Source organism: Rutidosis leptorrhynchoides, chromosome 5 (assembly GCF_046630445.1).
Source record: "Rutidosis leptorrhynchoides isolate AG116_Rl617_1_P2 chromosome 5, CSIRO_AGI_Rlap_v1, whole genome shotgun sequence".
Classification (NCBI taxonomy): Eukaryota; Viridiplantae; Streptophyta; class Magnoliopsida; order Asterales; family Asteraceae; genus Rutidosis; species Rutidosis leptorrhynchoides.
Window position 1 is genome coordinate 84,249,851 of NC_092337.1, and position 72,089 is coordinate 84,321,939.

The 72,089-nt window shown below is 34.2% G+C and overlaps 2 protein-coding genes and 1 long non-coding RNA gene across 5 annotated transcripts; 2 read left to right on the top strand and 1 right to left on the bottom strand.

The window, feature by feature from the left end:
* Positions 1 to 7,984: 7,984 nt before the first annotated feature.
* On the top strand, positions 7,985 to 16,741 carry LOC139847368 (uncharacterized). Of its 3 annotated transcripts, XM_071837033.1 has the most exons (9): positions 7,985 to 8,144; positions 8,211 to 8,419; positions 9,116 to 9,270; positions 9,491 to 9,617; positions 9,796 to 9,873; positions 10,253 to 10,351; positions 10,433 to 10,614; positions 11,141 to 12,845; positions 16,125 to 16,741. In XM_071837033.1, the coding sequence occupies exons 1-9, from the start codon at positions 8,027 to 8,029 to the stop codon at positions 16,518 to 16,520; spliced, it is 3,069 nt and encodes a 1,022-aa protein (XP_071693134.1). In that variant the 5' UTR covers positions 7,985 to 8,026; the 3' UTR covers positions 16,521 to 16,741. The 3 variants fall into 3 exon arrangements, with proteins under 3 accessions (XP_071693134.1, XP_071693131.1, XP_071693133.1); XM_071837030.1 differs by having other exon boundaries at positions 7,985 to 8,419; XM_071837032.1 differs by having other exon boundaries at positions 7,985 to 8,419; positions 10,256 to 10,351.
* A 1,219-nt stretch (positions 16,742 to 17,960) lies between these two features.
* Positions 17,961 to 20,051, top strand: LOC139846674 (universal stress protein PHOS32-like). The gene is made up of 4 exons (XM_071836161.1): positions 17,961 to 18,210; positions 18,622 to 18,731; positions 18,813 to 18,931; positions 19,775 to 20,051. Exons 1-4 carry the CDS (start codon positions 18,033 to 18,035, stop codon positions 19,857 to 19,859), a joined length of 492 nt encoding a protein of 163 aa, XP_071692262.1. The 5' UTR covers positions 17,961 to 18,032; the 3' UTR covers positions 19,860 to 20,051.
* A 27-nt stretch (positions 20,052 to 20,078) lies between these two features.
* Positions 20,079 to 28,655, bottom strand: LOC139846675 (uncharacterized). The gene is made up of 5 exons (XR_011759141.1): positions 28,361 to 28,655; positions 27,980 to 28,060; positions 27,681 to 27,754; positions 24,181 to 24,366; positions 20,079 to 22,594 (listed from the first exon to the last, which is right to left on the bottom strand). It is a non-coding gene; the product is annotated as an uncharacterized lncRNA (long non-coding RNA).
* Between the last annotated feature and the right edge of the window lie 43,434 nt (positions 28,656 to 72,089).

The window sequence follows — 72,089 nt, forward strand, 5'->3', positions numbered from 1 at the left end:
ATGTAATTATTACTCCTATATAATGGAGGCTTATGTACTGATAATATACACACAGAACATACAAGTTCAATTCAATATCTCTCTTCCTCTATTATATCATTCAATATGGTATCAAGAGCTGTAAAGGCCTAAGTCCGGCAACAATTCCGGCAGCCACTATTCCGGTCACAAAACCGGCAGCTACTATTCCGGCAACAATTCAAAAAAAAAACTGACCTTTAAAACTTAAAGTATGCTCTGTGAATGCAGCGTTGTTGGAACGTTCACATCAGAAACAAGTTTTTCAGGTCATAACAACTAAATCCGCTCAACCCACAAAATCACCGTCACTCAAAGCACTAATCAACCAAGACTAACACTAGATGCGGAATTAATCTCCGAACACACGCAAACAAATTTCAGCCCAAACCCATCATACACGCGCCGCCATGCGCCACCACAGGTGCCAAAACTTTTCAAATTCCTTTTTCGATCTATACCGATCCAAGAAAAATTAGGAGAAACCGTCTACACCATTCACTTCGGAATCAAATTCCGATCTAACCCTGAAAATTTCAAATTTTTTGGTCACTATTCACTGCCGACCGCCACTATTCACCACCGCCGGCTGCCACTATTCACCGACGGATTTTCTTCCTTTTGGTTTCAGTTTTTTTTTGGGAAAGAGAGTAAAATGGAAGCAGTGTAAAATAAAAAAAAAAAGTGAACTGGCTGCTTTTTATTCTCTCCCCACCACCTCCTTTTGACTAACCCCACTACTATTATTATATATTTTATTTTTATTTATTTTCTTTTCAGCAAAAAAAAAAATTAAAAAAAAATACGAAAAAAAAATTCGAAAAAAAATACGAAAAAAACAATATATTGTTACTGTATATCTACTGTATCTTTTTTATATTTCTGAAAATGGCACTACTACCTACCTTTACTACAACAGAGAAAGCTGCACACAACTCTCACAAATTTGGTTTCACCTTATCTCCCACGAACTATGGTTACTGGAAAACAATGGTTCAACCGTTCTTCGTAACCAACAAATTGTTTGACTATATTGATGGCACAATCCCTTGTCCACCTAAAAATGTCCCATCCTCAGTCCAATCACCAGAAAAAGATGAAGAAACACAGTCTCAACCACAAAACCCCAATTACATTAATTGGGTCTCTAATGATGCTCATATACGAATGCTCCTCATTTCTACCATATCCGAAGCATCATTTCAACATGTTCAAGGACTAACGTCTCGTGATCTATGGTTGTCCCTTGACCGTGCCTACGCTCCTCACACTTCCTCTCGGGAATACACTTTGAAAACCCAGCTCCTCAGACTACAGATGAAGCCAGATGAAACAACCGCAGAATACCTAACTAGGACTCAAGAATACGATGTTGCACTCGCTAACATAGGCGAAAAAATGAAAGAAAAAGATCTGGTGATGCTAGTTATATCAGGACTACGAGAGGAATATAACGGTTTAAAATCAAGCCTTCTGGGCCGCGAAAAGCCCCCTACCTTTGTAGACCTTCATGGCCTACTATCAGACCACGACTACATGATCAAGAAATCTATACCCGACATTCCTTCAGCTCAAGCATTCACGACTAGCACACAAAGTCGCAATTCAACAGCTCCTAATAATTTCTTGCCCGCTTCACAAACAGATCAACTTCAAGCCATACAACTGCTTTTATCTCAACTTGGACTCCAAGCTCAACCTGCCCATACACCGGCTGCACAAGCCATGTACACTAACTGATCTAGCAATAACCGTGGTCGTGGACGTGATTACAGACGTGGACGAGGCAACTTTAACAACAGAAATCAAGCAGGTAATCGAAATTCATTTAACTGGGCTTCTAATCAAAACACAGTTTTTGGCACATGCAACAGGTGTGGGATTGGGCACATCCCATCTCAATGCCCTAATCGTAACACTGCTACTATGAGACGACAGTCACCTTCAGCCAACTTTACAGACTATCGCTCACAAGCGTCAACCTCTTGGATCCCAGACACAGGCTCTAGTCACCATGTAACTCCAGACCAATCCAACTTTGGCAACTCCGAGGTCTACTACAGTGAGGACAATCTTCATGTTGGCAATGGTAAGGGTTTACCCATTCTTCACGTTGGTTCCTCACAATTTTCGTCTCCAAATAAAACCTTTTCCCTTAAAGACATACTTCATGTTCTTGAAATCAAACATAAACTACTTTTTGTACAAAAGTTTTGTCTTGATAACAATGTGTATTTTGAATTTCACTCAACTTTCTTTGCTGTGAAGGACAAGATTACACACAATACCCTCCTCACGGGCCCAAGTAATGGTGGTCTTTACTCCTTCCATCTTCCACAGTCTTCACCTGTTCATAAAGTAGCATTCTCCACTACCCGTGCATCTTCAATTACCTGGCATCAAAGACTCGGACATCCACATCCACAACTTTTGAAGTCCATGTTATTTAAATACCAGTTGCCTTTACAAAATAAGTATACAACCACCTTTTGTGATTCTTGTAATGTTGGAAAATCCTCTAAACCACAACTATTACCATCTACTTATAAAAGTTCGCACATTTTGGATTTAGTCTTTTGTGATGTATGGGGACCTGCGCCTGTTACCTCCTTTGATGGTCACAAATACTTTTTGCTGTGTGTAGATCACTTTTCACGATTTATGTGGTTTTTCCCATTAAAACTCAAATCTGATGTTTACGCCACCTTTAAACACTTTGTGGCAATGGTTGAACGACAATTTCAGACCAAACTCAAATCTATCCAAACAGATTGGGGAGGTGAATTTAGAAATCTCTCTCAATTCTTTTCTCCACTAGGCATCAATCATCGCCTTTCCTGTCCTCATACAAGTGAACAAAATGATTTGGTTGAAAGACGACATCGACATGTTGTTGAAACCGGTCTTACTTTACTCGCTCAATCACATGTACCACAACGTTTTTGGCATTTTGCTTTTGGCACTGCAGTGTATCTTATCAATCGAATGCCATCCAGAACAAACTCAACAACCTCACCCTTTGAACATGTGTTCAAACATAAACCTGATTTTTCATTTCTTCGGGTTTTTGGGTGCCAATGCTACCCCCATCTTCATTCATACAATAATCACAAAATGGATTTTCGATCAACACCTTGTGTATTTCTTGGTTACAGTACCGCCCATCATGGCTATCGATGTTTTGACCCCAAATTGGATCATATTTATGTAGCCCGTCATGTTTGCTTCAATGAACAATCCTTTCCTTTTAAACAATCTGATACAACCAATCCTACACATCCAGTAAATCCCTACATCTCTAAATATCCACATCCATCCTCACAACCTAAAGATTCATCTTCCACAGCTCCTAAGACTTGGTGTGTCCAACCAGAACCAAAAAATACCACCACTCCACCGCTTGGACACGGCACGATCAAACCACCTATCATTCACACATATTATCGTCACTCAAAACCCTCCTCCTCACCACCTCAGCAAAGTCACAACCAGCTACCTCAGACTACTAATACGACCCCTTCCATCAACACTGAGCCACCTCCTCGTTCTTGACCAGCCAATCTTCGCCCCAATTCTAAACAAATCTACCAACATAATGCCACCTCCTATCATACAAGAGGCCCCTTGTCTGAAACAGAACCGAAGAACTTTACCATTGCTAACAAGGATCCTCAATGGCATAAAGCCATGACCGAAGAGTATTCAGCGTTGGTGCGAAATGGTACTTGGTCACTAGTACCCCGTGTTCCAAACTCAAATGTGGTTGATTGCAAGTGGGTATACAAATTAAAACGGGATCAAACAGGGGCAGTACAACGCTACAAGGCACGTTTAGTTGCCAAAGGGTTTCGACAACAACCAGGCATCGACTATCAGGAAACATTTAGCCCAGTTGTAAAATCAACAACTATTCGTGTTGTTCTCTCTTTGGCCGTGTCTCAGAAATGGTCACTCAGGTAACTTGATGTACAAAATGCCTTTTTACATGGTGATCTGCAGGAAACTGTTTATCTACAACAACCACCGGGGTTTGTCAATTCAGCTAAACCAAATCATGTGTGCCTCCTTCACAAAGCCTTATATGGATTAAAGCAAGCACCTAGAGCATGGTTTCATCGACTCTCTACGGCACTTCAATCTCTTGGATTTCATGGATCGAAAACGGATACTTCCCTATTTATCTACTCTAATGGGAACACTCTTCTATACATGCTTGTGTATGTTGATGATATTATTTTTACAGGGAATGATGCAAAGGAAATAGATAGGGTGGTACTAAGTCTTAGCTGCTCATTTGCTGTTAAAGATATGGGTAACTTGTCTTATTTTCTAGGGATTGAAGTCACAAGGAATGGTCACGACATGATTCTATCACAACGCAAATACATCCATGAACTTTTAGAACGTGCTGACTTATATAATGCTAAGCCAGATTCATCTCCGATGACAACCAACGCAAACCTTGCTCTTGGTGATAGTGCCACATTTGACAACCCCGTTCAATATCGTCAAATTGTCGGTGCTCTTCAGTACGTTACATTGTCTCGACCAGACATCACTTTTGCAGTCAACAAAGTCTGTCAGTATATGCATTGTCCCACGATAAATTATTGGTCAGCAGTTAAACGAATTCTCCGTTACTTACAGGGTACGGCCAATTATGGGTTACGTTTTATTCACGACTCCGGAACAGTGCTTCATGCCTGCACTGATTCAACATACAACTCGCTGACTAGCTTCTCTGATGCTGACTGGGCAGGTTGTCCAGATGACCGTCGATCCACGGGAGGATATGCAATATATCTAGGTTCAAATCTAGTATCATGGTCTGCACGAAAACAAAAGACCGTCTCTCGATCCTCAACAGAATCTGAATACAAGGCCCTAGCTAACACAGTTGCGGAACTAACATGGCTTCAAGATCTATTACGTGAACTTCGTGTTCCTGTTAAATCGGTTCCTACATTATGGTGTGATAACCTTGGTGCTACGTATCTTTCAGCTAACCCAGTCTTTCATGCACGTACAAAACATGTAGAAGTTGATTTTCACTTTGTTCGAGAAAGAGTTGCTCAACAAAAACTTTCAGTTCAGTTTATAACTACTGATGATCAGATTGCAAATATCTTCACCAAGCCGCTGTCCTCACCAAGATTTCACCTGTTACGATCCAAGCTACATGTCGTTTCCCGCCCTTAGCTTGCGGGGGAATATTAGACAAATATAATTGTATAAGGCTTTGTTATTGCTATAGTGTAGGGATACATTATGTAATTGTTACTCCTATATAATGGAGGCTTATGTACTGATAATATACACACAGAACATACAAGTTCAATTCAATGTCTCTCTTCCTCTATTATATCATTCAATATACAGGATCATTTATATTATTGTTGTTATTATGAGGATTTTTTTTTGCAAATATGATTGTAACAATACAGAGAAGTGGTATCAAAGTTTATATCATTATATTGGTGGGTTGAATTCAAGATTGTTTGGACTTAAGTACTATAGTCATCATGGACTGGTTATTGAGTATGGTTTATGTGTATATGTTAAACCTGAAAAGTCTTGTGAGGATCATCGTCTGCTGTGCTCAAGAACAAGTGGGTTGAGTTTAGAGAATTTTATTTTTATACTTCATTTTGTAATAACTTTGGCCATAGAAATATGTTTTGTAAAATATGACTCAGTAATATTTATTAGCTTAGGAATAGTTGGATGGACTTGGGATGTTCATTAAAACGATTTGAGTTTCTTTTTATATTGCTGCATTTTTTTTTTTTGCTTTTCTGTCTGCTTATTGAATGATTGTTAATATGTTTACGTTAGTAGATATATCTCTCTTTTCAAATTCCTTAGAATCTTATAATTGAGTGCTGGATGATCTTAAGAAACATTATGCTCTGCCTCTTTATTAGCCATCGAAGTCTGAAAATCAATACTACTAAGAGATTTATGTAAGCTATATCGATTTATTACAAGAGGAAAGTTATAATGTTATATATACATATACTTGCAGATCTATGAGAATCCTGAAGCATGATCTATTATATTTATTTCGGATGCTTATATAAACATAATTAGTAAAGGTGTAAACATCACAAACTAAGTCAAAAGGTCAGCTTTGTTTTTCATATTTTACTCGATCTTAATTCACTTAATTATTATTTATTATAGATGTTTTGATAATTTTTCTAGGCTTTCAAATCATGATCTTGATTGCACCTAGCAAACGGGTCAGCCTGGGTGGGTTAGCTTGGGTAATGGGTGAAAACGTTTTTTGGTTGAAATGGGTCATGGGTAGAACAAGTCAAATTTTCAAACAGGTCACCATGGGTCCGATTGGTCGGGTTGGGTAACGGGTTGAAACAGGTCATGGTGTATCTGCTAATTCATGTTTTTTTGTGTGTAAGCTGTATTACATGTAACTTTTTTGGAGGTTTGGTTACATATAGTTTTTAATTAGTCAGTTTGGAGTGAAACTCTTTTTTTTTCCAAAATATTATTTTGTTATATTATTTTTGTGATAAATTTTCTGAATTAGACACTTTATGCGGCTGATGATCTGTTACTTTTTTTGCTCAAATAGTTATTTAACATACTTCAACCGTTAGAGATTGCAAATTTTCCATATTGACTCATCATTGACTATTGGGCCGAAATTGACACATCTTTTGTTGCATGTTGTGGTTGAAATAACTAATAAAATGATGGTATAACAGTTTTGGTTAATGATTTAAGTAAGAAAATCTTTAACAATTAAGTAACTTGTTGAGTTTGCATGCAACACGGGCTATTGATGCCACTGCTTATAAGTCAACTAGATTTATGAGCCCGTGCGTTGCACGGATACTCTTCGGCAAACATTGTCGAATCTTAATTCTATATGAATTGCAGATGTAATGCATGCATTGCCGAAAGTATTGTTGTAGTTGAATTAGAAAATATTCTTTATACTTTTCTAATTCAACTACAATAGTACTTTGGACACTGTATGCGTTACATCTGCAATTCATTTAGTTTTAATAGATTCGATAATGTTTTGCGGATGAGTACCCGTACAACGCACGGGCTCATAAATCTAGTTATAATCATAATCACCTTAATCACAAGCTACTTTCCAATAATAACAAATTATAATTATATATACACTTATTATACCTGAACTTGTTTGACAAGTATTGCTTCTATCAAGTCCTTGTGAAATCCTTCTAACTGCCACAAATGATCCGCCACCGCTGCTTCCTATATCATCCATTTCGAACTAATTACACCTTCAATTTCACCATAACCTAACCTCGATTACAATTACCAACACTTTCCGTCTCCAAACTGAATCAAAAACCCTAAAATCGATTTTGAACAAATGCAATATCAAGGACCGTAAAGAACGAACGTTGATCGACCGATTGTTAATAGAAATATGCAGAAACTTGATCGTGAAGTCGAATTAATTTTAGAAGACCTAGATTTTCTTATTATAGTATTGTAATGCAGTGTAATGGATTATTCGGAATCAAGCTCGTGGTATGATGATGGGGTTTTCAATTTGGTTTTTAGAATTTTGTTTTTAATTCAAGGTTTGGTGAAGAAGACTAAAAGACAAATTTACCCTCACATGCAAGGTACATGTCATGACTTCCAGAACTTATTTAACGAAAGTTAGACGAAGGGACACTGAAACACAAATTTGTAAAATGGAAGGATGTTGTAAGCAGAAAAAAAAAATAAAAGGGACGCTGTTCACTATTTGGTGTATAATAGTGGGACCAACAACACAAAAAAGTCTTTTATTTTATTGCTAAATAAATAAATTATCTAAATAACTAATCAGGGTTTAAAGGGTTCGGCTGTTTTAGGGTTTTTGCTAACAGAAATCTATCACGTACACCTCACAAATACAATAAAATCATTCGTTTCCTTCTCACTCACCCACACACACTCCGTGAATAAATAAATCTATCAATATATTTGATATACATATCTACTATTAAACCTAGAAATGGTGGATGAAGATGATGATTTCGGTGATTTATACGCAGATGTTGAAGTTGAAGCAATTTCAGCCATAAATGTTGCTCCACAAATATCAAATTCACAGGTTGTAAGCGTTGAAACTGGTAAGCACGATAATGATAAAATTGAAATAGCAAGTGGTGATTCTGATTACGGTTATAATGATGAAGATGACGATGACGATGACGACGATGATGATGATTTGGATATAGTATTGAATAGTGATGATGATAATGTAAGGCATAATGATGGAATCACAGTTGTACGGACTAATACAAATTTGGGGACTAAAGAAGCTGACGATGCAGATGATGATAATTTGCGTACGGAAGAGTTTACTAGAGGGAAAGGTGTTTGTAATTCGCATTCGATGTATAAGGTATTGTTTTAATCATAGATTTTAGCAGTTTATGCTATTGCTAATTCTTATATCGATGTAGTTTATGCTGCCTTTGTGTTGGTACAATTTGAGCATTGTATTGTTATTGTATATGTTCTATTTTGTTGAAGGTAACAAAATATATTGTATATGATTAATATCATTTTAGTCTAGATGGTAATGGTTTGCAAATTAACTTGCATTTGCAAATTAACTTGCAAGTCCTTAGTGTCAATAGATGTTTGGAGTGGTGTTTGGATGTGTGCTTAATCCGTTATCCGACTCGAACTTGCAATAATATGGTTTAAGCACTTAGGTAAGAATGGTTTGATTTTAATTACCGATTATTTATGATGTAATAAGAAGTTGCAGTAAGAAAGTAAGCTGTTAAGATAGATGAAATAGTAGTTGTCCATCCTTAGGTTGTTTAAGTGATAGATTGTCCATTTTTTCAAGTCAAAATAACCACTTTTAAAAAAATAAAAAAAAAAAAATAAAAAAAATAACCACTTTTAAAACGGCGTTCAAACATCCCTGCGAGTATCATGAGTTGTTTAATTACATTATTTCGATTGAGATATTGTTGTTTTCCTTACATGTTACTCCTTTGTTACGGTGAGTGGCAATTTTAAATATTCCGTGTGCTGTTTTTGATTTGTTTTCACTTTTTTGATGAAAGTGAAATCTTATGTACAGTATATAAGGCCGCAACCGGCAGCATATGGGAGTGACTTAAAAGCGAGTAGATGTGCTACAATAGCTTATTTGTCGCAAGAGGACAATGGGTATTATCAGCGAATGGGATCAAGATCAATGGGACCTCAACAACGATTCTCACTTCCTTGGTCTAGGTGAGCGTTGAACATACAAATATGTTGTTCCAAACACAGCATTAATGTAGTTAATAACATATAATATGGCTACAATTATGATTCATTTTATGCACTATAGTAATTGCTAATTAGTGTGAAAAAGAGTACTCTTTTATTTTTTTTCATTTCGAGGTTGTTACACATTGTTTAATGATCCATTGATCCTTCATTAACATGCCTGGAAATTTATATCTTTCAGGAACATACTAGATGTAAATATTGATATATTTGAGCAGAAGCCTTGGAAGAATCCTGGAGTAGATATAACAGACTATTTTAACTTTGGATTTAATGAAGATACTTGGAAGCGTTACTGCAACCAAGTGGTAATAGAATCTATTAAAGCTTTTGTAAAAGTATAATTGACGTTCAATTCTTATTAGGGATGTTGAATTTTTTGTAAGTATCATTATCTATTTTGTTAATTGTTGGTGATGAATGGCGATCTTGTAAATATTGATCCATAACTTTTGATTTAAGAAACTTATTTGATTTTGTGGCCAGGATGAATATCGTCATAGAGGACTTATGTATAGTTGGACTCCAGCCTCGGAACCTGCTCAGTTAACAGACACGGACAGGGTATGCAAATATTAGTTATCTATTAAGTAAATATTTAGTTGCTTATTATCAGATGGTACAAATTGGACCCATTCACTTACGAATGGGTCCAATTTTGGTGTGTTTGATTTTAAATGATTACAATAACTTTTTTAGTTAAAAGCGAACAAGTCAGTTATTGTATTAAGTTTGTTTGTGTAATTATTATGACTACATTAATATATTTTTGATTTTTTATCAAGACAAGTGTTGACAGATAACCAAGTCAACCTGGACCGTTTTGACTTTTACCAAAACTGACCTGTTGTTTCAATCCAACCCTGTTTGTGACTCTTTGCCCAAACTGATATATTTAGTTCTAGTTCCAGTGTCATTTACCGTATAATTTTTATTGTTTCAGAAGGAAGGTCAAGCTATTGAGGTAGAAGAAAGCATTGTTGAGCGACAATCAACCATGGATGTAACAGGTCACATTGACCGTGATTCAGATGCTATTAAGGTATGGCTTTCTGCTTATAATTTGGATTATGTTTGGAGTATATATACTTACGCTACACATCTAATGACAAATTTGAAACAGATCCCCATTCTGGACCCAGGGGAACATTTTGATAGTTATGTACCTGAAACATCCAACCAGAAAGATGTTACTGGTGGTGATGATGATGATGATGACATGGGTCATCTTTCATTAAGTATTGCAAGCGAAGATGAATCTGTTGTAGGGAGTCAAATGGAGATGGACATACAAGCTCCTAAAAGGTGTGAGCTATATCATTGTTGGTGCACTATTGGTTTACATTTTTTATGCCTTATATTCACTCCTTACCTATTTAGTTCACACACTGACTGGTTATCTATAACGTGTGACATATACTTTCACTTTAGTTGTTTGTCGCTATCACTTAAAATCTCAACTTTGGCCCACATGTAGTAGCACCCTATTCATTTACACATAAACGTAGAGGGGGCCATTCCAATCTGTTTATGTGAACATGAATCAACTTTGGTTATATTCATTATGTATGTTCGAATGGTAGGTTTATAATAAAATGGGTCAAATGTGTCCAGCAGTTTAAAAGTTGGCGAAACTTATTTATGGTATCTATGACCCACAACCTCCTAAGTTGCTTTATCGAAGAAGAGGTTCCTGATCATCTAAATAGTTTCCATTGTTGTATTTGACAGATTAGTATGTATATATTCATTTAATTCCTCACTTGAGCATTATTCTTGTTCTTCCTTTATTTACAAAATTATTTTACTTTAATTTATTCAATGCGCTTAGGTCTTCTGGCCGAAAAATTAGTACTGAGCTGATGAGGAGAAGCTCTGAAAATGATGAAGTTCATCAGGTCTCTGAAGGTTCAGGAGGAACTGTTCAAGCAATTAGATTTTTAAATAACTCAAAGGATACATGCACCACAGACCAATCCATACTGGTAGCAGAATCATCTGAGCTGGAAAAAAGCTCTGCAAGTTATTTAGAGGACTATAACAAATCGGATCATAAAACCGAATATGGTAGGAATAACTATCATGCAAAAGACAGTACTCCTGTATACAACTATAGGAACCATGGTGAATTCAAGCACAAACTTCATGATGTGAATGATGACTCGTACTCGAGAAGGTTGGGTGACAAAAGAGAACACGATAACCGTATATATCATCCGAGATGCAAAGTTGACGTATATGACAACAGGTCCCGTAGAGATTTTGATCCCAAATCTCTACATGAACATGATATCTACTCAAGAAGAACATATGACGAAAGGAGAATCGGCGAGCATAGATATTATGCTAGAAAGTGTCATTCTGATTATGACCTTGAAACCTATCATGAAAAAGATGATTACTTTTCAACGTCCCGTATTGCGGGGTCCTATGATGTTGAGTCAACTATTGACCATGAAAGGCGGATTGAAAGATTGCGTTCTTTTGATCCTTATAATGAGGAAGAGATTTACTTAAAATCAGAATTACCTTCTGATAACTATGGTGAAAGATTTTCTATCTATGAACTTCGGGATGCTGAAAGATATGGAAACAAGATGGATCGATCTGTTTTTGGAACTTCAGAAGATGAGAAATATTATGATGATCGAAGAAGATATGTTGATGATAATCGAATAATGGAAGGGGATAGGTGGATTAATGAAAGGGGTTCCCATTTGCAACGTCGAGAAAGTCTTTATTATAGAAATAAGGGCGAAAATGATTATTTACGTCTTGAGCGGGAATATCCTGTTTATATGCAGGAAGAACAATTTGGACCTTATACTTATAATGGTAGGGAAGAAGATGAGGTAGAACGTGTATATGAAAAAGATGTCGAGCATACTAGATGGGATTTCAGAGGGGCTGAAAAAAATAAAATTAGGGTTTTAAGTCCATCTTCTGAATTGAATAACTCTTTGCTGAAAAGGTATGAATCTTCTGAAGAATCTCGTACCAATAATGGCAGATGGCACAGTAACATGATGCCAAGAGATAAGTTATTCAGTAAACATGAGAGATTTAGATCACGATATTCTGAACCTTACATGAATGATTTTGATAATCATGTGAATATGGAAAGAACAAGGCACGGTTGGCGATATGAATATGAATATGAATATGAAATGCAATTGAAAGAAGATGAAATTTTGTTCAGGCATGAGGACGATAAGTTTTATGCTGAGAGAGCATCACTTCCTTTTGAAAAGGATTCAAGACATAAAATGTTTGTTTCTGATTATGTTGAGTCAGTTGATGATCCATGTGAGTGGTTATTCAAGGGTGGTACGGGTTCACCCGGTGTACATTTGGTTGGTGGATATGAATATGATCATGTTGAGCCGTTGACTGATGGTCCACGTGCTAAGAGGGATAGATATAAACTCAAAAAAGAAGTATTTAGTGGTAACAAATTTGCTAAACCTCTTGAAGAACGACTATCACAGAACTACAGAAATTCACTCGATTCACACATGGTTGTCGGGGACGGGAAGGTAAGTTTTATGGAAACTTGGGATCAAATATTGTATAAGTATAATTGTGTATATGTGTATGTTATATATGGGCAATACTTCTTAATATTGATATGCACTTATTCTCTTCGACCTCCTACGTAGCTAATTTCACTATATATTGCTTTCCTAACATGGTTTGTGTCTGCCCATTTGTCAATTGATAGTTGCTAGAAATACTGTATCTGGTTGTTATTTTATTAACTAGTTTATTGATATCTCGTTATTCATCTATGCATAACGTAGACTGTCAAATTCAATATATGCATAGGACATAACACACTGAATTAGTGTCCTAGTGTTAGACTCACTGTTTTTAAAGTTACTTGAGAAACATAGTAACACTAGTATTTCTATAAGCTCCATCTCATATAGTAATTATGGGATATATTTTGAACTGTATATAATTACATTATCATAATGTATGATGATAATCTTATTAAAAAAAGTAACATTGTATGTTACATTGTTACCTTATAATTTATAAAAATTTTGTTATTATATACAGACAATTGGTAGGGAAGAACTGGCATGCTTGATTATGATGGCTGTGTTAAAAGCAGACTGATTTTGTATCTGTATTCTCTTTGTTGGTTTTCATTAAATTGTTTTTTGGTTACTTAGAGCAGTTGGTTGCTCTAAGTTAGTTCTGTATTCAAGATACCTTACTATTATGGGTGGCAAAATGAGCGGGTCAGATGGCTTGCATGATGGGTTAAACTTGGTAACTTTTAGGAGATGTCAGTTTGAGTTGTGTCAGGTTGGGATGACCCATGTAATTGGCAAAAATTTTAACTTTGAAATAAAATCCAACATTTTACATAAATTTGAAGATTTATCAATATTCAATTTTTTCGCATAAAAATGGAGAATCGCATATAAGCTAAAAAAATTCGCAAAACGCTGAAAATTTCACATAGAACTGAAATTAATGAAAATTCTCATGTAAACACAAAAATTTAGGATACAATAGTAAATTTTGTTATCGGCTAAGTATCCCATTTCCAAAGAAAATCATTATTGATAATCCAAGACAATACATATTTAATGACACAACTGCTATATATTTGCTGAATAGACGAATTTACGGAATAAAATGCATTTTTAAACGAAAAACTAAAGGCTTGTAATTCAAACAGTATAACATGACTTCTGCACTTTCTGCATTTTGAATTTTGTAGGTAATGAGTATCAAATTTAAGTGCATAAACAATTTAAGTTAATGATCATTTAAGTTTAATTAATTGAATCAACTAGGATAAACACTCAAATATACTATGGCTGTGTGGTTTTTTATGGTAGGTACAATAATAAGTTTTGCCTGATATCAACAAGGCATAACCAAGTTGACCCGCATAAGTGACTTAAAATTGCGTCCTCTACATAATGTGCATCTGTTGTGGGATTCAGAATGATTCTGTATTCCAATGTTGCTGCAATTTCCGATCTCCCATCGAGTAATATCACTTTTTAAATGCTAGATAAATAGGGGGTAGGTCTCGAATATAGACATAAGTGTGTTGCAATTATCTAAAGTTTCTTTCAGGCGTGTTTGTGAAGTTTGTGTATCCATTGCATTGTGTTTGATAGCTTATGGTTGTAAATCCTATCACTCGTATAGTTATCATTTTACTGACAAGGGCGTTAGCTAAGATTTATTCCGTTGAAATACATGGAACATAAGACTGGATAAACATACACTGTGCTACTACTTGCATAGTTACATGGTTAGTTTTCTTTTTTCCCTCTGTTTCAATTCTTGACAAATATCTGTTATAAGGTAGATTATAGTTTGTACATCACTGCTTTTAGCCTTCTCTCTCGCGTTCATATACTTGACTTACAAACATAGGAGCATATATGCTGTTTGCTTCCAGGTTCTTCTGTTAGTCTGTTACACTTAGACACATTGTCTTGTACTTGCATACACTGTTGTAAAAGTCAGCTGAGTCGGCCGACACATCTGTTTGGGGCTAGCCCGTCTCAACTCGCACAAAAACGCCTTAAAAGTCGGTCAACGCTAAATAGTTGGGTCAAAGTCGGGCCGAACTGGTTGAGTTGGGTCTGAGTTGGTCAAAGTGAAAGTTAGGTAAAAAATCTTATATTTTATAAATTTGATTTTGTGCCATATATCTATGTTTGAAATATTTGTGTTTTTATGTTTGATATATTTATGTGAAATAGATATATGTTTAATTTATATATTACTAAACGTTAACGTACGCCTCGTACCCATCTTGTCCCTGGCTCGTCCCTGACTCGTCCCCGACTCGTCCTTCCAAGGTCCCGACCTACCCGTCACATCAAGGTCTCGACCGACCCATCCCCGACTCGCAACTTTTACAACTTTGCCTACATAGGGTAAGTTCTTAATTTCCCAGTGTCTGCTATTGTGAAGAATTACCGCATGATAACAAATTTCCAGGCCCTCAATGGAGGAAAATGCTTAATAGGTAAAAACTAAGCTTTACCCTATATTTGACATGCATAGATGACATATGTAGCATTATTTCTGTTGGTCTTACAGTCTTAGTCATCACATATGAGTAGACTTCATTAGATGTAGCAATTAGGTGTAGCAAGTCATATATGCATTAAACTATTTTATCCTCTGGTCAATTGCTCTATGAAATCTTACCTACGACGTATAAGGCACCATTAAAGATGGTGGCAGGGCAAATACGTACACCTTTTCACTGTTGTCTGTGGAGAAAGTCTCAGTTTCACATGGCAATTTAGGATCAACCAGTCTACTGTTGCTGGTACTTGTTAGCTAGTGCTGTAACTCAGCAATGTTTTTTCGTCCGCATAAGTAGAGGTGGCAAAATGGGTCAGTTGGGTAACTGATAAGAAAGGTAACTTTTGGTATTTGTCGAAATGGACCGGGTTGGGTTGACATTAAGCAGTTTTTGTCCAAGATTTAAACTTTCCAATAGTTAGTGTGTGAATTATGATCCTATAAATAAGATATAATTATAATTATTTCTAGATTACTGTAACACAGGAGTTTTTCTGCAATATACATAACACTTTGGGCTACTTTTTCCAGTTTCCTTTCTACAATATACACGTTTGAACTTTCAGAGGTAAAGCATAAGTTATTTGTCAGTAAATGGGTTGAAGTTGCCATCTCTGCTTATTTGAACATCTTTATGATAGTCTCTGTGTAATATCAATGCTGTTTTTCTGTAATTACATGTCTTCATTAAACGTATTCATCTGTGAATTTGTGACATTTACTTGTCGCAATGAATTCTGCAGTCTTCTGAAAAACACATTAAACCAAAGTGGATGGGTTTCAATTCACGTCTAAGTGATAAGGCGGCCCAAACTGTTAAATCCAAAGCAGTTGATAAAGGTTTGGACATCAAGAAAGGTCAGAATCTAACCAAAGAAGTAAACATTGGACCCGCTAAAGATGACCCTGTGGCACACGTTAATGATGTTAACAAGTTGCAAAATAAAAATGGAGAAAAGGGGTTGGATGAAACACGAATTCTTGAAGCAATGGCAAAGATGGAAAAACGAAGGGCACGTTTTAACGAGCCTGTTATGACTTGTAAAAAGGATTCAGACACAGCTGGGGATTCGGTTATTGTTGCGGATTTAAATAAGCAACATAGGCCAGCTAGAAAGAGGAGATGGGGAGGAAGCTGAAACTATAAGCAAAAAAAAGGCCTTTTTTTTTTTTTAATTTTCATATTAGGCCCTAAATTTGTTGCCCAGATCAAACATCAGGTTATGTTGACATGAGAAATCAAGAATTTTGTTTTCCAGAAAACAGTTTAGATATTGGGTCCACTATTAATTTTTTACTTGTTTACAGAAAACAGTTCCATGCTTATGGAATTATAAAAACTTTACATTTTTGAAATCGATTCTAGAAAATGATACGCGCTTATATCAGGTTCTGCTGTTATTTTTCGGTTGGTTTATGTAGTATAACTGGGGATCATTAGTTGTTATTACTTTCTTTTTGTTTAAGCTAAGTTTTTGTTATGTGGACATGAAAGTAGATACATATCTTAGTGACTACACCAAGAGTAAGAACATAGTGGTATAAATGTATAATATTGTATTATGTATTTGGATTAGGTAAGCGAATTAACTTTTCGTGAAAGCTTATAAGTATAAATCTGTGGAAGTCCAGTTTCTTTGACAATATTGCTCAAACTGTTTTCTTATCCTCCAAAAATACAAAATCAACATTACTAGTATCATTTTTAGGGTCAATTTTTCTTTTTTATAGTATCATTTTCGATAGTCTATAATAACACTTCACATTCGTTTATCATGATAATGTCTTAAAAAGAATTTAGTATAGTGAGAACTCTATGATGGGAGTTTATTCTTCTCGATAAATGTTAGTGAACACGCTTAGTATAATCTTAAGTTCATAACTTTCCTGCATTTGCATTGGTTGCATCATGTACCACCAAAAAAAAAAAAATATTCATAAAACTACGCAGGCTTGCCTGAGTGTCCACCGAGTAACTCAATGAAGCGCACCACCCGAATTTAATTTCTGCCTATGCCAAATTTTTTAGAAAGGGAGTGTGACCAGAGGGTGCACATAATGCGCAATTCACCCGGTAACAGGTCTCGCGCTCAGGGGGTTGATTATCCGAAGTTTACCCTCTTTCTTTTATTTCATTTCTACGATCATCGTAGATGACGGATAAGTATCTAAAAGTGACGGATAAGTATCTAAAAGTATATCTCATCATATTCTTAAATCTGTTGTATATTGTATCTCTGACAACTTCGTTACGATGTATTGTGCCTATCAGTGGCGAAGTCAAGTAATTTATATTGTGGTCATATGACCCCGGTGAAAAGTTAGCATGCAACGCTTCTTCTTTGGCAAAAAGTAGTATGTAGACGTGTAGACATAAGACATAATAAGATCTAAAAAAACAAACGAAAGCTTATTGTAGTGTTTTTCTAGTCTACGAAAGTATCTTTATTTTATCTTAAAAAAATTAAAATAAATGCAGGAAAGTCAGTCATGGCCCACATGACACTAAGTGAATAACCCATTCACCAAAACACTAATAGACATGCACTATTACTACATTAGTGAAACTCTATCCACCACACACTATTTTTTTTTTTTACTATAAAAAAAATCAAGTCAGAAAGAAAAAAACAGAGATTAAGTGAACAAATATGGAAGAAGGTAGAAAGATCGGAGTTGCAGTAGATTTTTCTTCTTGCAGCAGAAAAGCATTAGAATGGGCAATTAATAACGTTGCACGTAAAGGTGATCACCTCATACTTGTTAATGTTCTTCCTCAAGGCCATTATGAAGAAACTGAGATGCAACTATGGCAAGCCACTGGTTCACGTGAGTTTAATTATTACTAATTTTTAATTTAATTTAATATTATTCTTTGGTAATCATCATCGTTAATTCCTAGAAAGTCCTGATTATGAATTTGTTGTATAGTATTATTATATGTTTCAGTTGATATAATCAGCAGCCTAGGTTGAATTTAGTATGTGTTTATGTACTTAAATCTGTTGCTGGATTATGATTTTTTCCACTACGTATTTTGTTTCTTGTGGATTAAAATTTGTGATTATTGCAGCTTTGACTTTTTGATCTCTCAGTTTTTTTTTCCTTCAAAAAAGTTACCTTTGTCTTACTTAAATATTGATTTAAGACTCCATATAAAAGTAACTTGTGTTTGTGTGAATTAGTTGCTTTGATTCAAATTTTGATTGTACATATATGATTTTTATTTTCATTTTTCAGCTTTAATCCCTTTGACCGAGTTTTGTGATTCCCATGTCACGAAAAAATACGGGATCAAGCCTGACCCGGAAACTCTAGATATCGTTAATTTAGCCGCAACTCAAAAAGAGGTACTCGTTTCTTCAAATTTGTTGCATTACAATTACCAAAAAAACAACAACAAAAAAACTTAATTCCGTGTTCACTTGCAGGTTATCGTTCTGTTGAAAATCTTTTACGGAGATGCCCGTGAGAAACTATGCGAAGCTGTTGACCACATACCTTTAAACTGTCTTGTTCTAGGCAACCGTGGGCTTGGCAAGATAAAGAGGTAATTGATAATCTGAAGTAACGTCGTTTTCGAGTTTCACTTTCAACATAACGAAAAAAATAAGGATTTTTAACATCAAAAGGATGAGGATTAGGGGCGTTCGGCCGGTCGGTTTGTGGTTTACATGGTTTAGTCGGTTTGGATAAATCGGTTTTTAAATTTTTTTTTGAGAACCAATATATAACTGAACCAAAATTGATAAAACCAAACCAATCCAACCAGATATGAAATCGGTTTATTTGGTTCGGTTCACTATTAAACCAAATTTAAAACTCGATAACTAACACGGAGTATATTTTTTTTTTAACGGCTCGATAACTAATAATTGATAAAATAAAATCATCAATTTTATCATGTAAAGTTCTAAAAGTAACCATTAAAATGAAATAAATGACATTTTCGAGACATCAAACTATTTGTTGATATAAATTAATTCACTGCTAAATATATAAAGAGCAAAATAATACTAGTACTAGTTGTAGCATTTTGTAATGCTACTGATTATCCACATACATGTAGTGATGACATTATAAAGTATAAACGAAACAATGAACAACCTATAATATAATTGATAGCCTTGGTGATTCATAAAAATAATAATGAAGCATAATCGTTGTATTAATTCGGTTTATCGGGTTATAACCGTATTAGTATTTTTGAACCCAAAACCAATCCATAAACCAATTTATAAATCGGGTGCCACCAAAAATCCCAACCATAACCAGATTAGCCGAACCCACTTCATCCAAAATCATTTGGATCGGTCGGTTTTTCGGATTGAACCATTCAATGAACACCCCTAATGAGGATTGTGAATTTTAAGCATGTTGTTTGTATTTGCAGGGTTATTCTAGGTAGTGTGAGCAACTATGTGGTGAATAACTGTCCGTGCCCTGTAACTGTCGTGAAGTCTGCAGATCATTCTTAAGTCTAATGGGGTCGATTAAGATGCAATAATAGTGTACAAACTTTGTACCAAATAATAATCCCTAGTGTCAATTTCGTTATGGTTTTAGTCTCGTTCATGGTCTGTTTTCACGTTCCATGTTGAAATAAATTTAGCGATTGCCTGCATCATTAATGAAGTTTTTGGATATTCAAATTCAGAAGTTGCATTCAATCCAAAGAATAAAAATAATCCAATTCCGCTTCACAAGTTCTACTGTACAAAATACAAGTTATCATAAAACTACGTTACTTATGAGTTATGATATTTCAATTCTTACTATATATATCTACTAGAACATGTTTTCTGCTATACACTATTATTACTGCTTTCATTAAGCCATATAATAAATACCTAGATACTTATTTACTTAATGACATATAAAAGAAAACTTTCAAGCATAAGTTTTGCCCTAAAACTTTCAGAATTTAAGATTCATAAACTGCCCCATGTCCACTAGCTTTCATGAACTTCTTCATAACAAGCACCACAATAGCAATGGTTAGTCCCAATAGCTGCGCAAGTGAACAACCGGTCATCAGCCGGTTTCTGAACCCTAACCACCTGTTGTTGTTGTGGTTCCACAGTGTGTACAGAAGATGATGCACAAGGTACAACAGTAGCAAATTAACCACCAAGTATCACAATCATAAAAACTAATGAGATTCAACGATACTCCCGCCATCTTATATCGCCGGTCTCTTTTTCTTTCACTTTTCTTTCACTACAAGGACACGCCTCTTATACCGCCGATCTCTTTCCTTCACTTTTCTTTCACCATCGGGACACGCCGCACTTCCACGCCTTGGGAAGGAAGACTTTCGATATAAGGTACCATGGCTCCATTATCGTTGGCAAACTGAGGGACCGAAGATTTATCTTCCACATTATAATTGGGCTCACCTTAGCTCTGATACCAGTTTGTAAGATCCTTTTTTCTAGCCCAATTAACCACCAAGTATCACAATCATATAAGCTAATGAGGTTCCACTCTAAACCCAATTGGTGATAGAGGGAGTAGCCCACTAACTTATATATTGCCCTTGGAATTTATCTCCCTCATATGTGGGATTGGATTTGCACCCCAACAGCAACCTGATGTGATACCCTCGAGCCTTCAGGTTCTGGATTTTCACTTGAGGGAACTTCACAGTTTTCTTCTACAAGTTCTTCTGGTTGTTGTTGTGCTTCATGTTCCGTGATCTCTGTGCTGATGTCATCAAGACTCGGTGGAGCTTCGGGTCCCACCACTTCAGTCGTAGTTGCTGCTTCTTTTGAAGCGTCTTCACACCTATCATTAGAATAAAGGGCGTTAGCAAAAACTAACTGATACGTTGGTATCCAATTCACACCTTTTGCCAATACGTTGGTATCTAATTTCGTGGGTTCCATATTTTCTACGAACATCCACGTTGTGTGATCTTTAATTTTGGTCATAGAAGAAGCGTTGCATGCTAACTTTTCACTGGGGTAATATGACCACACTATAAGTTACTTGGCTCCGCCACTAGTAGGCACCACACATCGTAATGAAGTTAGATACATACCACATACTTTAGAATATACTAAGATATACTTTTAAATACTTACCCACCATCTATAATATTCGTCAATCATAGAAATGAAATAAAGAAAATAGTTGTTTAATTCTTACCAACAGCAACAAACATGCATGAACCATTTTGCGAATTATGGGTCTAGATGGTTGAAAGTCTTGATAGTTGGCACTTGACCTTTCGTTTCATAATAATACAGTAACATCTATATAATCTAAACTCAAGTGTTGTCATTGAAGACATGTATATAAAATGGAAAATGTGAATAGCTTTTTGACTTCATACAGATTTCACTTGAGCCCAAAAAGTGTTTTTGACCTTTTATGAACTTTTTTTTGGTGGTACAGGAATTTCATCAGCAACCAATGCAAATGCAGCCATGCGGTAAGTTTAGATTATACTACATATAAACCAACCGAACAATAAACCAGCCGAAAAATGAATTAATGATCTCCAATAATACTACATAAACCAACTGGAAAACAAGCAGCAGAACCTGATATAAGCACTTACCATTTTCAAACTTTAATTTCAAGATGTAAACTTCATAATTCCATATGCATAGAACTGTTTTCTGGAAAACTTAAAGAACTGTAAACTACCAAAAACTTAATAGTAGACCCAATATCTAAACTGTTTTCTTGAAAAATAAATTCTCGATTTGTTTACCTTCATGCGTTGTCCTTGTGTCAACATAACCTGATGTTTGATCTAGGCAGCCAATTTAGATCCTAACCTTAAAGAAACAAGTTTTTTTCTGATAGGTTTAGCTTCCTCCCCATCTCCTTTTTCTAGCTGGCATATGTAGCTTTTTTAAATCCACACCAATAACCACATCCCCAGCTGTGTTTGAATGCTTTCGACAGGTCGTAAAAGGCTCATTAAAACGCGCTCTTCCTTATACCTTTTAGCCATTGCTTCAAGAATCCGTGTTTTATCCAACCCTTTTTCTCCAAGTTAATTTTGCAACTTGTTAACATCATTAACGTGTGCCACAGTGGCGTCTTTGATGGGGCCCATGTTTACACCTTTGGTTAGAATCTGACCTTTCTTGATGTCCAAACCTTTATCAACTGCTTTTGATTCAACAGTTTGGGCCTCCTTATCACTTAGGCATGAATTGAAATCCATCCACTTCGGTTTAATGTGTTTTTCATTAGACTGCAAAATTGATTGCGACAAGTAAATGTTACAGATTCACAAATGGATATGTTCAATGAAGACATGTAAATATAAAAAACAGCATTGATAGTACACTAAAGACCATCATAAAGATAAAGAACTTATAGAATAGAACTTGTAGAAATACTAGTGGTACTATGTTGATCAAGTAACCTTCAATACAGTGAGTCTGACACTAGCACACTAACTCAGAGTGTCATGTCCTATTCATATATTGAATTTGACAATCTACGTTATGCATAGATGAAATGAGAAAGCAATAAATTAGTTCCTAAAATAACAATCAGACACAAGTATTTTTTTTTTTTTTTTTTTCCTTGAAAAAAAAGACTCAAGTATTTCTAGCAATTATTAATTGACTATACCTGGCAAACAGGTATGGTTTTGGGTTGAAATGGGTCATGGTTCAAACATGTCAAATTTTTACAGGGGTCCAAATGGGTCAGATTGGGTCGGGTTAGGTAATACGTCGATATAGGTCACAGGTCAAATGGGTCAAAACAAGTCATATACTTCACATTGATTTTTTATATTTATTATATTATTTTAGTTATTATTATTTATTTATTATATATAAGAAAATACTATTATACATAATAAATGATATAACCATGAATGCTTTCATAAATGTTTGTCGGATGAAACTTGTTATGCTCAACCCATTTGACCCATTAACAAGACCCATTAGACCTATCTCTATATACCTAATTCAGTGTTGGTTTATTTCGGGTCCATGAAGCATATCGGTAAAAGAGACACAACAATGGGTTATAAAAAAATGACTTAAAGTTGTGATATTTAGTCAACCAATTTGAATCATGAGCCTTTTTATAAAATCAAAGTGGGAAGGTAGCGGATTTAAAGCAGTTTAAAATCCTCAAAGTATTGTACACGGTTGTGTGTTAACTGAAGAATATAACACAACGAATTTACATAATCATTTAAATGATTGAAACAAAACATTACATGTATGGCCCATTACCCAAATACCATACCCACCCATGCTGTCACCACAAGTGGGAGTGTGGAACAAACTTGTATGGCATATCCTTATACAGTGGCGGAATATAGAGGACCCCGGAGGGGGTACCCGCTCCACCTGGATTTAACGGGAAAAATAATTTAACACTAAAAAATTGAAAAATTTACTAAAAAAAATAAGGTTTTTTTTAGTGTTTACCCCTGCTGAGAATGAAAAATTTATTAAAGTTTTACACCCACCCCATCTGTACTCGAGTTCAAGTTCCGCCATGTTGTCACTTCAAGTGAGAGTGTGGGACAAACTTTTATGTCATATCCTTATAGAGATCTAATTGAACATTAAAAAAACATTTAGACATCTAATCAGATTAAAGGAGCATTAGAATAACAATTAAGATTATGATGACATGAAACTGTAAACGATGTTGATACCAGCTGAAATTCATATTCATACTGAAACTAAAATGCAGCATTAAATGATTTATCGATGAACATAACTTAATTCGGTATTATAGATGAAAATAACAAATCTAACTATCCACCATGAACATTAACAACAAGGACTTGTTTGTGCCTTTACATACCTAAACAATTTGTTCCGTTCACTTTGAGTTCCAAGTCTGATTGTTTCTAAGAAGAGAAGAGGTGTTGTCGAAAAGAGATCGAAATTGATATTCCCTAACCCAACTCTAAAAACAACCGCAATTTTTCGACGTATCTGATCAAATGTAATATCAGATCTGGTAACAATCATGACGGTCAACCTGAACCTGAAATTCCATTAAACCGACGTTCAAGAAGACTGTGTTCACAAGCTTTTGATCATTAAACGGGGAGGTCCACTGCTCCAATTTTTAACGATTCCCAAATTTTTAAACATCTCAGACAACAAAATTAAAGTTATTTGAAGACTTTGTACGGCTAACCATTTAAAAAAATGATATACCTAATTCTGTGTTGGTTTATTTTGGGCCCATGAAGCATATCAGTAAAAACATTGAGTTATAGAAAAATGACTTGAAGTTGTGATATTTAGTCAACCAATTTGAATTATCACCCGTTCTATAAAATCTAAAGTGAGAAGGTAGCGGATTTAAAATCCTCAAAGTATTGTAAACGGTTGTGTAACAACTGAAGAGTATAACACAACGAATTTACATAATCGTTTAAATGATTGAAACAAAACATTACATGTATGACCCATTACCCAAGTACCATACCCACCCATGTTGTCACCTCAAGTGGGCGTGTGGAACAAACTTGTATGTCATATTCTTATAGACATCTAATTGAACATTAGAATAACATTTGAACATCTAATCAGATTAAAGGAGCATTAGAATAACAATTAAGATTATGATGGCACGAAACTGTAAACGTTGTCGATACCAACTGAAATTAATACTGAAACTAAAATGCAGCCTTTACAAACCAAAAATCATTTATCGATGAACATAACTTAATTCGATATAATAGATAAAAACAACAAATCTAACTATCCACCATGAAGATTAGCAACAAGGACTTGTTTGTGCCTGTTTCCATACCTAAAACAATTTGTTCCAGACACTTTAACTTGGTCTTTATGTTCCAAGTCTGATTGTTTCTAATAAAGGAAGAGGGGTTGTCGAAAAGAGATCGAAATTGATATTCCCTACCCCAACTCTAAAAACAACCACAGTTTTTCAACGTATCTGACCAAATGTAATATCAGATTTGGAAACAATCATCTGACGGTTAACTTGACCCCGAAACCCCATTAGGGAATATCAGTCTTCTTGAACGTCGATCTAATAGGATTTCAAGTTCAGGTTGACCGTCCGATGATTGTTGTCAGATCTGATATTACTTTGGATTAGATACGTAAAAAAATTGTGGCTATTTTTGACGTTGGGCTAGGGAATATCAACTTCGATCTCTTTTGGACAACGCCGCTTCCTTTCTCAGAAACAATTATACTTGGAACTCAAAATGACTGGAACAAATTGCTTAGATATGCAAAGAGGTACAGACAAGTCCTTGTTGTTAATGTTCATGGTGGATATTTAAATTTGTTGTTTTAATCTATGATATCAAATTAAGTTATGTTCATCGATAAATGATTTTTGGTTTGTAAAAGCTGCATTTTAGTTTCAGTATGAATTTCAATTGGTATCGACATCGTTTACAGTTCCGTGCCATTAAGATTATGATGGCACGAAACTGTAAACGTTGTCGATACCAACTGAAATTAATACTGAAACTAAAATGCAGCCTTTACAAACCAAAAATCATTTATCGATGAACATAACTTAATTCGATATAATAGATAAAAACAACAAATCTAACTATCCACCATGAAGATTAGCAACAAGGATTTGTTTGTGCCTGTTTCCATACCTAAAACAATTTTTTCCAGACACTTTAAGTTCCAAGTCTGATTGTTTCTAATAAAGGAAGAGGTGTTGTCGAAAAGAGATCGAAATTGATATTCCCTACCTCAATTCTAAAAACAACCACAGTTTTTCAACGTATCTGACCAAATGTAATATCAGATTTGGAAACAATCATCTGACGGTTAACTTGACCCCGAAAACCCATTAGGGAATATCAGTCTTCTTGAACGTCGATCTAATAGGATTTCAAGTTCAGGTTGACCGTCCGATGATTGTTGTCAGATCTGATATTACTTTGGATTAGATACGTCAAAAAATTGTGGCTGTTTTTGACGTTGGGCTAAGAATATCAACTTCGATCTCTTTTGGACAACGCCGCTTCCTTTCTCATTAACAATTATACTTGGAACTCAAAATGACTGGAACAAATTGCTTAGATATGCAAAGAGGTACAGACAAGTCCTTGTTGTTAATGTTCATGGTGGATATTTAAATTTGTTGTTTTAATCTATGATATCAAATTAAGTTATGTTCATCGATAAATGATTTTTGGTTTGTAAAAGCTGCATTTTAGTTTCAGTATGAATTTCAGTTGGTATCGACATCGTTTACAGTTCCGTGCCATCATAATCATAATTGTTATTCTAATACTCCTTTAATCTGCATAGATGTTCAAATGTTATTCTAATGTTCAATTAGATCTTTATAAGGATGTGATACAAGTTTGTCTCACACTCCCACTTGAGGTGACAACATGGGTATGCATGGTACTTGGGTAATGGGTTATACATGTAATGTTATAAAGAAAAAGTAACATTGAGAATTGTTAGGGAATAACTGGCATGCTTGATTATGATAGGTTGTGTTGAAAGTAGATTGTTTTATTTATCTCTATTCTCTTTGTTGGTTTTCATCAAATTATTTTTTCGTTTCTTTTAATTTCTTTTATATTGAATATATTTGTAGGCTATAGATGTAAGCTTTAGCCTTTTAGGTGCTATAATATGTAGATGATGTTGCTTTATCGTTATAGGGAATGCAGAACTTACTTAGAGAAGTTGGTTCCCAATGTGTTAAGAGTACACTTGGGTAACTATGTAATGTTGCCAACATACTATGATGTAATGTTGCCAACATACATCATAGTTAACTTTTAGGAAAGGTTCAGTTTGAGTTGTGACAGCTTTGGTTGACCCATAAAATCGGCAAAATAAAATCCAAAATTTCACATAATTCCAAAAAGTTATCATAAAATTAAATTTTTTCGCATGAAGATGGAGAATTTCATGTAAAGCTAACGCTGAAAATTTCACATAGAAGTAATAGAACTGAAATTATCTTTCTTAAAGTGAAAATTTTCATTTAAAATTAATTTTTTCTATAAAATATTAAATTTCGTAATCGATTAATTTTCGTAATCCTAAAGAGAAATCATGATTGATAATCCAAGACACGTATTTGTTGACATAACTGCTGAATAGACAGCTTCATGGAATAAAATGCATTTTCAAATGAAAAACTAAGATTTGTTATTCAAACATTGTAACATGAGTTCTACACTTTATACATTGTGAATTTTATAGACAATTTAATTTAATGATCCTTCAAGTTTAAATTGAATGAATCAACTTAGGAGGTGGTAAACACTTGAATATACTATGGTTGTGTGTTTTTTATTGGTAGGAACAATAATAAGTTTTGTTTGATACCTTCAGATATCGCTGGTATGGTTATGTAATGCTTGTAGAACCACGACTTAACTCTGATGCATATTCATGACTAACTACAAAAAGCATCTAGAAACCAAGGTTAAATAACAAATTAAACAGAATGTAAAGCATGATAATATCTAACCACATCAGAAGTAACAAAGTTAGCCAAACCCAACACACAACCACCCTCCTTTTTTACCTCATCTTGACAACAAATATGTAGTAGATCATTGATAGCCATAATTTTGCATCTGTTTTAGTACATTTTGGAATAAAAACGAAAAGCGCATTTTTACCTTCAATGCCATAATCATATTTACCATGGTGGTAGAATCTTCACACATGAACCCTAATATCGACCATGTAGACTTTTAGACCTGCAACAGTAAAGCGTTGAAGTTATTACTCTTATCTATCTTTGGCCCATCGCAGAGGTGTCAATTTGGATCTAACGGCTTATAAAGAGCTCCAACCTCAATTGCAAACACCACACACATATAATTTAGTTGGAAAAAAAAAATGTGATTAATAATAAACAATAAAACAATATTAAAAGTTACCAAAGTATATTTTTAAGGGTTAAAAGTTTATAAATCTGTGTACTTTTAAAAAAAGCCTGGAAAAGTTTTCACTTCAACTCAGGCTAACGAATTTATTATTACTTAACAATAACTCACTTTTGGTTTACCCCAACGGACAGTCTAACAGCAAGGTACGATGGCGGTAGTTACAACGAAGATCGATTTAGTATTTTGGAAGTTAGGGTTTCAGTTCAATAGAGAAGGTAGAGGACGCGATGGTGAAGAGGAGCTTGGATTTAAGAAGCTCAGATCATGAAAATGGTGGTGACGAAGGCGGTTCAGATGCTTGCAAACCTGCGGTTTATGAAGATGGAGGAGATGAGGTGTGAGAGAAATGGAAGGTAGGTGGAAGTTTGAGGTGGATGTAAACAAAGCAGGTAGAGCTTGCAAGACCGCTACCAACCATGAGTTACATCATTAAAAAGACTGAACTCCACATCAGCGCCACGTCAATATTTCTTTAGAACGACTAAAAAGAACTGAACACTACCAACCATCACTTATTTCTTTAAAAAGACTGATTCCAGTATAATAATAAAATAATCTATCTATAATCTATCTATCTATCTATAACATCTTATAAATCATGAAAAAAAATCTGATGTGTCACTCCATTAGCAACTCTTAATCTCATATGCTGACATGTTAATCCCTCTATTAATTACAATAACACTTGATCATGCCAGGTTGTCAAAAAAGGAAAAAAAAAAAAAAAAAAAAAAAAAAAACACCGTACGTATCTCTCTTCTCCTTCTCTTCTCTTTCGTCGTTTCTACATCCCATCCACTATAAACCCTAAATCTAAATAGATTCAATCGGTTTCAAACGGTTTTAGGGTTCCCATAGAAAACGATTTAGGGGTTTAAAAAACTTTGAATGAATGATCAGATACGCGTATAACGATTAGAATGTGAATATACGTTCCATAAAAAAGCCCTAATACTCTCTATCCAAAAATTTTGGGTTTTTCAAAATCAATTCCAATCCTTTTCTATCTTACTTTTGATTTTGATCGTCCATTGATTTGAATGAGCACATAGTTATTTTTTCCCAAAATCGTCTTTTTCCTTTAAAAAACCCTGGCCGATTGGAGTTCTGTTACGCTTTCAATCGCAGGTTCCTCGAATCATATCACGGATTTCGTGTTCTGTAAATTGTTAATTGATTTAAGGTATTTTTTTCTCTTTCTTTTATATGTTTGTTTAAACTTCTATTGGCCATTTCTTTTTAATTTTTTTTTTTCTAATTGATGGCTGTGTAATGATCTTTGTGTCTAAATCCATGGCTGTGTAATGGTCTCGTGTCAACATCAACCAATGTGAATCGCTTTTTATATTTGTTAGTTTTTAACTTTTGAATATGAATCAACTAATATTACCTCAAAGGTAGTCAAAAGATGCCTTTAGACACAGATATTTAGTTTAGAGTGTTTGGCCATAACTTTTTATGGTTGTGATTATATTACTATTTGCAATAAAATCATCATATTCTATGATAATAGATGATAATGATTTTTGTTAGTACATTTTTTTTTTTGTATGGTAAAAAGATCCACTTTTGCAAATAGAAACAACCTGTGGATCACTGCTATGTGAACTAAAGGTGTATGTGTTAAAATACAATGTAAATTTAGAATAATATGGAATTAGTAAATGTATATGGGTAAAATATCTAGATATTAATATGTATAAGAAAATATCTAGATATTAGAATATGAGAGAAAAATCTAGAAATTGAAATGTAAAAGAAAAATCTAGATATTTGTAGGTTGTAGAAATATCTAGATATTTATATATCCATGGAAATATCTAGGTTCTAGAATGTTCCATGGAGTAGTATAAATATGGGAGGAGATTTCATTTGTGGTGTGTGAAGTTGTGAAAAGGTGTGAGTAAGTGAAGTGTGAAGTAGAGAAGAAGTAAGAAGTGAAGAAGAGTTAGAAGTAGAAGTTGTGAAGAAGTAAGAGTGTGAGTTGAGTCCATAATATTGTAATTGTTTCTTTGTATTAATAAAAGTGTTCTTTGTTAAAGTTTCCCGGTTAAGCCTCAATTTGTGTTTAAGTTCTTAGTGCACTTGTGTTGTATCTATTATATGGTCGGCTTTGCCGCCTAAGTAATACATGGTCGGTTATACCGCCTAAAGATATATGGTCGACACTGTCGCCTAAGTACATTGTGCACTAAGGATTTATAAAATTAAAGGCTAACCAACGTCAAAGTGTTGGTGTAGTGAGTGAGTATAACCTAGGTCCTCTATAGTGGGTGTGTTGGGCTCGTCGAAGCTTCCAACAATTGGTATCAGAGCGGGTCGTTCGGGACCATTGCTAGTGGAGGTACTCATCGGTAAACGTTGGACGTTTACATCGACTTGTTTTCACCAAGGCTCTAAGGGAGATTCTGTCGGAGCACAGTTAGGAACTGTAAAAGCTCATCGGTCAGGGACCAAGCTTATTGGACGTTGGACGTCATGATGGCAGATCTTGCAAGTACGAGCAGTGGAATCAAGAGTCTCAATAACCACAACTATGGTTATTGGCGGACTTGCATAGAATCCTACCTACAAGGACATGATTTATGGGAAATAGTTGCTGGCAGTGGCACAACGCCTCCACCGAAAGAAAATGCTGAAGCCTTAAGAAAATGGAACATCAAGGCCGGGAAGGCTTTATTTATATTGAAGACTACAATCGAGGAGGATCTATTGGAGCACATCCGTGACGAGAAAACACCAAAGGCAGCTTGGGAAACTTTTGAAAAATTATTTTCAAAGAAGAATGAAGCACGCCTCCAGCTCTTGGAAAATGAGCTCGCAGGTATCTCACAAGGAAGTCTATCTATTTCTCAGTATTTCACCAAGGTGAAATCTATTTATCGTGAGATATCTCAACTTGCTCCTGAAGAGAAAGTGAGTGATGCAAGGATGAAGAGAATTATCATCCATGGCTTAAGATCCGAGTATAATGGATTTATAGCCGCTGTGAGAGGATGGCCTACTCAACCATCATTAATAGAGCTGGAGAATTTATTGGCTAATCAAGAGGCATTAGCCAAGCAGATGAATGAAGTAACCATAAAAGACGGAGAAGATGCACTCTTCACAAATAAAAAGAAAGCAACATCTCGAAGACAAGAGGCGATGAAAGAAAGTAAGACATATGGGTGGAAGGGTCACCCAAAATCAAAAGGCAACGCTTCAGGGGGAGCTCAACAAGGAAGAAGAGATCATCGCCAACAATACGGGGAAAATGATAAGAGAAAGAATGGTGAATGCTTCAATTGTGGCAAGAAGGGTCATTTTGCTCGAGATTGTAGATTCCCCAGAAGGCGAACTTTTGAAGGAAATGTGGCCGCCGCAAGAGATGAGAAGAAAGAGGTCACATTCGAAGCAACCATTAATGAGGAAACATGGGATGCAGAAGCAGGACTCTCCGTTGAAGCTGACATGGATGATCAAGCTCTTGCAGCAACCTTAAAGTCAAAAATAAACTACAAAGATGATTGGATCATCGATTATGGGTGCTCAAATCATATGACCAATGATGAGACGAAGCTGCAAGAAATGGAGGATTACAAAGGAAAGAGAGTCGTGTTGACAGCCGACAATTCAAGGTTGTCTATTTCTCACATTGGAAAGACAATAATTCCAAATGAAGGCGACTCTCATAAGCTCCAACTCGAGAAGGTGTATCTTGTCCCTGGCCTAAAGAAGAATTTACTGTCAGTACCACAATTGACAGCAGAAGGGAACTATGTGCTCTTTGGACCAGAAGATGTGTCCGTATTCAAGAGAGTGAAGGTGGTTGGCAATCCAATTATGCAAGGAAGAAGAATAGAGTCGGTCTATGTACTATCTGCTGAAACGGCATATGTCAATAAGACTCGAAAGAATTAGACGGCTGATCTTTGGCATGAACGTCTTGGGCATGTGGGCTACAACAAGTTAAAGGAGATGATGGTGAAACACATAGTAAATGGCCTTCCTCAAATTGATATCCGAACAGATACAATATGTGTTGGATGTCAATTTGGCAAAGCTCACCAATTGCCATTCAAGGAGTCAGAGCATCAGTCCAAGACACCACTAGAGCTCATACACTCAGACGTCTTTGGCCCAGTGAAACAAACATCACTTGGAGGAATGAAGTATATGGTGACATTCATTGATGACTTCTCAAGGTATGTGTGGGTTTACTTCATGAAGGAAAAGTCGGAGACTTTTCTGAAGTTTAAAGAGTTCAAGAACAAGGTAGAAAGTGAGCTCAATACTAAGATTTGATGCTTACGCACAGATAATGGAGGAGAATATTTATCAACCGAGTTCAATATCTATCTTAAGAAGCACAAGATCAGAAGGCAATTAACTTGCCCTAATACTCCACAACAGAATGGAGTGGCAGAACGTAAGAATCGTCATCTTGCTGAAACCTGTTGAAGTATGCTTCATGGTAAGAATGTACCAGGAAAATTTTGGGCCGAATGTATGAGGACGGCTTCATACGTGATTAACAGACTCCCACAAACAAAGCTGGGATATATTTCACCATATGAAAGATTATGGAAGATCAAGCCAACCGTCAACCATCTCAAGGTTTTTGGATGTGTATGCTACGTCTTCGTACCAGATAATCTACGAAGCAAATTTGATAAGAAGGCAATTCGGTGCATTTTTGTCGGTTATGATGAATCAAGAAAAGGATGGAGATGTTGTGATCCAAATACTGGGAAGTGTCATACTTCAAGAAATGTGGTATTTGATGAAGCGTCTTCATGGTGGTCACCTCAAAAGATAGAGCTTCCAGAATCTCATGGATTAGAAGAAGGTCCAAAAGAAAAAGAAGAACCTAAAGAGCAGATATTGGATCCAATAAAAGAAGGAGAAAGGTCGTACTCTAAGGAAAAGAGTCCATGGAAAACTGGTGTGCATCAATCTGTATCCGAGGAGGTTCGTCCAAGCCAAATGGATGTCGAGGAGCATGTACAAGAATTACGGAGATCAACAAGACCGAGGCAACCTAATCCAAGGTATGCCAATGCTGCTCATGTGGATGAATCAATAGCTATTGAGCCTTCTACTTATGAAGAAGCAGCACAAAGTCGAGAGTGGCAGAAAGCAATGGAAGAAGAAATTAATGCACTAAAAGAAAACCAGACATGGAGTTTAGTTCCAAAGCCAAAAGATGTAAAACCAATATCTTGTAAATGGGTTTACAAGGTGAAGACTCGATCAGATGGCTCCATTGAAAGGTATAAAGCTCGACTTGTTGCTAGAGGTTTTTCTCAACAATATGGGCTGGATTATGAAGAAACGTTTAGTCCAGTGGCGAAGATCACAACAGTTCGAGCTCTACTAGCTTTAGCCGCTAGCAAATCTTGGAAGCTGTGGCAGATGGATGTCAAGAACGCTTTCTTACATGGAGAACTTGACAAAGAAATTTATATGGAGCAACCAAAAGGCATTGAGAACAAGTCCCATCCTGACCATGTCTGCAAATTAAAGAAAGCACTATACGGCTTGAAGCAGGCTCCAAGAGCTTGGTACGGGAAGATTGGCGAGTTCTTAGTACAAAGTGGTTTCACAGTTGCTCCTTCAGATTCTAGTTTATTTGTGAAACAAGATCAAGGAAAACTAGCCATAGTGCTAGTATATGTGGATGATTTAATCATCACGGGAGATCATTATGAGGAGATCCAAAGAACAAGGGAGAATCTTTCTATCAGATTTCATATGAAGGAGCTTGGAGAACTCAAACATTTTCTTGGACTCGAAATAGAGCGAAAAAGAGAAGGATTATTTCTTGGACAACAAAAATATGCGCGAGATATTTTACAGAAGTACGGAATGCTTAATTGCAAACCTATCTCAACTCCGATGGATCCGAATACAAAACTACGAGCAGATGAAGGAAAAAGTCTTCAAGATGTTACCATGTATCGAAAGATGGTCGGAAGTCTTATTTATCTCACACTAAGCCGGCCAGACATATCTTATGCAGTTGGAGTGGTTAGTCGATACATGAGCAATCCGAAGAAGCCACACCTTGATGTTGTACGACGCATCTTAAGGTATGTTAAAGGCACTATTAACTTTGGCATTTTGTACAAGAAAACAAAAGAATGTCACGTGACTGGATATTGTGACGCCGATTACGCTGGAGACTATGATACACGACGGTCAACAACTGGATACATGTTTAGTCTTGGATCAGGAGTAATATCATGGTGCAGCAAGAGACAACCAACAATATCCTTGTCAAGCACTGAAGCAGAATATCGATCGGCATCGTCAGCAACACAAGAAATTACATGGTTAAAACAACTAATGGAAGATCTTCATCAATCAACAGACTATCAAGTAGAGCTTTTCTGCGATAACCTATCAGCTATACGTCTAGCAGAGAATCCAGTCTTTCACGCAAGAACAAAACATATAGAAGTACACTATCACTATGTTCGCGAGAAGGTCCTTGAAGGGGAGATCAAGATGGTGCCAACAAAGACAGATGAACAGGTAGCAGATATATTCACCAAGAGCCTAAGTAAACCGAAGTTTACAAAATTCAGAGAAGCACTTGGAATGGTCTGCAAGACATCGTTGGAAGAAAATTTGCATTGAGGGGGAGTGTTAAAATACAATGCAAATTTAGAATAATATGGAATTAGTAAATGTATATGGGTAAAATATCTAGATATTAATATGTATAAGAAAATATCTAGATATTAGAATATGAGAGAAAAATCTAGAAATTGAAATGTAAAAGAAAAATCTAGATATTTGTAGGTTGTAGAAATATCTAGATATTTATATATCCATGGAAATATCTAGGTTCTAGAATGTTCCATGGAGTAGTATAAATATGGGAGGAGATTTCATTTGTGGTGTGTGAAGTTGTGAAAAGGTGTGAGTAAGTGAAGTGTGAAGTAGAGAAGAAGTAAGAAGTGAAGAAGAGTTAGAAGTAGAAGTTGTGAAGAAGTAAGAGTGTGAGTTGAGTCCATAATATTGTAATTGTTTCTTTGTATTAATAAAAGTGTTCTTTGTTAAAGTTTCCCGGTTAAGCCTCAATTTGTGTTTAAGTTCTTAGTGCACTTGTGTTGTATCTATTATATGGTCGGCTTTGCCGCCTAAGTAATACATGGTCGGTTATACCGCCTAAAGATATATGGTCGACACTGTCGCCTAAGTACATTGTGCACTAAGGATTTATAAAATTAAAGGCTAACCAACGTCAATGTGTTGGTGTAGTGAGTGAGTATAACCTAGGTCCTCTATAGTGGGTGTGTTGGGCTCGTCGAAGCTTCCAACAGTATGTTTCACTAATAGTCAGGTTTATAATTTGTGTTTTTTATCTTTCTCGATTAGTCCATTCCATTGATTATAATTGATTGAGAATTTTACTTTCTTCAGATCCTTTTGTGATCTTTACCCCAAAACTTATTAAAATTTCATCTTTCATGTGCAAAAACCCTACATACAACTGTACATAATCAATTGTGAATTTATCAGTTTTGAAGTTCTCCAAATTCTGAGTAATTGATGAAAGGTGGTTTATGAAGTGCTCAACAAGTGTTTGATGAAATGTGTTAGTAACTTTTTAGTTTTTGTCAATTTAAAATGTCATTTGAATTATGTTGATCACTTCCATTAAAAATATACATATATCTCTGTTTGTTTTAAGCATCTATAAGTAATGGAATGATTTGTGTTTGCAATTTAGAAGTATTGAATTGATTTGTATTGGCTTTGTAGATCCTTGATATCTTATTTTATTAAATTACTGTTCTTTATAAATGGGATACAACAAGCCAACACCTTTTCAGTTTATGATCATCTACGGACAGTACAATTGTTTTACTATCGTGTTTCATATTTCATGTCATATGCTAAATGTTTGGTGGTTATTTCATAGGCAAATCCAAAATCGGTGGTAGCGCATATATAGGTTCTGGGAATGTATGGTACATATATGTATACCGAGGTGGCAATTACAACTTATGTATGGGTTGATGATCATATACGCACCAAGACAACTAAAACGGTTCAGTAAGTTATCACGAGTTATTATGACCTTATCTTTCATGTTTGATACTACTGATACGTAGTTTCAAGTGTTGGGCTTTGTGCAACATAGGCTGTTCGGTAACATACCCCTATGTTGAGCTGTTGCTTGTCTGCTAATTCTTCCAATCTTGCATAGGTGAAAAATCCATTTTGATTAATCCATTACTTTTAACTAAAAAAATTAAGTGACAAATTTAAATAGACAATACTATTTCAAATTTAGTTTGAAGAACTTTATGTTAGTTTGCTGATGTTCATCATAGTATATTAAATTTGGACTATATATATTGTGTTCATGGTTCTAAAGTGGATATTACTGGACTTGCTAAATGGTTTGAAGTCATGAGGTTTACATCTAAATGGTTTGCATGAACTACTGTATTTCTTTTGCACTTGTGATCGAACTGGCTTATAAAATTGATGAAGAGAGCGGTGCCATGTACTATATTTTGTTGTTTTTCGCTGATTGCTGAATTGGAAAGTTGATCATATTATTGTTTTTGAAGATGTTTATGTAACTTTTGCTTATGAGAAAGTACGGATTAAACGTAAGATATCGACAATGAAGCTAATTAGGCACCCGAATGCGATTCGTATGTATGAGACTGTAAGTTAGCCTATTATGTTTGCCTATATTGACCCATATTGTGAGTTGATGCTCGAAACTTTCACGCCCTTTACAGTTAGCGACTAATAAAAAAGTTATGCCGTTTGTTATTTTCAGTCAACTAGAGGCAGACGACATATATATTGGTCCTGCACACGACGTGTGGAGCACCAAACTATGTTGCTTTTGAGGTAACTTATATATTGGTCTAACAAATGTATCATATATTAATGTTGATGATTAAGCCACTTTTATCAGAGTGGAGTTATGTTGTGCACTAGGTAATCAACAACAAAGGTTATGATGGAGCTAAGGCCGATTTTTGTTAATGATAAAGCCACTTTTATCAGGGTTTAGTTATGTGTGATTCTTTTTGTTCTTAATGGCTGGTTACTTGCCTTTTCATGAGTCAAACTTGGCGGCTCTATATAGAAAGGTAATCTCTTATGTTTTGCACGTGTTTTTGGTAATATTGAAAAGTTAAGAGTCAAGTCTTTAATCTTTTGAAACTTTGAAACGTCGTATATGTTACTATTGCAGATATTTCTAAACCGAACGTGAGGGGATAAACCAGAAAAGACAGCCAAACTTAGATTGTATATATGGTTGTTTTCATTTTCATTATCTTTTGAAACCATTAAATATGGTTATGTTTTTTATCCTATGCCGAATTATTAGTATAAATAATTCTTGACTTTTGTAACTTAATTCACACCTGGCTTGCTTATAATGGCTTAACATTTCTTTTTATGGTACTTAATGTGAGATAACAAAATAAATCATAACTTTATATGGAAGTTTGTATGTAAGAGATATTTACAACTTCAAAGGTTAGTACAAGGTACATCAATGGCAGTGGTGAGATCAATGACACTGATACAATGTATGTTCATCAGCTTAATTCATTGTTGATATTAATATTAAGATTTCGTTGTAACAAATTTTGTATATTGATGTCTTCTACACAAGAATTTAACTCTATGAAAGTATGAAGTTAATGAATAATTTGCGACATTAGAGCAATCGGATGCTACAATTACATGGTACTTATTGCTAGCACTTTTGTCACAGATTGATTAACCTATTTTTTTTTGTGTAAAACAAAAATACTTAAGCATATTATGTTTATTTCATCCACAATGATACTTGTGATACTGTCTTACATTTTACGTTTCCACTTTGTTTGATTAAGAGTTGTCGTGCAACGCACGGGCTCTTAAATCTAGTACTACTATAAACAAATAATGGACCATGAATGTACCGCTTTAAAAGGTACTGCTTCAAGTCTGGACTTGTATCTTTTGCATTTATATTAGTACATTAAACAATTAAAATATGCTAGGTGTGTACTTTTGTTTGAATCTGTCCATCACTTTTATTATTTGAAACACAATGGGCTCCACTTTACTCTCTCCCATCCGTTCTTTCACATTTCACCAAACGACGATTTATAGTTGTTTCTTGAAAAAGACACAAAAATAAGACGCTCTTGTAACTATGTAGTCTTTATAATGAAGTGATAGACAGTACCTAAGAAGGTACCATAGTGACTGGTCTAAGGGGAACGCAATTTTGTAATTTTACAATTGTGTAAGGTATGTGTAAGGTTGTTATTGGCTGGTGTTTGAAATTAAAATTAAAAATTAAAAATTAAAAATGAGAAAAATATGAAAGGATAATTGTGACGATCGCTCCAAATCCATATGGACGAACACGTCATTCATTGATTTCATTGCGAGGTATTTGACCTCTATATGATACGTTTTGTAAACATTGCATTCTTTTGAAAAGGCACACCATAAATGAATATTTAAATCAAAGGTTTTCGACATCTGATGATTTCTACATATAGACAATCACCATAAATAATAGTTTACAACATCATTTCTGTTGACAATGCAGTCAAAATAAGATACATGGTGATGATTTGGTAAATGCAACGTCTCCTTGAAAAATATGTCATGTAAGACTCCATGCACATAGCTTGTTTAACATCTAAGCAAACAGCGGAAGACTTCTAGGAAACCTGAGAATAAACATGCTAACAAGTGTCAACACAAAGGTTGGTGAGTTCATAGTTTTAATGTTGCTCATAATCTGTATATAAAAGTGGATCACAAGATTTCAGTTGTTTCATCCAGAAACATTTATCAAAAGTTTGTCAATAGATTCTACGTAACAGAGCACCCTGGTAACTAAGCTTTAACGTTATAATGATAAATACCCCATTCGTTTTAATACACGCAAACCAACGTGTCCTAAACTCAAATAACATACGTCCGTTAAAAGGCTAGCGCTCTAGCTCGGACGGGGATGTCAAGCCCTATGGATCCATATACAATTATTCGCGCCCACCAGTCCATATCCTATGTACTGGCAGCTACTAGTTACCAAAGCTAAGGGATTTTCGGTTTAACTCAGTGTAGAATTTTGTATGTACTTGTGTCTTATTGCGTTTAAAATAAATTGCATGTATTCTCAGCCCAAAAATATTTAAAGCATTTAAAAAGGGAGACTATAACTCACACAAAATCAGTTTTAGTATTTGTATCCATTTAGTAAAACAGTTTATAAAACTGCGCATGTATTCTCAGCCCAAAAATATAGTTTGAAAAAGGGATCATATGAAACTCACTGTTTAATATTGATATACAATATTGTAGAAAAGCACGTAGACGCATCGGAGATGATAAACACGAGGTTTGATTCACAAAAATACCCTCGAACATTACCCATAATTTCCTTGGCAATAACCCATATTTTCCTTAGCTCTAGCTCGCTTGGAAACACGTTTTAAAAATTACTTGGACAGCACTCCGTCGTAATATTTTATGTACATTGTTATTTTTGTATCGCAAAAATAATAACACTAATAATAAAAATAATAAGATTAATAATAATCTTATTATTAATAATAATAATAATAATAATAATAATAATAATAAATAATATTACGGAGTATATCTATATTTGTGTATGTGTGTGATTATCTCGAGCCAAAAACTGCAATTTATAGCAATCATACCTGAAAAAGTACCCCATGCGATCGCATGGGATTTGTGCTTCAAGGCCATGCGATCGCATGGAACCCTGGGACAGCTCACAAATTTTTAACTTCTTGTTTGTCGACATAATTTTATATTATATATAATATATTTAATTTATATAATTAATTATATATTATATTAAATTCACATGCATAGTTGACTTGTAATTTTTGTTCTGATAAGTCGTATGTCATCACTCGACTTATGTCCCGGTTCCGGTTTTTCGAACGCCCTTTCGTACGCTGAGAAAACTAGTACTTTTCGTTTCGTGACTCGTACCTTTGTCAAAATATAAACTTAAATTATCCCTAAATTATATCACTCAAAGTGTATCTTAAACTTTCGAGTGTTTTGGTCATTTACTTTTATAAATTATCGTCTCGTTATTTGTTAAAATACATTTTAAAATAGTGTTTACTGTAGCAAAATTACTGTAGCAAAGTCATTTTTTTACTGTAGCAATTCACTGTAGCAAAGTCAATTTCACTGTAGCAAATAGTGATTTTCGCAAACACTGTAGCATTTTGGGTACTGTAGCAATTTGAAAATACTGTAGCAAATTAGTGTTTTACTGGTTCATCTTAAACGCTTTAGTTAACTTATCTGAATATCAATTGAATCAATAAACGAATGTTACTATCGTTTACTAAATAACTTTAAATCATATATATTCAATTAGATATATAAACCAATAAGTTTAATGTACGGTATCATGCAATTAAAACATTGTTACCTTTTCAAGTTATAGTATATATGTATCTATTTACATATAATTGTTCGCGAATCGTCGAAAACAATCGAAGGGTTTTTAAATATATAAAAGTAGTTCAAAAATTTTGAGATTCAGTTTTACAGACTTTGCTTATCGTGTAGGAAATGTTAATCATACAAAGATTAAGTTTAAATTTGGTCAGAAATTTCCGGGTCATCACAATAATTGAGGACGAAGTGAAATAGTTGGGCAGTAGAGATGATTTCTTTGTTCAAACGGTGATCAGTGTAATCCCTTTTCTGATTTTAAATTGTCAAATATCCAAACGGGCAAGATTCTTTGTCGAGAGGGTAAAAGGAATGCGTTCAAATCCAATCTGAATTTGTTGGTATACGAGAAATATAAAGATATGTTTTGAAGCAAAAGTCGTTTATGTGCCATACAAGTTAAGTGAAGATGGCCCTTTTGAGAAAAGGTTTCATTTTAGAGTACTTTCATTTTAGAGGAGACAAACCCTATAGTTGACCTTAATCATTCTACACAAGCCACCAAAGCTTCTTTTGATTCCCCTGATGCAATCAGGCCCATTTCAAGTAATAAGAATAATAATGGGGCTCCAACAAATAAGCCCAATAAACCTTCTGTTCCCGAGAATAAGTCTCCTCTTAAGCCCAATGAACATGGACCTTCACTTGATAATAATAATTTCGATGATGAGCTGCCAACAGAACCGAGTTTCTTTCACGCAGTAAGATTCACACACGATAAACAGGACTTGCATCGTTGCCCCACCTTAGATTGCAGATCTTCATGTGCGTTGTACAAAAATAATTCTTTAAAATCGAAGGTGGTTGCTAAGGATGTGCGTTGTACAAGATAAACAGTAACCCTGAAATAGTTTTGATGGAAGTAGGATGGATTTACTACGAAAATTTTCAAGAAAGGATGGGATTTTTTTAAAGACTGACATCATGCTTATGGCTCTTCAATTTTATGCCAATTCCTCTTTTCCAAAAAGTTTAAACTCCTCCTTTATTGTTCTAATCCCCCAAAGAGTAATGTGTCCCATAATATTGAGCAAATGAGGCCAATAAGCCTAATCAATGGACCATATAAAATAATTGCTAAAACCATAACAAACCGAATACGTAGTGTAATCCCATTCATTGTTAGTGAAAATCAAAACGATTTTGTTCCCGATAGGCTTTTATTAGATGGGGTGATTATTCTCAACGAGATATGGTACACGGCCAAGAGAACTAAGAACCCAATATTGTTTTAAAGATCGATTTTTCTAAAGCCTACGATATCGTTTCACATTCTTTTTTATTAAAAGTCCTCCAATTGATGGGGTTTGGGTCGAAGTTCATATTTTGGGTCAAAGCTTGCATATCTAATGTGAATTTCTCGGTGCTTATCAATGGTTCTCCGTCAAAAGAAAAAGAAATGAAAAGGGGTTTATGACAAGGTGATCCATTATCGTCATTTTTATTCATAATCGTTTCGGAGGTATTGAGCAAGATGTTATCAAATGAACTTTCGAGAGGCAAGTTAAAAGGGTTTGAATTCTCTATGACAAAAAGAATCAATCATTCCCAATATGCGGATGATACAATTCTTTTCGCCTACCCATCTATGCAAGAAACGTTGCATCTAAAAAGGATTCTTGCACTCTTCTTAAATTATCTGGACTTCATATAAATTCATCTAAATCCACATTATACAGATTAAATGTTCCTGCCTCTCAATTAACCATGTTTGTTGAAGTCTTTAGTTGTGGCATCGGATCCTTTCCTTTCACGTATCTCGGCATTCCAATTGGCGTCAATCGAAAACATAGTGCTTTTTGGGATCCGTTTATTAATAAATTCAAAAAGAGGTTAGCGGGTTACTGTAACGACCCGTCAAAATCGCTATTGACGCGGCACGTTAATCATTGATTCCACAGTGAGGTTTTGACCTCTATATGATACGTTTTGATAAAATATTGCATTCATTAAAATAAGTGACTTTCTAAACATAGAAAGTTATAAACATGTGGGCGAGTGCTTAGGTATAAGCAAAACCCCGAAATACATAAGTCTTTAATTTACAGGTTGACATCACAGTCCAATTATTTATTACACAACGCAGTTTTATTTTGAATGCAATAAACTTTGTACAAAGCATGAGAGACTCCATGCAGGCAACAAGCACATCACAGCGTGTAACGACCCGGAAATTTCCGACCAAATTTAAACCTTAAACTCTATATGTTTCCGACACGATAAGTAAAAATCTTAATTTTGAGTCTAGAAAGTTTAAAATTTTATATTCGGATAATTAGTTACCCTTTTACCAAGCCTGGCGATTCACGAACAATTATTTGTAAATATATGTATATATATACAATGGTATTTTAATATAATGTATATAATTATTTCTATACATATTGATATAAGGTATTTTATAATCTATAAAATTTATAATTATATACATACAAAATTTATAATAAGTATGCTATAATATTTCTATTTATTTTATGAAAATAATTAGTTATTAATTTGTTATCTTAAAAATTATTAATATTATTGTATATAATATATATAGATATAGGGTGTCGGCAAAGAACTTTCATGTTGATTAATTACTGTGTATGAATATGATATACAACTTAACATGACTTTATTTCTTTTCATTTGAAATTGGTATTGAGAATCAGTGAATGTTTACTGTACTTAATTGATACTATGATTGGCTTTTCTTAAATATTCGTCTCACTTGCTTCAAGAAATTCTCTCCGCGAATTTTAATAACATTATGATATACTGTTGTTGTTTTACTTTCCCACAAAATATCCCACAAAATATATTTATATATATATATATATATATATATATATATATATATATATATATATATATATATATATATATATATATATATACATGTAACCATACATCTTTAAACCTATCATATCTTATTCCTTCAACTATCACTAAAGCTCACTTATTCTACTTCCATTTGTTTCTGTTTATGACCAAGAGCCATCTCAAACCACCATCTCCACCATATTCGCCTCCATCTTCCATGATCACCATGAATACCTTCACCACCTCTTTCTAAATATATACATACGTACCACTCATCATCACCATTCGGGTCACGGTTTTGATCAACAACCACCAAAATATTCACCACCTATTCCACACCTTCACCAACAACCAGAAATTACTACGCTACTACTCGTTCCTGTAACCTATTTTTTTTTTCAGTCGACACTCTTGCCAACGAAACCCTTGTGTATATTTTCTTTCTTGCTTGTCTGTCCGAAAACAAACTCCACCCTATGATTTTAAACCATCCACAATCATCGTGAGAACCCCACTGTTACCATATTTATGTTGCCACTCGCTGCTATTCCCGATTATTTTCTGCTTACCTCAAACACCATACAACCTCACTATAACCGAATCATCTCCACCCTCTCCATGTTGACACCCACACCGGTTTATGCTTATCAATCAACCTTACACAAACCCACTTGTATCTATGCTACCACGTCTCAACTTATTAACGACACCTGCAAATAGAAATCGTAGCCTGCTGCAGTTTTTATGACCACGAAATACCCATCAAACTACCACCCCTCAAATCTTTTCTTTTACTGTTTAGCCATGATCGAACCTCTATCATTACACCTTGAAAACAACAAATAACTTTAATAATCACTTGAACGTAATTTAATTTTCTTTGGTTGTTGGTAGGGACATGAGTTGGTAAGTGGAATTCTTTTGTGAATTAGGAAAGGGATTGACAATCAAGTTGCAAGAAAAGTGATAATTAATTGATTGAATTTTTTTTGTGTTAAGTGTTATAACACGTGGATTGGATGGCCAGTATATAAAGTCACGAAATGATGAATGATAGAACAGAACACTATGAATATGATATCAGATTCTTTATTTATGTAATTTGGGCCGTGAACTATATTGATAGTGGGCCGAATCCTATTTAAGGTGTTGGGCCGATTAGTTGGTTGGATTTTTCAGTTAGGCCGAGACTCTTATACTGCTAGTAAGTTAAGTGATTTTGATTATGATAATAGCACCTGATGTATAAGTTGGTTGGATTTTTCAGTTAGGCCGAGACTCTTATACTGCTAGTAAGTTAAGTGATTTTGATTATGATAATAGCACATGATGTATAGGATGATACATGTTAAATGATGATGATGAACATGTAAGTGACGTGATGATGTAAATGATGTTAAGGATACCGTAACTAGATGATAACAATTATGATTATTTGATGATCATAAAGTGGATAAGATGATTGGGATGTGATGAATCTAATCATGATAAAGAGGATGATTAAAGATGATAATGAAACAGAAAAGAAGATTAAGAATTATGGTGAAGAGATTAAATAAGTATGGATTTTTTTTTTGAAGAAAAGGAAAAACAACAAAATGGTTAAATAGATTTGCTTAGGAATAATAACAGAAAGAATGAAGGCAGTCGAGTGGTTAGGGTGCGTGTTGAGTTAGATGAAGGTCGTAGGTTCGATCCAGGGCTGGAACAACATTTTTTTTAAGCTCCTTTAATAAGGTAGTCTATTTTACTTATTATCATATTTACTAGTAGTATTATTATTATTATTATTATTATTATTATTATTATTATTATTATTATTATTATTATTATTATTATTATTATTATTATTAAAATTAATATTAATAAAATTTTCATTATTATTAAATTATCATTTTTATTATTATTATCATTAACAATTTTTTTTTAAATACATATTAAAATATTTGATACATAATTATATCAATATTACATAAAATATTAAATACACATTAACAATTATTATATAAGTATTGTATAATAGGTGAAAATTATTTGACCTCAATTATGTGTTAATATTATACGTGATATAGGTTCGTGAATCCGAGGCCAACCTTATACTTGATCAATGATGTTATATGTATTTTTACTACAAAATACATTAGGTGAGTATATAGTCCCTTTTAAACTCTAAATATTTTTGGGCTGAGAATACATGCGCTGTTTTTATAAATGATTTACGTTATGGACACGAGTGATCAAAAATAAATTCTACGTTGAGTTGTACCATGGCATATTTCTTTATACTTGGTAACTAATATTTACGTGAGGAGCGTAAACGCGAATCCTGTTGATAGATCTATTGGGCCTGACAACCCCAACCGGGCTGGACGACCAGTTTTAAACGGTTACACAGTACTTCGTTTCGTTACTACACTTGGTACGGTGTAGGGTTTATTTAAGAATATGCTGCTGTGATTTAAATGTTAAGTATGGTTACCAAGTGCTCAACGACTTTTCCATACACTTGCGAGTGTATTATGTATGTATATGAAAATTTTGTGGTCCATAGTTATAACGCTGCTAGCATCAAACCTATATATCTCACCAACTTTATGTTGACGTTTTTAAGCATGTTATTCTCAGGTATGAATTAAGTCTTCCGCCGTGCATTAGCTCATATTAAGGACAATACTTGGAGTCGATCATCGCGATGGGACCAACTGTTGAAGAATCCGTCCGGATGGATTAGTCACGGACGTTTCAGTTGGTATCAGAGCGGTGGTCTTAGCGAACCAGGTCTTGCATTAGTGTGTCTGACTAGTAGTTGTTAGGATACATTAATGAGTCTGGACTTTGACCGTGTCTACATGTCAACAGTTTTGCTTATCATTTCTAGTCGGAAACCATCTGCTTATCATCCTTAGGGAATTGCCTGCTTATCATTCATAAGTCTAGACACGTCTTACTGCATTTAGTGCATCGATAGTGTATAGACAAAATTCATATCTTAGCGTATCTGGAAATCCATATATTAGCACATCTGTAGACTTGCCTGACACATGCCGTAGGTTCCTCTGTAGTCTACTAAATCTTTTATATATATAGATATTCTATATAGCTATAATATCATCCGATATCCGAAAATCATTTCACATCGAAGGTCCATTTCGTCCACCAAATTGCTCTTTTGGCGATGAACCTGAATCACTTACCGGCGAACCTATTCGAAACACCATTTTCTCACTTATTTCTAGAGTATCTCGTCACGACTATATACTATCCCATATTTCGAATCTTGTCCATTCGCTCGCTCCAATCGTCAATCATCCCGGTGTACTAGCAGAAATTAACGAACTTCGCGCTCGTGTGACGACGTTGGAAAACATAGTGCGAAGGTTGCAAACACCAGCAGCAGCACTAGCCGCATAATCTGTACCACCATCCTCAACGTCAACAGTACCCTTATCACCCCCAAATCACAACCGCGTCGTAAACCTCAACATCGTAATCTGTATCTCGGATATCAATATCACACGCCTCAATATCACCATCTGTACTTTGAGTATGATCTTCGTTCTATATATCGTTTTACATCGATTATCTTCGCTTTACGTATCGTTTTACCTCATTTATCTTCGTTCGACCTGGCGATTATGTAATCTCTAATGCTTTAGAAATTATGTAATCTAGTATTAACGATAAATCAAATGAGTTTAATATCTTATTGACTCATTAAATCCATGATTACATCCGAAGAAAATATATATGCAAGTATATTTTCATAAAGATTATAATTAAAAATTTCTTTCGTACAAACTATTAATGATGAAAATATTTTAACGGGTAGGTAGTAACCGGAGGAATATTTAGATTTCACATTAATAAGTTATACTGTACATTCTTCGAGCCCGATGCAACGATCATTTACTATCCTATTTACAACCACCGATACACGTATCTGTTCACCACAGAATAACCATTTCCATTCAAATTTCATATTTGGAATTTTACCTACCAGAATCCAACAAGTGGCATAACGAGGAAAACATTGGATATAACAAAACTTGTTGGAAACAAACGGATTAACTAATTGAAATATTGTTAAGATTTCACGCTAACTGTTCCTAGCTAACTGTTCCCGGCTAACATTTAATTTATTGCAATTTACATTCTCGCAATTTTATTTCTGCACTTTACATACCGTCGGGACACATGTACAACAATACGTCGGATTAATTCTGAGACAACACGTTGTATAATGGGTCATGATATATATATTTTTATTTTACGCATTTTAAATAACGGGACACGTATGCAAGGTTTCGACTTATCATATTGACCCATCTATATATATATTTCGGAACAACCGTAGACACTCTATATGTGAAGATGGGAGTTGGCTATACAGGGTTGGAGTTGATTCCAAAATATATATATACTTTGAGTTGTGATCGACACTGAGACTGGTACACGGGTAACGATACGTATTAATTAATTTGAATATTATGTATTTAATTTATGAAATTATTGGACCATTGGACAATCGGACTATTAGACTGCTAACTTTGGACAAGTAAAATGAATTAAAATATTGATTATAACATATGAAACTAAACTAATCTTCAAGTTTGCCACTTGATTTCATCTTAAACCTCATTCGTATCTTGACGATTACAATCCGCGTTCAAACCTATCATGATTCTTAAAAACACCCGATTGAGAAATTGAACCAGCCGCACCTCGTCTACGGAAGAAAGATTTATGCATACAGTTATGCACCTGAAAAATTTTCGAAACCGAAGTTATAGTTAAAACGTATCCGCGTCGAATTCCCTATCATTCATTAGCAAAAACAACCTTGCAATTCCTTTTCAAAGTAACTAAATTTTGTTACAGCTCCAGCAAGATAGCTTCAACTTTTCAGTGAGACTAGTCTTATTATAACCTCGATATATATACGTTGTCCTTTCACCATCGTTACCAGGGAACCTTTTATATTCCCCCATACTACCATAAGCGTTTAATCATCTAAAAACACAATTCGCCCGAAAACACCTCGGATTGATAATCGACGATTCAGATATGGCTGCATTAAATGCAGAGGAAACAGTAAAATTGTAGATGGCCTAAATGGCTAAAAGTTGATGATAAAGAAGGGAGTGTTGGGAACGCTCGATAGAAAATTTGGTACTGAAAAATGGATTGAGCTAACCGTGAAGGAAACAAAGAACAAATACAAGGACTGAATCTGCTTTCAAATAATCCAAATGATTCAGTGTCTGTTGAAACCGTCAGTACGAACCCTACTCCTTATTCTAAACTTTTTCCGATGATATTATTCATCATCATCTTATATTAGATATTATAAGATATCTTCATATCTTCCGTTATACATATTCTTCATATTTCTGGAGATATTTTCACAACTATTCCTATCTGCAATCATTTATCTCTCTGTAACATCTGCGTTACAACATAAAAGAAAATGTGTTAGTTTCTAAATTCTGAAACCTTCGAGTTTAAAATAGGAATGTTCTGAAGCAGTGTTGGGAACTGATGCATAAATTAGTATAATATAATGAAACTTGATCAACTTCATTATATTACAGTAAGTCATGTTGAGTTTCTAATGGAATGTGATGATTCACAGTACCACCATCATGTGCTATGTTACACGGCTCTTACATTCTATCCAATCTCCAAATATATCAAGAACATATCATCTTGATAGTTCTATCTTTCTGGATATTCTGGTAATTTGACAAATCAAAATCGTGCAATTACCATTTCTTTCTTAGAGCATTAGCTATGTTCATTCCAAATCTCATACCTACGAATTCCGGACTATTGCTCGCCTGACTCAAAGACGGGAAGAAGAAACGAAGGGAGTAGTTTTATAGTGAAATATCTGACAAAGAAATCGAAACAGATTACCGCATTAAATCAAAGGAGATCCTGTTTTCTAAATAACCGAAGAACCAAATCTTATTACATAAGATTTTCTTTAATTCCATAAATTTTGGAAATCAATTCTAAACATGTCATTGGTTAAAACAAGTATATTTACTCTTTTCACTCTTTTGTGATAGCTTCACTCGTGCGCTTCACATGACTGAATCGTTTTTCTAATATCTCTCGGTAATAATAAAACTTCATTATCACCTCATAATCGTCATGAAAACATTTCCATTGTTTTCTATGACAACATCTACCAAATTTCGGGGACGAAATTTTTTTAACGGGTGGGTACTGTAACGACCCGGAAATTTCCGACCAAATTTAAACCTTAAACTCTATATGTTTCCGACACGATAAGCAAAAATCTTAATTTTGAGTCTAGAAAGTTTAAAATTTTATATTCGGATAATTAGTTACCCTTTTCCAAGCCTGGCGATTCACGAACAATTATTTGTAAATATATGTATATATATATACAATGGTATTTTAATATAATGTATATAATTATTTCTATACATATTGATATAAGGTATTTTATAATCTATAAAATTTATAATTATATACATACAAAATTTATAATAAGTATGCTATAATATTTCTATTTATTTTATGAAAATAATTAGTTATTAATTTGTTATCTTAAAAATTATTAATATTATTGTATATAATATATATAGATATAGGGTGTCGGCAAAGAACTTTCATGTTGATTAATTACTGTGTATGAATATGATATACAACTTAACATGACTTTATTTCTTTTCATTTGAAATTGGTATTGAGAATCAGTGAATGTTTACTGTACTTAATTGATACTATGATTGGCTTTTCTTAAATATTCGTCTCACTTGCTTCAAGAAATTCTCTCCGCGAATTTTAATAACATTATGATATACTGTTGTTGTTTTACTTTCCCACAAAATATCCCACAAAATATATTATATATATATATATATATATATATATATATATATATATATATATACATGTAACCATACATCTTTAAACCTATCATATCTTATTCCTTCAACTATCACTAAAGCTCACTTATTCTACTTCCATTTGTTTCTGTTTATGACCAAGAGCCATCTCAAACCACCATCTCCACCATATTCGCCTCCATCTTCCATGATCACCATGAATACCTTCACCACCTCTTTCTAAATATATACATACGTACCACTCATCATCACCATTCGGGTCACGGTTTTGATCAACAACCACCAAAATATTCACCACCTATTCCACACCTTCACCAACAACCAGAAATTACTACGCTACTACTCGTTCCTGTAACCTATTTTTTTTTTTCAGTCGACACTCTTGCCAACGAAACCCTTGTGTATATTTTCTTTCTTGCTTGTCTGTCCGAAAACAAACTCCACCCTATGATTTTAAACCATCCACAATCATCGTGAGAACCCCACTGTTACCATATTTATGTTGCCACTCGCTGCTATTCCCGATTATTTTCTGCTTACCTCAAACACCATACAACCTCACTATAACCGAATCATCTCCACCCTCTCCATGTTGACACCCACACCGGTTTATGCTTATCAATCAACCTTACACAAACCCACTTGTATCTATACTACCACGTCTCAACTTATTAACGACACCTGCAAATAGAAATCGTAGCCTGCTGCAGTTTTTATGACCACGAAATACCCATCAAACTACCAACCCTCAAATCTTTTCTTTTACTGTTTAGCCATGATCGAACCTCTATCATTACACCTTGAAAACAACAAATAACTTTAATAATCACTTGAACGTAATTTAATTTTCTTTGGTTGTTGGTAGGGACATGAGTTGGTAAGTGGAATTTGATAATGCTAAAAACGAACATATATTTCATAGCATTATTCCTCAAGAAAGACAAGCTTTTAGTTGCAATTGTTCTATTTACAAGTGATATTCGTTTAAATAATAAAAGGTGAAGACAAAAGACAGATTCGACGAATTGAAGACGCAAACGACCAAAAAGCTCAAAAGAACAAAAGACAATCAAAAAGGTTCCAATTATTGATAAGAAACGTCTCGAAATTACAAAAGTACAAGATTCAAAACGCAAAGTACAAGATATTAAATTGTACGCGAGGACGTTTGAAAATCCGGAACCGGGACCAGAGTCAACTCTTAACGCTCGACGCAACGGACTAAAAATTACAAGTTAACTATGTATATAAATATAATATAATATATAATTAATTATATTAATTATATATATATTATATTTATATATAAAAAACCGTCGGCAGAGAAAACTCCAAGGACTGAGCTGTAAATACTATCTCCGCGACTCGCGGAGATTGAAGGGGTTTTTGCCGCGAGTCGCGGAGCCCCAATTTTCAACTCTGGCTATAAAGCAAACCGAATTCTGATCAAATTTCATATCTTATTTCATCTCTCTCTCAATATATACGTAATATATATATATAATTTATATTTTAATTTTAATTTTAATTTTAAATCCTAATAATAAGGGTATGTTAGCGAATGTTGTAAGGGTGTAAGTCGAAATTCTGTCCGTGTAACGCTACGCTATTTTTAATCATTGTAAGTTATGTTCAACCTTTTTACATTAATGTCTCGTAGCTAAGTTATTATTATGCTTATTTAAAACGAAGTAATCATGATGTTGGGCTAATTACTAAAATTGGGTAATTGGGCTTTGTACCATAATTGGGGTTTGGACAAAAGAACGACACTTGTGGAAATTAGACTATGGGCTATTAATGGGCTTTATATTTGATTAACTAAATGAAAGTTTGTTAATGTTAATATAAAGATTTACAATTGGGCGTCCCTATAAATTACCATATACACTCGATCGGACACGATGGGCGGGGTATTTATATGTACGAATAATCGTTCATTTAACCGGACACGGGAATGGATTAATAGCCACTAGAATAATTAAAACAGGGGTGAAATTACATTCAAGGGTAATTGGTGTAATTGTTACAAAGTAGTAAAACCTTGGTTTACACGCAGTCGATAACCTGGTGTATTCATTAAACAAAGTATTAAAACCTTGTTACAATTCGAATCCCCAATTAGTTGGAATATTTAACTTCGGGTATAATAATAATTTGACAAGGACACTTGCAATTTATATTTATGACTGATGGACTGTTATGGACAAAAACCAGACGGGCATATTGAATAACCCAGGACAAAGGACAATTAACCCATGGGTATAAAACTAAAATCAACACGTCAAACATCATGATTACGGAAGTTTAAATAAGCATAATTCTTTTATTTCATATTTAATTTCCTTTATTTTATATTTAATTGCACTTCTAATTATCGCACTTTTATTATTTGTTATTTAATAGCACTTTTAATTATCGTACTTTTTAATTATCGCAATTTTATTTTATCGCATTTTTATTATTCGCAATTTCATTATCGTTATTTACTTTACGCTTTAATTTAAGTCTTGTATTTATTTTATATTTTACATTAGGTTTTAACTGCGACTAAAGTCTTAAAATCGACAAACCGGTCATTAAACGGTAAAAACCCCCCTTTATAATAATAATATTACCTATATATATATTTGTATTTTTATAAAAGTAAACTAATATAGCGTTGAGCTTTGTTTAAAGATTTCCCTGTGGAACGAACCGGACTTACTAAAAACTACACTACTGTACGATTAGGTACACTGCCTATAAGTGTTGTAGCAAGGTTTAAGTATATCCATTCTATAAATAAATAAATATCTTGTGTAAAATTGTATCGTATTTAATAGTGTTTTCTGCTAAAATTAATAACTATTTTATATACACCTCGCATAACATCAAGTATTTTTGGCGCCGCTGCCGGGGAATCTATCTTAAAAGCCGGAAGCGCAACGCTAATATAAAAAAAAAAAAAAAAAAAATTTTTAGTTACTTTTATTAAAAGTCGTTGTTGTAAAAATACGTTTTAATTATTCAAAAATATAAAAAAAGAAAAAAAAAACAACAAAAATATAAGCATTTTTAAGATTTTGTTAAATATTTAAGTTTTATAAGTTTCTTTATTTCTATTTTAGTTTATAAAAATATAAGTTTTATTTTAAAATCTTTTATTTATTTAAAAAACAGAAAACATAAAATAAAAAAAAATAAAAAAAAAAATAAAGAAAAACGCGTAAAAATTGAAAGCTGTCAACAGAATTTCTGAACCCCGCGACTCGCGGGGTTTTCTTCTTTAATTGCCGCGACTCGCGGAGCCACTCTGACACGCGAACAGAAACCCTAAAACTGCATTAATTACGGGATATTATTAATTATAATTATTATTTAACCTAATTATTATTATTATTATTAGTTTTATTTTTAATTTTACTTTTTATTTAATTTAATGTATTTAGTATAAATTAGTTTTATTAAATTGTAAAATTAGTAGTTTTATAAAATAAATAATATAAAAATAATATTTTTATAAAAATTGTACTTTTTTACAACTTTTTGTATATTTTTATATTTTGTCCCTTTTTAATCGTTGTAGCGTAATTTTTGTATTTTTAGCTCATATTTAATTTTAAACTTAGTTTTTGCTATAGTTATTTTTACTCCTAGATTTTTAGGCTTTGCCGTAGAATTCCTTAAGTGCTTTTTCTTTAGACTAAGATTTAGGTACTTTAGAATTTTGCGACGCCTTTTTAAGTTTTAATTTCTTTTTAAGTTATTTCCATTTGGGATTTAGTTTTTCCTGTAAGCTTTAATATTTTTAGACCTTTTACTATGTATCAATTATCATTCCAATTAGTAATATCAATTTGCGATTATAATTTTAAGTTAGTTGTAGTAATAAGGTTAGGTTAGTTAAGTATTTTTAAGTTTTTATAAGTTTCTTTTATTTTTCCGTCACCTTTTATTTTTCAATCATTTTTCTTTTTCGACCTTTTGCGACGAACTCTTTTTCTTTCTTATTTCTCGCTATTCTAGTTTTAGGACTTAGAATTTTTTCTACTTCTTATCTAAATTTCTTAAAATTACGAAAATTTATTTTAAGTGGTTAAATTAATAGACATCAAAATTTTCTGGTTCGTAGTAATAGTTGGATTTGTACGTGGACCGGGTTATTGGAGCCAAACAGTCCTCAATTATATTGAGACCAAACGAATCCTGCCCCTCTGCTGCATCTTTTGGCTATTCGAAACGTGGGCAAAATCAGAAAAGTCTATCGATTGGATAACTTATTATAATTTTTCTTTCCTTTTTAAAACTAATAGGATATTCAGTGAATGCACCGAGCAAGACGTTCATCACCTTTTGTACGTTCACCACCTGTAACTAGATCAAGACATTTAGCAAATATAACCGCCGTTGATTTTTCTTTAGAATCGTCATCCAGTCGACCAAGTACTTCAGTTCAAATTTCCGATAATCCATTTTTTGAACCCGACCTCACAATTGAGAATCCGGAAAATATTCAGGAACGGCTCATAGATCCTGAACCATTAAACTTTCCTCCGGAACCACCAATCATTCAAACAGAGATTGTTGAGGAACGAACTATTAAATCAGAAGCATCTAGTGATACCGATTCAACAAATTCAATTATGGAGAATTTGAAACCTTTAAGTATGGAAGACCGAATGAGAGCTAAACGCACTGGCCAAGGTCACGCAATTACTCATCCAGACATTAATGCGCCAGATTATGAAATCAAAGGACAAATTCTACACATGGTGACTAATCAATGCCAATTTAGTGGTGCGCCGAAGGAAGATCCAAATGAACATCTACGTACCTTTAATAGGATCTGCACACTATTTAAAATACGAGAAGTGGAGGATGAACAGATATATCTCATGTTATTTCCCTGGACTTTAAAGGGAGAAGCCAAAGATTGGTTGGAATCGTTACCTGAAGGGGCGATCGATACATGGGACGTTTTAATTGACAAATTTCTTAAACAATTCTTTCCTGCATCTAAAGCCGTAAGACTTCAAGCAGAAATTGTTACGTTCACACAGAAACCAAATGAAACTCTATATGAGGCGTGGACAAGATATGGAAAGTTGTTAAGAGGATGTCCGCAACATGGTTTAGACACCTGTCAAATAGTACAAATATTCTACCGAGGATGCGACATCACTACAAGAAAAGACATAGATATAGCAGCTGGTGGTTCTATTATGAAGAAAACCGAAACTGATGCTTACAAAATTATTGATAATACTGCTTCCCACTCACATGAGTGGCACCAAGAAAAAGATATCATTAGATCATCTAAAGCAGCTAGAGCCGATTCTAGCCATGACTTAGATTCCATTTCCGCAAAGATAGATGCTGTGGAGAGACGAATGGAAAAGATGACTAAGGATATTCACTCAATACGAATTAGTTGTGAGCAGTGTGGAGGACCACATTTGACAAAAGATTGTCTAAGTATTGAATTAACAATGGAACAAAGAGAGAATATTTCATACATAAACCAAAGGCCTGGAAATAATTATCAGAATAATTATCAACCGCCAAGACCAATTTATAATCAAAACCAGAATTATAACCGAAATATTCCATACAACAACCAACAAGGTCCTAGCAATCAACAAGTATCCAATAATACTTATAATCAGCAAAGACCTAATTTTCAAAACAAACCACCACAACAAACCGATGATAAAAAGCCGAATTTAGAAGATATGATGACGAAGCTAGTTGAAACTCAAACACAGTTTTTCACATCTCAGAAACAAACCAATGAACAAAATGCTCAAGCATTTAGAAACCAACAAGCTTCTATTCAAAATCTGGAACAAGAAGTGAGTAACCTAGCAAGGTTAATAGGTGAAAGAAAACCGGGAAGTCTACCGAGCGATACAAACGCTAACCCCCGGAATGAAACAGCTAAAGCTATTACCACAAGAAGTGGTACAACACTTAAACCACCTGAAATACCTGTAAATTCTGATGAAACTATTCCTACTCCACAAGAACCACAACCTGATCAAGATAAGGAAAAAGAACCGGTAGTTGAGAAGGTTAATGAAGATAACACAGTTAAGGCTAAACCTTATGTTAAACCATATCAACCACCACTTCCTTACCCGAGTAAAATGAAGAAAGAAAAACTTGAAGCCGAGCAATCCAAATTCTTGGATATGTTTAAACAGATAAATGTAAATCTTCCTTTCATTGATGTGATTTCAGGAATGCCAAGATATGCTAAATTCTTGAAAGATCTAATCACGAATAGAAAGAAAATGGAAGAACTCTCGGCTGTTACTATGAATGCTAATTGTTCAGCAGTGCTGTTGAATAAGATACCAGAAAAATTATCTGATCCAGGAAGTTTCACAATTCCATGTTTTCTGGGTAGTCTTAGTTCAATAGAAGCATTGGCAGACTTAGGTGCTAGTATAAATCTAATGCCGTATTCACTATACGCTAAACTAGACCTTGGAGAATTGAAACCAACAAGAATAAGTATACAACTAGCCGACCGATCAATAAAATATCCTAGAGGGATAATGGAGAACATGCTAGTTAAAGTTGGTACTTTAGTATTTCCAGTAGATTTTGTTGTTTTGGACATGGAAGAAGATTCTCAAGTTCCTCTCATATTAGGAAGACCATTCTTAAACACGGCTAAAGCAATGATAGACGTGTTCGGTAAGAAACTGACCCTAAGTATAGAGGATGAGAGTGTTACCTTTTCAGTTGATAGAGCAATGCAACAACCACAATCTGCAGATGATACATGTTATTATATTCAAACTATAGATGCACATGCAGAATTGTTAGAAGAATTTCCAGAATTACAAGGAACAGGAGAATGTTCTTTAGGAGAAGGTAATGAACCAATTGATGAAGCTGAAATGTTAGCTACACTTATAGCTAATGGATATGAACCAACAACAGAAGAAATTCAAATGCTAAAAGAAGAAGACAGATATCGATATAAATCATCAATAGAAGAACCTTCGAAATTAGAGTTAAAGCCACTTCCAAACCATTTGGAATACGCTTATTTACATGGTGAATCTGAATTGCCTGTAATAATATCGTCTTCTCTTACTGAAAATGAGAAAACACAACTCATTTCTGTGTTGAAAGCTCATAAACCAGCCATTGCATGGAAGATTCATGATATTAAAGGAATAAGTCCTTCGTATTGCACACATAAAATCCTTATGGAAGAAGGTCATAAAACGTATGTGCAACGCCAACGAAGACTAAATCCTAATATGCAAGATGTAGTTAAGAAAGAGATTATTAAACTGCTAGATGCAGGTTTAATTTATCCAATCTCTGATAGTCCATGGGTAAGCCCAGTTCAATGCGTGCCTAAGAAGGGTGGTATGACTGTCATTACAAATGAGAAAAATGAACTTATTCCTACTAGGACTGTAACAGGATGGCGTGTATGTATTGATTATAGAAAATTAAATGACGCCACCAGAAAAGATCACTTTCCCTTACCTTTCATAGATCAAATGTTGGAAAGATTAGCCGGAAATAGTTACTATTGTTTTCTAGATGGATTTTCCGGATATTTTCAAATTCCAATAGCACCCGAAGATCAAGAGAAAACCACATTCACGTGCCCTTATGGTACTTTTGCTTACAAACGCATGCCATTTGGACTTTGTAACGCCCCTGCAACCTTTCAAAGGTGTATGATGGCGATTTTTCATGACATGATAGAAGAATGCATGGAAGTATTCATGGATGACTTTTCAGTCTTCGGTGATACATTTAAATCATGTCTAGTTAATCTGGAACGAATGCTAATTAGATGCGAAAAATCAAATCTAGTACTTAATTGGGAGAAATGCCATTTCATGGTTAAAGAAGGCATCGTTCTTGGACATAAAATTTTAAAAGAAGGGATTGAAGTGGATAGAGCTAAAGTAGATGTAATTGCTAAACTTCCACATCCCACCAATGTTAGAGGAGTTAGGAGTTTTCTAGGGCATGCCGGTTTTTACCGACGTTTCATAAAAGATTTTTCTAAAATTGCCACTCCTATGAATAAACTCCTAGAAAAGGATGCGCCATTCATCTTTTCAGATGAGTGTATCAAATCTTTTAATATTCTTAAAGAGAAACTCACTAATGCGCCGATCATGATAACACCAAATTGGAATCTACCATTTGAGCTAATGTGCGATGCAAGTGATTTTGCAATGGGAGCCGTTTTAGGACAAAGGATTGAAAAACGATTTCAACCTATATATTATGCTAGTAAGACATTAGAAGGAGCACAAACGAACTATACAACTACTGAAAAAGAACTCCTTGCTATTGTCTTTGCTTTTGACAAATTTCGATCATATCTCGTTCTAGCAAAAACGGTGGTCTATACCGACCATTCTGCTCTTAGATACCTATTTTCAAAACAAGATGCTAAACCAAGATTAATCCGTTGGATCTTACTCTTACAAGAGTTTGATATTGAAATCCGAGATAAAAGAGGAGCAGAAAATCTCGCCGCTGATCATCTTTCTCGTCTTGAAAATCCCGAATTAGAAGTTCTGAATGAATCAGCCATACAAGACAACTTTCCTGATGAATATCTATTGAAGATAGATTATAAAGATATCCCATGGTTTGCAGACTATGCAAACTACTTAGTTTGTGGATTCCTTGAAAAAGGATTATCGTACCAAAAACGAAAGAAATTCTTCAGTGATATAAAACACTATTTCTGGGAAGATCCACATCTGTTTAAAAGTTGTCCCGATGGAATAATACGCCGATGTGTATTCGGAGATGAAGCTAGTAAAATTTTAAACCATTGTCACACAGGACCAACAGGAGGGCATTATGGGCCTCAACTAACAGCAAGAAAAGTTTATGAAGCTGGATTCTATTGGCCTACAATTTACAAAGACGCACACCTTCTTTGCAAATCCTGTGATGCATGTCAAAGGGCCGGAAAAATAAGTCAACGTGATGAAATGCCACAAAATGTCATCCAAGTATGTGAAGTATTTGACATTTGGGGTATTGACTTTATGGGTCCATTTCCAAAATCTCATAATAATCTATATATACTCGTAGCCATTGATTATGTATCTAAATGGGCGGAAGCACAAGCTCTCCCAACTAACGATGCACGAGTTGTAGTCAACTTTTTAAAACGTCTTTTTGCAAGGTTTGGAACACCGAAAGCTTTAATAAGTGATCGGGGTACTCATTTCTGTAATAATCAACTTGAGAAAGTTCTTAAAAGATATGGAGTAACTCATAAAATCTCCACCGCATATCATCCACAAACAAGTGGACAAGTTGAAAATACCAACCGAGCTTTAAAACGTATTCTAGAGAAAACCGTAGGATCAAATCCGAAGGAATGGTCCATTAAATTGGAGGATGTACTCTGGGCTTTTAGAACAGCCTACAAAACTCCAATTGGAACCACACCTTTTAGACTTGTTTATGGAAAAGCATGTCATCTTCCAGTAGAAATTGAACACAAAGCATTTTGGGCTTTGAAGACATGTAATCTTGATTTACATGAAGCCGGACGTCTACGATTAAGTCAACTAAATGAATTAGAAGAATTAAGACATGAAGCATACGAAAATTCGTTAATCTATAAAGAAAGAACGAAGAAATGGCATGATAAAAGAATCAGAAGTTCAAAAGAATTTAAAGAAGGAGACAGAGTTCTTCTTTTCAATTCACGATTCAAGCTATTTCCTGGAAAATTGAAATCAAGATGGTCTGGACCATTCATAGTCAAAAGAGTTTTCCCATACGGAACGATAGAATTAATAAATTCAAATGGGATAGAATTTAAAGTTAATGGTCACAGAGTTAAACATTACATACATGGTCCGATGGAAGTCGACAACGAAGTTAATCACAATTTCGACACCACAGCTAACTAAGTGTGGGGAGAATCAAGTCTTTAAAGGATAATATGTATTTCTGTTAGAGTTAGATTGTCTGTTTTCGTGTAGTTCTCGAAAATGGAACACGTATGGTCTTTCCCTAGCAGACCCTAAAGAACTAGTCTTCTCCCCCCATTCTGAATTTTTATTTTTTTTAGGTTTTTACGAAATGAAGACTGCCTGTGAACTAAACCATGGTCTAATGCTACACGCTTTGATCACTAAAAGAAATAATGACATACTACCGAGTGAATTAGTATCAGTAATCAGAGAAAGAATGGACGGAGTTAGAAAAGGATCCAGATGCGAAGATAATAAGTTACAATTTGGTAAAGGAAAATCAAAATCCGCAGCGAAAAGAAGAGCACGACACCTAGAACGATGTCACAAATGCGGAAAATGGTCACATGGAGGTAAATGTTCAAATAATCAAACCTATTCAAATACCGAATTTGTTACTTTATGCAGAGACGGACCGTTCATATGTTTAGAAGAAAAGACACTGAATGCTCGAGGTTACGCCTATGTAGCCATGGAAAATCAATTAAACCGACTATCTTATGAATGGAATAGATCATATAACTAAGAAATCTATTTCACAGGTATGTCTGTACAGTTTTTATTTTTATTTTTAACCTTTTGATAATAAACGCTAATTTGTTCGCTAAAAAGTATTAAATTGGTATTGAATAAAATTAGGTTTGGCGACCGAAATTATTGATATCATTCAAAAATTTATTACATCACTGCGAAATTTAACGTTTATTCTTAAGGTATAAATATCTTTAATCAATCAACCCAAAATATTTCAAAAATTCGTCATGAGTTAAATTAGGTCTTGGAACCGAAATTACTTTACCGAAAAGAGGGGCGCATATTTTTGATAATATTTGATTGATTAAAGTGGGATAAAAAGACAAAAAGATTTTTAATTTTATTTTTACCATATTTTTAAAATTAATATTTAAATCTTAAATTAATATTGTAAATTTTGTAAAAACAATATATTTAAAATTGAAAATATTTGAAAAATTAATATAAGTTTGGTATGAATTTATAATTTGAATTTTTAAATTAAGTTTGGTGTGAACTTTTAATTTTTAAAATATGAATTTTTAATTTTATGCATTTCAAATTTTAAGTTTGGTGTGATTTTTTAATATTAATTTTGAATTTTATATTTAAGTTGTGTGAATTTAAAAACAAAAATTTACTTTATCTCATTAAGTTAAAAATATGATTTTTAAAATTCGTCGTAAGTTGAAGACTAGGTCTTTGAACCGAAATTGCTTTACCCGAGGGAGGGACGAGAACTTTTATTATCATTATTTTTAATCTTACTGAATTAGAGTATGCCAAAAACATTAAAAAAAAAACCCAAAAATCTTAGCTTTTAAAACAATCGCTACAAAAAGACAAATTTTAAAATTTTGTCGAAGGACGGACTAGGACATCGATCCGAAACGACCTCGTCCTAAATAACAAGGGAAACAAAATTTTAAAATTAATTACTAAATTGTTTTAAGAAGTTAAAGATTATAAAAAAAAAAAAAATAAAATAAAAAAAATAAAAAAATACCAAACTCCGCGAGTCGCGGAGTTTGGAGGGTAAATCCCCGCGACTCGCGGAGAGACCGGATTACAGAAAAAAAAATAAGATCTGCAAACGATCAGTTCACTCTCCCACACAAAACACAGCAAAAATACTGCGAAACTGCACCCGAAAAAACCCGAAAATCACACCCAAAAATCCCAATTTTTAACCGTTAATCACCAAATTTTTTGCTAAAATCATGTTAAGAAGGATGCTATCTAAGAATTTCTCAAGAAAAACGGTAAATTTCTACACCTAAACACCATTTAATTCGAATTTTAGTGTTCTTGAGCTATTTTTTCCCCAATTTGATTTTGATGCTTTTTAGTGTAATTAGACTTAAATTGTTTATGTATTATGCTTGTATAACCTAGATTGATGCTGTTTAACATGATTAGAAGCCTTAAACTTCAAATTTTGAATAATCTAGGGTTTGTGTTCTTGAGCAATTTGGGGCTTTTTGATATAAACAGGTTATGGCCGATTTTTGTCATGAATTGTTGCTAAATTGAGTAGTGTAACATGTCTAGGTAGTTAAATGATCCAAACTTTGAGCCTAAACATGATTTTTAGAATTAAAGTGGACTTTTTCAAGTCTAAAATTCATGAACTTGATTTTTGAAAGATAATGCCATTTGAGACTTGTTTATTTGCTAGTAATGATTATTTTGACATGTTATTTGAGTTGAATGCTTATGAACTTGGCGAAAATTTTCATATATGCTTATTTGAAAAAGTGTAGATTTGATAAAAATGTGAAAATAAGCTTAAGTTTGATATAAATTGATAATGTCATTGTAATTATTTTGATTGATGATTTTGCTGACACTAATGCATATTTGGATGCACAAAATTTGTGTTTGATGTGTTTTGCAGAATGAAAGGGGTGAATCTTCATCCCAAGCCCGCAATGCTCCTGCCGAGAATTTGGAACAACAGGAGGTAGATAACTACTACAAGCAGGATGTACCTCATCCAGTCATGACCTTTTCCGATATGCATTTGGAAGAGTTGCACCCGAACCTGAGATTTGACAGACTTTGGATAGATTATCCAAAATATCAATGGGGTTTGCATACTCTTCACTCCAAGGTTGTTGAGGTACCGAGGGTCATAGAATGGGGACCCTTAGAAGCTGTAGAATTGGCCGGGCCAATTAGGGAATTACTTGTACAGAGGTATGGTAATTCTTCTTTTAATGACTGGATATGTTTATTCACCATACGCAGACCTGTATATAAAGTATGGTGTGAAGAGTTGTTATGTAGTATAGAGTTGAATGATCGGGTAGCTAGTTTAACCGATCGTTCTTTTATTAGATTTTTGTTAGGCGGTTCGATGCGACACATGTCTTTACTGGACATGGCTCAGGCTTTACGTATATATACACCTGAGGAGTTAGCGTCTGCCGATTGTAGAGGATTGATACTAAACGGTAGAAAGATAGATGAGAATTTTGATACACACGGTGTGTGGAGTCAAATGACAAGCCATCACCGTTTCAAAGGGGGAAACTACTCTTATTTGGATATAGATAGAGCCGAATTAAGAGTAATACATAGGTTTTTAGCTAATTCGATTACACAAAGGGGTAAAAACAAAGAAAAGGTAAATGAACAAGATTTGTTTTACCATATGTGTATTCGAGACCCACAGAGCGCTGTAAGTATACCATATTGTGTGGGTTATTATTTATCAGCTATGGTTCGGGGGATGCGTCCACATAGCATAATAGGAGGTGGTATTTTTATTACTTTGATTGGTGAATATCTCGGTGTGGATATAAGTCGGGGGGGATTATTACTAGAAGAGCCGGAACCCCGCGACACTATAGGTTTAAATGTATACCATGGTGCGAAAGTTTTGAAGCGGCGAAATAACGCCGCAGTACGATACCATGGTAGACATCCACAGGTGGAGAGAAACCAGGAACAAGGTAATGTAGGAGGGGGGAATGAGATGCAAGAAATGCATAGGTTTATAGCTTCTCAGGAATACGAAAATGCTAGACAGAGAGCATTTGAAGATTGGCAAGTTCATCAGAACCAGATCATAGCGCATTGCCAACATATAGGTAGAAACTATATTCCTACACTGAAACCCGTCTTCCCTCCTTGGTCGATAGAGATGCAGCCACCATATCCTACGTATGACCCTGCCGAAGCATTCTATAGCACTTATGGTTATGCCTGGAACCCCTATTGGTACCAATATCATCCTTAGTTTACTTATTATTTTTTTATTTTTATTTTGTAATTTGTAATTATTGATACATTTAATATTTTTGTTAATATTGTAATCATTTTTATCTAACTTTTATTCTTAGATTTTAATAATTTTTGAACGTGGGGTAATATACCAAACTTCAAAAATATGTATATATGTTTGCAGTTTATCTTATGTACACAACAGGGTAAAACAACGCATTTTCAAAGACTGGCATTAAGTTCAGCAAAAGCAACTAATTTTGACGACAAGATGCAAAATATATGTGAAATAACAACAAGACGGAATGAACAAATGATGTGCACCATTTATCATTCAGCAAACAAACGCCAATATATTTGGAAACTTTGGTAAAAATTTAATCATTTTCACACAAATCACCCTCAATAATTTAAATTGTTACTGATTTCTTGCAAATGAGGGCATTGCAAGATCTTAAGTGTGGGAAGGGGTTAAATTCTTTCGGATTTTAAAATTTTTATATTAAACACTTGGTTACCATTAAAAATACTAGTAAAGCAGTAGTTGTATTAGAATCTAGTGCTCTCTGATAAAAAAGAACAGCCCTAGTCTTATATACTGACTACCCAATTCTAGTAAAATTTTTCAAAATTTTCAATTAAATAAATTCAAAATCATGTTTATACATATTTATGAACGATAAAACTAGGTTTTAACACCGAAATTATTGTTACCTCGAAAAGGACATAAATTGAGAAACAAACTAAAATGTTAAAATTCATTTAAAATGGAATAGAGGACGATAAAAAGAAAAATAAAAGCCAAGTGTGGGAAAATTTACCAAGTTATTTTAAACATATGTCACATATATCTGTAACAAATAACTGAAAATACTTTTGCTTTGGACTAAACTAAACTGTTTTACCCGATGAAAGAAAAGAAAAGATGGATCTACACGATGAATCAATTCCATCATTAAAAGGAAGTAAAGTCTTCCGAAAAAGACACGCGCTTCTTGATTTAGGTCATGAAGTTGTCGTCCAGACCAGTTGTAGGTTGACGAAAAATCTAGAAAAGTCATCACTAAAATCAGCAGGAAATCCACGGACCTCAGCATTAAACAGGGTCGCCAAGTGGTCAGATTTATCCTAACCATGAGAAGGATTTATCTCGTACAATGGGGGGGCACCATGCAAATTAGCTGGATAAGACTAATGAATCAGATCCCCAGAAAGGATAATCTCCTTAAAGATTTAAAATCAGCTTTTAAGACTGATATTACTCAATCCTAGAGATTGACCTTAAAGATTGAGAATTCAAACTCATGGAATTCAATGATATCTAAACTCGAGCTTGAACGAGAAAATATTTTGATCAAAAATTACAAACCGATTTGTTTTCTGAAAACCCTATTTTCAATGCGTTCATTACCATTGAACGTAAAATCCTAGGAATTCACCTGGAATTCATTAGGTCACCTGAACTAAATCGGGTGTCAACCGTAAGAACGGTGGTTGCATAGCATGGTCAAAGACAGGACCTTGTGCCAGACCGAAAAATTATAAGGGTGAGCTTTACTATTGCTCCTACCAAGGATAGTAATTGCGTCCGACACGTTATAAACCATAATCAAAAGCATGTCACGGGACATTGCCTTAACAGTTGCTTGTTCAACGCTTTCCTTTACAACCGGACGGTAGTTTGCCGAAAGGTAATATACGGAACAAGTAAACTGGACGTGTTGCTTTCCAAATACAAGGTTAGCAAGTGGATGACACAAAACCGCAAGTTTTGAGCTAAAATTTTCAAATCTGAAACCCACCAAACCCACAAAAATATTTTGCAAACACCGGTAAAGGGTTATTCCGGAAAACTTATCTAGGGTAAAAACTAGATTTCAAAAGATCAAATGTTTTCATAAAGATCCAATTTCCTTAATGGATCTAAATTTTTATAGTCATGTGGGACTGTAAACCATATCGTTAATACCATTGTTTATACCGCCGTATAGAAATCACTGATGTACAAAGTGTGAAGAATAAAGAAGTGATTCTAGTATTTCAAGACAATATTGCTTGAGGACAAGCAACGCTCAAGTGTGGGAATATTTGATAATGCTAAAAACGAACATATATTTCATAGCATTATTCCTCAAGAAAGACAAGCTTTTAGTTGCAATTGTTCTATTTACAAGTGATATTCGTTTAAATAATAAAAGGTGAAGACAAAAGACAGATTCGACGAATTGAAGACGCAAACGACCAAAAAGCTCAAAAGAACAAAAGACAATCAAAAAGGTTTCAATTATTGATAAGAAACGTCTCGAAATTACAAAAGTACAAGATTCAAAACGCAAAGTACAAGATATTAAATTGTACGCGAGGACGTTCGAAAATCCGGAACCGGGACCAGAGTCAACTCTTAACGCTCGACGCAACGGACTAAAAATTACAAGTTAACTATGTATATAAATATAATATAATATATAATTAATTATATTAATTATATATATATTATATTTATATATAAAAAACTGTCGGCAGAGAAAACTCCAAGGACTGAGCTGTAAATACTATCTCCGCGACTCGCGGAGATTGAAGGGGTTTTTGCCGCGAGTCGCGGAGCCCCAATTTTCAACTCTGGCTATAAAGCAAACCGAATTCTGATCAAATTTCATATCTTATTTCATCTCTCTCTCAATATATACGTAATATATATATATAATTTATATTTTAATTTTAATTTTAATTTTAAATCCTAATAATAAGGGTATGTTAGCGAATGTTGTAAGGGTGTAAGTCGAAATTCTGTCCGTGTAACGCTACGCTATTTTTAATCATTGTAAGTTATGTTCAACCTTTTTACATTAATGTCTCGTAGCTAAGTTATTATTATGCTTATTTAAAACGAAGTAATCATGATGTTGGGCTAATTACTAAAATTGGGTAATTGGGCTTTGTACCATAATTGGGGTTTGGACAAAAGAACTACACTTGTGGAAATTAGACTATGGGCTATTAATGGGCTTTATATTTGATTAACTAAATGAAAGTTTGTTAATGTTAATATAAAGATTTACAATTGGGCGTCCCTATAAATTACCATATACACTCGATCGGACACGATGGGCGGGGTATTTATATGTACGAATAATCGTTCATTTAACCGGACACGGGAATGGATTAATAGCCACTAGAATAATTAAAACAGGGGTGAAATTACATTCAAGGGTAATTGGTGTAATTGTTAACAAAGTAGTAAAACCTTGGTTTACACGCAGTCGATAACCTGGTGTATTCATTAAACAAAGTATTAAAACCTTGTTACAATTCGAATCCCCAATTAGTTGGAATATTTAACTTCGGGTATAATAATAATTTGACAAGGACACTTGCAATTTATATTTATGACTGATGGACTGTTATGGACAAAAACCAGACGGACATATTGAATAACCCAGGACAAAGGACAATTAACCCATGGGTATAAAACTAAAATCAACACGTCAAACATCATGATTACGGAAGTTTAAATAAGCATAATTCTTTTATTTCATATTTAATTTCCTTTATTTTATATTTAATTGCACTTCTAATTATCGCACTTTTATTATTTGTTATTTAATCGCACTTTTAATTATCGTACTTTTTAATTATCGCAATTTTATTTTATCGCATTTTTATTATTCGCAATTTCATTATCGTTATTTACTTTATGCTTTAATTTAAGTCTTGTATTTATTTTATATTTTACATTAGGTTTTAACTGCGACTAAAGTCTTAAAATCGACAAACCGGTCATTAAACGGTAAAAACCCCCCTTTATAATAATAATATTACCTATATATATATTTGTATTTTTATAAAAGTAAACTAATATAGCGTTGAGCTTTGTTTAAAGATTTCCCTGTGGAACGAACCGGACTTACTAAAAACTACACTACTGTACGATTAGGTACACTGCCTATAAGTGTTGTAGCAAGGTTTAAGTATATCCATTCTATAAATAAATAAATATCTTGTGTAAAATTGTATCGTATTTAATAGTGTTTTCTGCTAAAATTAATAACTATTTTATATACACCTCGCATAACATCAGAATTCTTTTGTGAATTAGGAAAGGGATTGACAATCAAGTTGCAAGAAAAGTGATAATTAATTGATTGAATTTTTTTTGTGTTAAGTGTTATAACACGTGGATTGGATGGCCAGTATATAAAGTCACGAAATGATGAATGATAGAACAGAACACTATGAATATGATATCAGATTCTTTATTTATGTAATTTGGGCCGTGAACTATATTGATAGTGGGCCGAATCCTATTTAAGGTGTTGGGCCGATTAGTTGGTTGGATTTTTCAGTTAGGCCGAGACTCTTATACTGCTAGTAAGTTAAGTGATTTTGATTATGATAATAGCACATGATGTATAAGTTGGTTGGATTTTTCAGTTAGGCCGAGACTCTTATACTGCTAGTAAGTTAAGTGATTTTGATTATGATAATAGCACATGATGTATAGGATGATACATGTTAAATGATGATGATGAACATGTAAGTGACGTGATGATGTAAATGATGTTAAGGATACCGTAACTAGATGATAACAATTATGATTATTTGATGATCATAAAGTGGATAAGATGATTGGGATGTGATGAATCTAATCATGATAAAGAGGATGATTAAAGATGATAATGAAACAGAAAAGAAGATTAAGAATTATGGTGAAGAGATTAAATGAGTATGGATTTTTTTTGAAGAAAAGGAAAAACAACAAAATGGTTAAGTAGATTTGCTTAGGAATAATAACAGAAAGAATGAAGGCAGTCGAGTGGTTAGGGTGCGTGTTGAGTTAGATGAAGGTCGTAGGTTCGATCCAGGGCTGGAACAACATTTTTTTTAAGCTCCTTTAATAAGGTAGTCTATTTTACTTATTATCATATTTACTAGTATTATTATTATTATTATTATTATTATTATTATTATTATTATTATTATTAAAATTAATATTAATAAAATTTTCATTATTATTAAATTATCATTTTTATTATTATTATCATTAACAATTTTTTTTAAATACATATTAAAATATTTGATACATAATTATATCAATATTACATAAAATATTAAATACACATTAACAATTATTATATAAGTATTGTATAATAGGTGAAAATTATTTGACCTCAATTATGTGTTAATATTATACGTGATATAGGTTCGTGAATCCGAGGCCAACCTTATACTTGATCAATGATGTTATATGTATTTTTACTACAAAATACATTAGGTGAGTATATAGTCCCTTTTAAACTCTAAATATTTTTGGGCTGAGAATACATGCGCTGTTTTTATAAATGATTTACGTTATGGACACGAGTGATCAAAAATAAATTCTACGTTGAGTTGTACCATGGCATATTTCTTTATACTTGGTAACTAATATTTACGTGAGGAGCGTAAACGCGAATCCTGTTGATAGATCTATCGGGCCTGACAACCCCAACCGGGCTGGACGACCAGTTTTAAACGGTTGCACAGTACTTCGTTTCGTTACTACACTTGGTACGGTGTAGGGTTTATTTAAGAATATGCTGCTGTGATTTAAATGTTAAGTATGGTTACCAAGTGCTCAACGACTTTTCCATACACTTGCGAGTGTATTATGTATGTATATGAAAATTTTGTGGTCCATAGTTATAACGCTGCTAGCATCAAACCTATATATCTCACCAACTTTATGTTGACGTTTTTAAGCATGTTATTCTCAGGTATGAATTAAGTCTTCCGCCGTGCATTAGCTCATATTAAGGACAATACTTGGAGTCGATCATCGCGATGGGACCAACTGTTGAAGAATCCGTCCGGATGGATTAGTCGCGGACGTTTCACAGCGAAAGCATTCTAAGGACCTGAGAATAAAACATGCTAAAAAGTCAACACGAATGTTGGTGAGTTATAGGTTTAATTGCTCGAGTCATAAACATGTATAAAGATAGACCACAAGATTTCATCAAAAGTTTATCAATAGATTCTACGTAACAGAGCACCCTGGTAACTAAACTTAACGCTATAGTGATAATTACCCCATTCGTTTTAATACACGCAAACCAACGTGTCTTAAACTCAAATAACATACGTCCGTTAAAAGGCTAGCGCTCTAGCTCGGACGGGGATGTCAAGCCCTATGGATCCATATACAATTATTCGCGCCCACCAGTCCATATCCTATGTACTGGCAGCTACTAGTTACCAAAGCTAAGGGATTTCCGGTTTAACTCAGTGTAGAATTTAGTATGTACTTGTGTCTTATCGCGTTTAAAATAAATTGCATGTATTCTCAGCCCAAAAATATTTAAAGTATTTAAAAAGGGAGACTATAAACTCACAGTTCAATATTGAAACTCAATATTGTAGGCAAATTGCGTAAACGTAATGATGGTAGACGACTGTATGGTTGACCTTGGATTCAAGAACAATACTCCGAACAATACCCAATATTTTCTTAGCTTAAAACGGTTTGAAACCAGAATTAAAAATACCCTCGAAAATACTTTATTATTATTAAACTTAAAATTAAAATTATAATTATAATTATATATATAAAAGAATCAGAGAGATAAAAGTGTGATACTTCGTTCGAGCAAACTGACCTTTTATAATACTTTTGCATTTACTGTAGCTCATGCGATCGCATGAGTTTTCAGTGTTTTTGCCATGCGATCGCATGGGCGCCTTTTCTGTTTTTGTTTGCTAGTTCGTCGACATCAAATAGTGTTTACTGTAGCAAATAGTGTTTACTGTAGCAAATAGTGTTTCACTGTAGCAAATCACTGTAGCAAACTCGTTTTCACTGTAGCACTGTAGCAAAATACGGTTTCACTGTAGCAAATAGTGTTTTACTGTAGTAAATTGTGTTTTACTGTAGCAAAGTAATTTTTACTGTAGCAAATAGGGTTTTACTGTAGGAAAGTCGTTTTTACTTGTACATATATATATACATACATATAATTGTTCATGAATCGTCGAGAGTAATCAAAGGTAATTGTATATATGAAACAGTTCTAAAATTTTGAGACTCAATCTAACAGACTTTGTTTAGCGTGTTAAAATAATAAATCGTATAGAGAATTGGTTTAAATAAGTCAAAAATTTTCGGGTCATCACAGTTGGAAAGGTAGATGTTTATCATTTGGCGGGAGGCTTGTTTTAACAAATGTAGTGCTATCTAGCCTCCCTCTCCATTACATGGCTTTGTACAAAGCCCCGAAAGTGGTGATTCGTCAGTTGGAGAACCTACGCAAAAACTTCTTGTGGGGTGGTGATTGTAATAAAAGAAAAATGTGTTTATTCAAATGGGATGTGGTTTACAAACCAAAGGATATGGGCAGGTTGGGCATCGTTCCCCTACGGGTAAAGAACCTTGTAATGCTTGTGAAGTGGTGGTCTAAATAAAATGTGAATAAAGAAGTGTTATGGAAGTCAGTTGTTCTCAATTCTTTTGGTACTGCTTTTCGAGAAAAGTTATTTTCAGATACGGCACACATGAATAACTCATATCTTTCTCCAATTTGGAGAGACAACGTTAAACTTGGCAAATCGGATAAAATGGATGTCATAATATGAGTTAACTGTTGGAGATAGAAAATTGTGTTGGTGATTTAATCATCTAATCAAGGATTTTGGTGTAATTGGATACGCTAAGTAGAGAAATGAGCAATTTATCGATACTCTAAAAGGAATTTGGTGAGTGTGGAGTACACGTTCGTACAGAGTGAAATATATTGCGGGTATTGGAACATGAAATTGGTGGTGTTAAGCTGGACAGAAGGTAAATGGATAGTCGGTCCGCTTTTGACGAGTGTTTCGTGGTTCAAAAATGCAGAATCTCGTCTCAATCATCATTTATCATGACTCTTCAGTGTAAGTTCCTTGGCTTGGACATGGCATTTAGTCCATGTCGCTATTCCTGCA

Bases quoted from the DNA above. Each gene is read 5' to 3' on its own strand.
- LOC139846674 (XM_071836161.1), top strand. From the start codon at position 18,033: ATGGAAGAAGGTAGAAAGATCGGAGTTGCAGTAGATTTTTCTTCTTGC. The intron at 18,211-18,621 runs GTGAGTTTAATT...TTCATTTTTCAG, and splicing joins ATGGCAAGCCACTGGTTCAC to CTTTAATCCCTTTGACCGAG. The intron at 18,732-18,812 runs GTACTCGTTTCT...GTTCACTTGCAG, and splicing joins TAGCCGCAACTCAAAAAGAG to GTTATCGTTCTGTTGAAAAT.
- LOC139847368 (XM_071837030.1), top strand. From the start codon at position 8,027: ATGGTGGATGAAGATGATGATTTCGGTGATTTATACGCAGATGTTGAA. The intron at 9,618-9,795 runs GTAATAGAATCT...TTTTGTGGCCAG, and splicing joins AGCGTTACTGCAACCAAGTG to GATGAATATCGTCATAGAGG. The intron at 10,352-10,432 runs GTATGGCTTTCT...AATTTGAAACAG, and splicing joins GTGATTCAGATGCTATTAAG to ATCCCCATTCTGGACCCAGG.